The following is a 72,089-nucleotide window of genomic DNA, read 5'->3' on the forward strand; positions in this document are numbered from 1 at the left end:
AACTGGACGGGGACCTGGACCCTTACATACGTTATTCCTAAGCTTCCCCTTATAAATGACCGTATCCCGCCTCCCTTAAACTCTCAATCACATAAACGGAAGCGGGCAGCCCTCACTGTAATGTCAATCCTAGGCATGTCATTGGGATGGGAACAGGCTCAACAGGACTCCTAACTCTATTTTCACTGCCCGACAGCTCTCTCTCAAACTCATTCAACAGATTACTAACCTAGCAGCTCACATTAACAGGCTACAAGGATGAATAAATTCTCTAGCAGGAGTGGTTTTGCAGAATAGGAGAGCTTTAGACTTACTAACAGGCTAGCAAGGTGGGACCTGTGCTAGGTTTACGGAGAAATGCTGTTTTGTCTTTTTTTTTTTGTCAATCATTTGGGCAAAATTCAAGCTAACTTTTGGGATATTATTGAAAGAGCTACCGGGCTTTATACCAAAGGAGCCTCTGGGGGATTCGACTGGTGGGATTGCAAGATTAATATCTGGTCATGCCTCGGCCCTTTTCTAGGTCATACTTCCACTGATCTTCGGGCCATGTATTTTTAACCTCTTTGTGAAGTTTGACTCTTCTAGGATATAACAAATAAACCTCTAAGTGCTAATGCGATGAGAATATCGGCTGGACAACACGTGAAGAAGCTGACATCACGTTCCACGGAGCCCCCACCGCTCCCTAGGCATACCCTACAGGGAGCAGGTAACCAGACCCAGGGCCCTGGCACACCCCGGTCCAGCAGGAGGCAGCCAGAGACATCATCACCCCTTTCCCTTACAAACAGGGTTCCCCAACACCTGAGAGGGAGCTAGGCAGATAGACAGACATGAGCAGGGTATCCAACGGGGACAAAGAATTGGCCCTCTAAATAAAAAGAGGGGAAATGTGCTGTGCTCCAAGGACAAAGAACAAGATAGACTCAAAGGGCCAATCTTGCCGGACCAGAGAGTCACACTGTTATCACTCTGTACAAGGCAGCCATTGCAAGGTCCCAGAGCCCTCCCGAGCAGCATGCCCTGTCCCTTGCCCATCCCATAGAAGGAGAGATATTTGCCCCATTGTTCTCCCACTCAGCACCCTAAGAGTACACATACTCTACCCAGGGCAGCAGATAACCACAGGTTCCCTGGCTGTAAACACAGGCAAGCAACCCATGCTCATTGTTGACTTTCCCTGCAGACCAAGAAGGCAGCCCGCTCTTCTTGCTGTGACCCTTCTCTCTAATATATTCTGTCTTTCATGTATTCTGCCTTGTGTCTAGAAATTCTTTTCCCACCCGTGCTCGGACCTACTGTGATGAGAGAACAGAAGACATTTGACCCCCACATGCTGAGGAACTCTCAGGCAGGACGTGACATCTTGTAGCTTGGGGCCCTTTGGACCAGATGGCAAGAACGGAGTTGCTGACACCGGCAGCCTCAGATCTTTATGAAATCTTGGGGAGACGCCAGTACCCACCTACCCAGAGGGCACACCTTCAGTCAGGAGAGAGCAGCACAGTGTTGCTTTTCCCCAGGGGGAGGATTTGAAAGACCACAAGGCCAAAGGTTCATTAGGCAGATGAAAACATCTCTTAAAATTCTCTGGGATTAGAATTCCAGTACAAAATTGCCAATTAAAAGGCTCATTGATATGGACTTCCCTAGTGGCACAGTGGAGAAGACTCTGTGCTTCTAATGCAGGGGGCCTGTGTTTGATTCTTGGTCAGGGAAATACATCCCACATGTCTGCCTCAACTAAGAGTTCACATGCCACATATAAGGAGACTGACTGTCACAACTAACACCCAGTGCAACCACAAAACAATAAATATTTTTTTAAAAAAGGCTAATTGATAATATGTTTAGACCATGTTCAGCTATACAGAGGAAATGTAAATGTAGTATTGGAAATTTTACACAAAGAGTGGGTAGAGTTTTCATATTTTGAAGCACTAGACAAAAGAAGAAAGAATCTGCCAATGAGTTACGTCTTTAGCTTCTCTCCATCTGAAGACTGCTGGTGAGTTTGACATAGCAAAAAGTCCTAACATTAAAGGGACCTGGATTCTCATACAGGCTGAACCAGGAGTTACCTGTGTGCTCACTGCTTCCAGTTCTGTGCCCCATGATGTCTGGACTGATGTTCTGCAGAACATAATATCCAGCCATGTATTTGTGGTCCTCATGCAGTGGCCAAGAGGATCACTTCACATAGGAAGGTGACAGATTACCTATGAGCTTTCGTACCTTAACAACGGGAGAACTTCAATCCCGGCCTGGAGACCCCTCAGCCTGCCACCATCCCCATGACATGAAAGCCCCAGATGACCGAGCTCAGAGCCCACCTGGTACAGCGTGTGATGCACACACACACCCACATCTTTCACGATCGTGCTTGTAGTCACTGTGAATAATAATATCCACCAGTGGGAGCTTTTCCAACATACACATTTTATTGAAAGACACAAGTATTTTACAGATTCCTTTGCCAACTGGGATTGTTCCTCCAAGACTCTCAGGAAAGGGAAGACATGAGAGTACAGTACATCTCCACTTGCCAAGACTTTAGCAAATGAAACCATATGTACACAAGGCCTGAGGTTGCATTGCTTACTCCAATTGACCATAGAGAATTTGCCATAAGGGCACAGGTATTGGTAAAAGCATATGGAAGATGAAGGGTGAACAACGACCCCTACTTATTCCTTTTTCTTGAGGTACCATTGGCACAAGTTCCACTTAAGGAAGTTCCCTGCACAGGCCTGCCTTTGGCCAGGACTCAAGAACCACCATTTGTGGGGGGGGACACCTGGGGGGACCTGGTATCTCATGGTAGCATTTGGAGGACAAATACAAAGTACGGCAACTCAGAAACAAAGATTTGGGACTTCCCTGGCGATCCAGGGGTTAAGACGTTGTCTTCCAATGAAGGGGGTGCGTGTCCCATCCCTGGTCAGGGAGCTAAGATGCCACATGCCTCCTGGCCAAAGAAAACAAAATTTAAAACAGAAGCAATACTGTAACAAATTCAATAAGGACTTTAAAAATGCTCCCCATAAAAAGAATCTTAGAGAAAGGAAAGAAACAATGCTTTAATTGTCGCTGTTCAAAACAGACAGCAGGCTTCCATTCCACCCTTTTCTTAGAGGATTTACTCTGGAAAACGTGTCAGGCCTTTCTCTGCCTCTTTGCAATGTATGCAAATCTTTTTTAAAAGCTCAGTAAGCCTCTTGTCAATGTGAAAACCCAGGAATGTTCCTTCAAGGACTTGGTAGCAATCATCCTTGTCATGGGTGAGAACTAGCTAAAGAGGGAACAACTTAGGCAGCTGAGACCAGAAACTCAGCTAGACCCTCCTGAAGAACATGAAATGAACACCATAAGCAGTGCCCAAGAGCCCATAAAGCTACAGGAAAGAGGAACATCTTTATTAGAAACTAAGAAAGCTTCTTGCCAATGTGAAAACCCAGGAATGTTCCCTCAAGGACCTGGCAGCAAATATCCTTCCAATGGGTAAGAACTAGATAAAGAGGGAAGAACTAAGGCAGCTGAGACCAGAAATTCAGCTAAACTCTGCTAGATCATGAAATGAACCCCATAAGAAGTGCCCAAGAGCCCACAACGCTACAGGAAAGAGGAAGACAACTTGGGGAAAAAAAGATCAACAAAAGCACCTGCAGTGCACAGGAATCGGCAGAGACACCAATACTTCCTCCGGGCAGAGAGGCCCACAGTGCACTGGAAAATGAAACCTGAGGACCTGCTCCCAATATTAAGGTCGCAGCTTCACACGCTGAGACATTTCTCACTTCACACCGTCCTGTGCTTTGCTATCTCCTATGACACAGCCATGGCCACCCTAAGGTAGTGTGAGGGAATGGGGCAAGGGGACGGGAGCCATCCCCTGAACCCACCATGTCCACCACAATTCTCACACCAAAGCCCCTGGTCCTCCCCACTCAATGTTTCCTTATACTCTCAGAGCCTCCTCGTATGCCCTCTGGGAAGAGACTTCGCTACTGAAGAGAAAGCAAAAGCCTGAGGTGGGGAAACCACAGCACCCCCCTTCTCCCAAACTCAACACCCCTATCCTCTCCCCCTCCAGTAGGCCAGCACCACGCACGATGCATAATCCCCCCTACGCACTGCCGTGTGGAAAACACCCTCTTCCTTGAGAGGGCTCGTAGACAAGGTGCCCTTGAGACAATGTCACCACCCCCCCACAAAGAGGAAGACAAACATGGTGAGAGGCCAGACCCCCAAGCAGCAATGCTTTCCCGCAGATTCACAGGGGAAGGGACAGCTACCGCCTGGGGCTGTAGGCCCTCTTCACCAAGGGGAAGAGGAGGGCTTCATCCTCCAGCCTGGACACCTCACCCGGCAGGTTCCTGGACACGCAGGCTCATCTGCACCTGCCCTGGAGGATCCGAACGGCCCCGGCTTCATATAGGGATCATTGACAAGACCCACGTGACCTCTTTCTTCCAACCAACGTGCAGAGTGTGCTCAGCAGAAGCCTGCTGGAAGTCAATGTGGACAGGCTGGCATAAAACCCCAACCACGTTCCCTCACAGAGAGTCAGGATTCGCCAGGGTTCCCAACACGCCCTTGCTCTGCAGAGGGGCACAGAAACCTGACAACAGGCCACGGCCAACATTCACCCAGGACCCAACATTTCCCATGCCCCGGATGCCGCCATTGCCAGTACACACTTTCTTTAGGAGTTGGCGAGGCATCTGAGCCGGGGGAGTGTGGAAGGAAGAAGAGTCTGGCTGGGACATCAGAAACACCAACCAGCAACAGAAGCTCACGTTCACTAGCCTCTCTGTGGAACACAGCTCACTCTCAGCAGGAAAAGCAGAGTGGCAAACTCAAGTAGTGCGATTATTCACCAGAAGTATTCAACATCAGCAGGTTTCTCCCGGGAGACTCCCTCAGATTACTGTTCTGGCCACAGCAGAGGAGGGGGAAAGGGCACCTTTCCAGAGCCACTTTTCACAGGCTAAGGCAGCTCACAGAATGAAGCAGGAATACAAGCACTTCCCTAAAGTGAAGTGGAACATTCTCATGAATGCTGGAAACTAGGGAACAACCCCATCAAAAAAGCCTCATCTGGGCCAAAAGACAATTCATTCTTGCGTCACACACAACGAGGTTTACTATCTTCGGTGCCCATGCTAGGCAGAGCCCAAGCAGCACCAGGAATGCAGAAGGGAAGGAAACACTTCCTTGAAAACGCGACGCTTCTCATACCGTTCACACTGCAGTCCCTTGTCCTCCATCTCTATGAGCCGCTACATCCTGTGCTGCTCTTCCCTGTCCTCTCCCTACCTGCAGACGGCAGGCCTCTGAAGGAGGGACCATATCCTATATGCCATTCCATCTTTCCTGATCAGAAGAGCTCCTCCCCTCACCTGACCCTGTAACCTCTGCAAGTCTCTCTCCAAAAGAACAGACGATCAAACTGGCTGGCCAGTCAGCCAGGAAATCCATTGCATTCAATATGTGTTCTCCCACATTGGGAGACCATTTTCATTACCACTTATTTCTACTAATGCAAAGGCACACTGTGCGGCCTCTGGGTAACCATATGGACTAGAAATGCAACGGAGATGGAGGGGTGGAAAACCACTGATTTCTCAAGCAAGAAAATGTTACTTAAGAATGCTTCTTGCAGCTTACTGATGAACATCACAAGATATGGGGCCAGCTAAGCCAGCTCTAATGCCCCGTATACAGTTTAACTCGCCTCTGTTACCACAGCAAGGTAATGAGCCATTCTGTACATCATGAAGGTCCTCTGCCAAATAGAGAGTTATCTATTTAGATTATATGTTGTGCTCAAATCACAGGGTTAGAGACCATGTGGTAATACACCAGTGAAAAGAACAGAGGACAGTTCTTGGTTCCATTCAGTTTTGGATCCGTGGTAGCTGTGGCTATTTTCCTCTTAGCATCACCACTACCTCAACCACCACTATGGCCCCCACCACCATCATTTCCAGGAGGCTAACATGCCTCTCAAATGACTGCTGCTGCCCCGTGAGACTACCGCCTGCATATTATAGGGAACCAGGATAAAAAGGAAGACACTCTGTTTCAAAGGCCTTGCCCTAGAGTGCTCAATATGATCCATTCTCTTCCTGTCACCCACGTACACAAGGGGCAAACACGAGGTCGATACGGAAAACGTCATACCAAGAACTTACAGCACATTACCATTCCCACCAGAGAGAACACATGCATCAGATACATGCCTCAGGAGGCTAAGTGACAAGGCAGGCCTAGGAATGAACACCTGGGGAAGCACAGAGAGCCAGGTCCCATCCGACATACTGAGCAGTGTCCCCTGCTCTCTGTTCAAGATTCAAATTCTTGAGATGGCCACCAATCACCAAAAACCTCCTTTTGGAATGCTCTGCCTAGGGACTGCTTCCTAAAATGCCAATACTCGGCAGAATTACCCACTGAACACATGACTGAGGCCTTCCCCACAGCCCCCTCCAATGAAGAGACTCAGGATGACTGAGATGCACAGTCAGCACCCGTGTGTGTGGAAAGGGGAGGAGGCGCCACAGTGATCGGTAAGTTTCACAATTGTTTGGACAAGTAAATGAGCCAGGCTCGCTCACCATCATGTCTCTTGGTGAAGGAACATAGGTTAGGAGAAAGCTTTTCCTAAATGTCATAGGTTTCACTTTTTCATGCAAGGAGAAATGTACAATGATGCCCATCTTCCAAGGATTTAAAGTAATTTTACCCTTTATAGGGATAAACCAAAAAAGTATGAATCTCAATATGCTGGGAAAAAGCTAGACACTCAAGTTTCTAATCAAAGAAGAAACATGGAATTCAAACTTGGGTGGGTGCACTTCAGGTTCTGTGATGCCAGCTTCTGACTGAAACTTGTACCACTAAAAAAGTGGAGGAACCAGAGTGATATACTGAGACTAAATGTTAGAGGTTTCCTTGAGAACACTCTACAAGAGTGCACACTTCTGGGGAACACTTGTCTCCTCCCCTTTCAAATTAGCAAATGTCTTCACCTGAATGTTGATAAATGAATCACCACACAGAAAAAAGTGATTTATACAGAAAAGGAAAGAGTAGAGACCTTCCTGGCACTGCCAGGGAACAGGCACCCTCTGGCTTGCAAAGGTTCACACCCTACAAAGTCCTCACAATTGCGCCTGCGGAGCCACGTCAGCCTCCACGGAAGGGGTCCAAGTTGACCAGCGCAGAACGTCGCTCAGAGCAAGGAGAAGCCTGGGGTCCTGGGCTGTCTTTAGTCCTGTGGTTTCCGGAGAGATGCTGGAGTAACTCCGGAGGTAATGCGCTGGCCCTGAGAAAGGAAACAACCATTTAAATGAAATGATGCCAAAGTCCAAAGAGCTTGGACAGGAGAAGGAAGCAGTGGTAAGAAGACGCATTAAACCAAATACCAGAATGTTCTGCTCCCATAGGTGGACTCAGGAAATGGGGTACTAATTCCTTGAGCACCACCTGTGCCCTTCACACAGGTTATCACACTGGATTCTCACAGCATCCATGACAGCATGATATGAATCCCATTCTGCCAAAGTGGAGAGACTGAAGCTCAAAGATGACAGTGAGAAAGAGCCATGAGACTTTGAGACTCACACACTGGAAGCTGTTTGTGGACGAAACCCGATGTGTGCTTCCAGCAATATCTGCAAACAATGACATGGCCAACAATGCATGCAAGGGGGAAGATTTGAAGGGCTATTGACCTATGCTGTACTTCTACTGTGTCCTAGGTTTCCAGGAACCCTATCACAGAAATGCCCACCATAGAGCTGCGGGCGTGCTCTCTCCCACGTGGTCCACGGGTCCCGTCTTTACCCTTTTTCAGAGATAGAAATGCTTTAAGTTACCTTCACATCCATTGGGTCACAACAGGAAAACAGGCCCCCGAGCAGGACCACCTCTGCCTTCGCGACGTTCACGTTCAACAAGACAATCCAGCCCATCTTGCTGCTGTCTGCTACTCTGAGAGGTTCCAACCAGAATAAAAAGGCAGATCAACACTTTGATGGTACATGCTCAAGATCAGGTTATTTGAAATCTGACATTCTAAGAAGTCAAAAGGTCTGTAACAGCAGCACCCACAATGAGCAGAAGGACACGAGTAAGGACTGGAAAAAGATGTCACTGCCTTGTGAAAGAAATCAATTGCAGAAACAGGGTTTCCATCACAGAGTTAGTAAGCAGCATCCAGGGAGTGACCCTGACGGTGTTCTCCTAGAGCCCCAGGAAAGGCACTTCACCACCATCTTACATCATGTGACAGCTGACAGGGGACGAGTGCCACCCTCTGCCCAGCATCTGTGGCCCCACACAACAGAAGGCTGCCCTTACTTGTCTAGGTGCTCAGGACAGTTGGTTCCAGGTCCACTCTCTTCTCTTCACAGGCCCAGAGGCTGACCAGTACTGGACTTTTCCACCACAGGTCCTGCAGGACATGGTGAGTGTGCAAATCTGTACGAAGACGTGCCTGTGGGCAGACAGACTAGCACAACACGGAACCACGACAAAACATTAAGAGCACTAATGGGGGGTCCGAGACCCACATTTAAACAAGGCAAATGTGCTGGCAGTGTCATCCTGTTGTTACATAAAACACAGCACCGCACCCGGACGCGCCTCAGAGACCCCCTCGGCCATCCCTCCAGAAACCCGTGGGACACGTCTGTCCACATATATTAGGACACACCACCTCCCCCATTCTCCAAGTCACACTACCGACAGCCAAATACGAAGGAAACAAATGAAACTTACACTTTTGACATCTCCGGACGGGGGGGCGCCATGTTCTCTCGTCACTGAGGGCAACAGTCCACGGAAGCCGCGCTGTACCATCCAGATGGGCACTGGCTTGCTCATGCCCGAGGGCTACTTCGCCATCCTTTCTATGGTCCCGCCTCCACACATCGTCATTGGTGGGGCTGCAGTGATTGACGGGGAGATTGTCCATTGCTTTCAGGTCTGCTAGAGGACGCTGTCCATTGCCCAAGGCCCAGCTGAATTCCTGAAACCTCTTCTCATATTCTTATCTCTTTCTGTATCTATTTCCATCCCTCAGTGCCTAGCTCTACTTCTCAGGCACAAATCTTTTCCTCTGTTTCGTGTCATCTCACACTTTTGAAATCTTGTTCCTCCAGTTTCCCCTGGCTTATATCAATTACATCCCCCTCCAGAAAGACTTCCAAGCTTTACTCCTCCCAGGCAAAATGTGAGTTCTTTACTAGTAGATATGGACATGAAGACACATCAGACCAGGGATGCATGCGAATTGTTTTTGAGCTCTGGGACCTGGACTGGGCAATGTAGGAAGGAACCCAGGTTTGCAGCTGTAATTGTGGGAAGTCAGTTCAGGTTGCAGACATTTGGGGAAGGCCAGGGAAAACTGACAATAAGCTAACTCATAGCAGCCTCCCAGGATTGGTACCACCCTTTTCAGGATTTTCATATCCTTTCCTACTTTTCTATCTGTGAAAATCTTGCTCTCCTTTCAAGGCCCAGGCATAAGTCAGTTCTCTAACGCTGACCCTGAATTCATGTTCCCACCCCAACCACAAGAAGACTTATTTCTTCTCTTGATATAGTGGGAAAGATTTGGGGACTTCATACCTCTGTTGCAAAGGTCACTAGGCTTCATGATTATTCACATTGAGACTGGAAGCCCACTTCTTCCAGGAGACCATCTGCTGAGAGACTTCCACAGCTGCTCTCTATTTGTGAGTTGTAAACACAGGAAGGTGCAGCTCCCCTAGGTCTGACTACCTTGTGTGTTTAACTTATCTGTACTCTACCATGGTGCATGGACCACTGGGTCATGTGAGCTGGAATGCACAGTCACAGTGCACAGAGCTCCTAGGAAGGACAATCTAATGCTGTCACTCTCTTGCCTGCCCACAGGAATAGTCGTGTGGGGGAGAGGGTTATGAGGCTTCATGGTGTGCACAGTGTTATGCAATAGTCCATGATGTTGCCCCACCCACTGAGATGGTTAAGTTTATGTGCCAGCTTGACTGGTCATGGGATACCCAAATGAAACATTATTTCTGGTTGTATCTGTGAGGGTGTTTCTGGATGAGATTAGCATTTCAATTGGTGACTCCATACAATAGAGGGCCTTACCCAATGTGGGTGGGCATCGTCCAATCCATTTTTTAAAAATATGTAATGTTTTTATTTTTATTCATTTTTTAAAAATACATCTTTATTGGAGTATAATTGCTGTACATTGTTGTGTTCGTTTCTGATGTACAACAAAGTGAATCAGCTATATGTACACATATGTCCGCACATCCCCTCCCTCTTGAGCCTCCCTCCCACCTTCCCTATCCCATTCCTTTATGTTGTCACAAAGTACAGAGCTGATCTCCCTGTGCTATGCAGCAGCTTCCCACTAGCTATCTCCTTTACATTTGGGAGTATATATACGTCAATGCTACTCTCTCACTACATCCCACCTCCCCTTTCTCCCCTGTGTCCCCGTCTGTTCCCTACATCTGCAGCTTTATTCCTCCTCTGCCACTTGGTTCATTGTACCATTTTTCTAGATTCCATATATATGCTTTAGAATACAGTTTTTGTTTTTCTCTTTCTGACTTACTTCACTCTATGTGACAGATTCTAGGTCCATCCACCTCACTACAAATAAGTCACTTTCGTTCCATTTTATGGCTGAGTAATATTCCATTGAATATAAGGGCCACATCTTCTGTAGCCATTCATCTGTTGATGGACATTTAGGTTGCTTCCATGTCTTGGCTATTGTAAATAGTGCTGCAATGAACATTGTGGTACATGTATCTTTTTGGATTATGGTTTTCTCAGGGTATACCCAATACTGGGATTGCTGGGTCATATGGTAGTTCTATTTTTAGTTTTTAAGGAATCTCCATACTGTTCTCCATAGTGGCTGTATCAAGTTACATTGCCACCAACAGTGCAGGAGGGTTCCCTTTTCTCCACAGGCTCTCCAGGAGTTATTGTTCCTAGATTGTTTGATGGTGGCCATTCTGACCCCAGCATTCCTTCTTGTCTCATTCATACTTCATTCCACATTCATGGTCTGTCTACAGACAATAATCACTTACCTCTCACATACCGTTTCCTCTGGACCTGGGCTTGAGGTATCCTGTTTGGATTCATAACACAATGATTCCTCCTATCAACTGAATATCCTTCATTGTTTTTTGTGTCTCAGTTTCCTAATTGGTAGAGTGAGGATACTAATCAGAACCATGTCATCAGACTGCCGTGGCACTTAGTGAGTTAAAGGAAGGCATTGAGACCAGTGCCCAACACACACTAAGCTCTCATGTAAAGTTAACCATGACTGTTATCTTATCACCATGCACGTGTCTGGTCAAATATCACCTCCTTTCTGGAGGCTTTCCCATGCTATCCCTGCCAACACTAATCTACTTTTTCTCATTCCTTTTTACTTACCATTCATTGGACGTCCCTGGTGGTCCAGTGGTTACCCATTTATATAAGATAATCCACATCTTACAACACGTTGGCCAGTTTTCCAATTGTTTGTTCCACAATTTGTTACTTTCATCTATGCTAATGTCTCTGTTTATTGATGTATTAAGTCTTGTACATGTCTTCATGTATATGTCAATTTCCCAAATTTTACAACCCGTTTCCAATGCGTCAGCTTAGTATCTTATGTTTTGCTGATATAATATAGCTCAATATACAGCACAATACATATGAAGATTCAATAGTACATAAGGAGATTCTGAAGTGGTACCTTTTATTAGGAGATGGCCAGGCATATTTCCCCTTGAGAATTTCATCAACTCCCTTCTCCGCGCATTTCTTTCGCCGGAATGCACAATGTGGGTGATGCTCTGATAGAGGAATTGGCAAAGAATGTCCTGAAGATGTGGCTGACTACCTCAGGTCCGTTTCTCAGGTAAGGATGCACCAGGCTGAAATGTGTGTTGCACGAGACTTGATGTGGCACATGGGAGAGAGAGGAGGCAGTTTAAAAGATTAAGGAGAAGGAGTGTGAAAGAACATGGCCTTCTAGGGTAGAACGCATATTCTGGCCAGACTGGAGAAGAGAGTTAATGATATAAGTACCAAAAGATAAGGGGTGAAAAGATAAGTGGCCCATAATAAGGAACCATGGGTTGGATGTTCTAAACTCCATTGAGATCCAGTTTGCATTTCAAATCTGTCTTTTGGGTGCCAGTGTGCAGAACTGATCAAAAAACAGAGGGTCGCCAGGTAAAGGGAGGCCATTTAGCTCCAAGAAGGTTGTTAGAGTCCAGGCGGGTGGTAATGAATGCTGGAGCTGCAAAGATTCAGTGAAAACATGAGTGAACATGATATGGAGCGTATGTGCAGTGGCCACTATGTGAAGAAAAGGAGCTCAAAGAGTCAGGGGCTACTGCCAGTTTGATGGTGCCATTGCCTGGATGCATGGTGGTCCCACCAAGGGAAAAGAGACACAAGGGCAGACCAGTTTGGTGGAGAAAGGAAGGAAAGCCGAAGATTTCATGTTGCCAGAAGTTTGAGGTGTCGATGAGATTTGAAATAAAGAGGAATAGTAGTTGAGTGGGAATACTGTCTAGAGTTGAGGGAAGAAGAAAGATCTAGAGTGGGGAGTTCTTGCAGGAGGTTTGATGTGGGAGTTGTGCTGCAGAGGAGATCTCCTGAGGACAGAGAGTGGGTGGAGAAGAGGGCCAGCAGGACTGCAAGGAAGGTTTGATTTTGAGGGAGTGCTCACCACTTGATGGCGAGAAGAGAGACATAAGGATGGAGTCAGGAGTGCAGAAGCTGAGATGCAGCAGGTCTTGCCTTGATTCTCTGTGTCTCTGCAATGCCAGGAGTATTACAGCATCCTGGTGCTGGTGCTCTCATCACCTGCCCCTCCTACACCTAAAGGTATCCCTGTGGCTCATTTACCTGTTTGCTCAGAGATGCACGTCCTGCCATGCTGGTCAGAAGAAAAAAAAATTGTCAATGTGTCCACAGTCAAAAGAGCTGAGTAGACAATTCACCAATGGCTGTAGACTCTGGACCCAGTAACAGACCCCTGGCTCCTTCCCCTCCTCCATGTATTCCTGGTCTCCTTAGCCCCTTCACACCCCCAACTCTTAGCTGGTGAGCTATACATTGCCACCCCACTTAGACTCAAGTCTGAAATCCTCGCCTCCCAGAGTCCCTCAGAACCCATTCTTTCAGTTTAAGAACTTTTATTGGGATGCAATTTACATACAATCAACAGCATATATTTAAAGTGTACAATTTGATTTTATTTCTTATTAGTAATGTATATATGGCAATCCCAGTCTCCCAATTCAGAACCCACTCTTGCTCCCTCTCCTCCTGCACCCTTCTAGAGCATTATGCCAGCTGCTTTGGGTGCTGGGGCCCATGCAAAGACTGGCGACTTGCAGGGGCACAGACCCATTGCTGTACATCCTTCCCCGTTAATTGTGCTCCTGGGGTGGTCAGAATATTGGGCCATGTTTTCCATCTACAGTACAAACTTCTGGAGTTGGATCTTCTGGGGAAATAAATGCGTTAGACATTTATAGGGTTTTGACCTGCATAATCACAATGTCCTACAGAAAATTGAGTTTGAAATACTGTTTCAAAATCTGAGAGAATGTTCATTTCCGGGTGACCTTGTCCAAAGGTTTTAAATGCTTTCTTTAAATTGTAAAAGCTACCAGAGGAAACATAGTACGTCATGAATGTTGCAGTGGTTACTTTTTTTGTAACTTGCCTAAGCCACAGGGTGCTCATACATTTGGTCAAACATCATTCTGGGTGTGTCCCTGAGGATATTTCTGGCTGAGATGGACACATGAACTGATAGATGGAGTAAAGCAGGTTGCCCTCCCTAATGTGGATGAGCCCCACCCAAGTAGTTGAAGGCCTGAAAAGGCTGACATTCTCTTGAGTAGTAGGGTAGTAGGGAAGCCTCCTGCTTGCCTGCCTGTTGCTGGGACAGGTTTTTTTTTTTTCCCTGCCTTTGGATTTGAACCAAAACATGGGCTTTCCTCAGTCTCCACCTTGCAAACTGCACATCTTGGGATTTGCCAGTCCTGGTAATCATGTGTGAATTCCTTATAATCAATTAATAATCTCTCTCGCTCTCTCTTTCTCAACACGCGCGCACACACGCACACACACGTGCACGCACACACACACATACAGTACATCCTATCGGTTCTGTTTCTCTGGAGGACCCTGACTAATACAAATGTTGTGTTTCATATTTCTTTTAAAATAGACAAGTGCCTTTTATTTTGGTCCTAAATCTTTAGCTGAATATCGTGTGCGTATATAATTATTTAATTAAAGTTCATTCTTAGTCTTCATTTATAAGATTTGTACAAATCTTTCCTCAAGATATTTTTATCATTCCTCATCCCCTCAAGAATGGTGTGCAACACCAATCAGAATGGCCATCATCACAAAGTCTGGAAACAACAAATGTTGGAGAGGGTGTGGAGAAAAGGGAACTCTCCTGCACTGTTGGTGGGACTGTAAGTTGGTACAGCCACTATGGAAAACAATTTGGAGGTTCCTTAAAAAACTACAAATAGAACTACCATATGATCCAGTAATCCCACTCCTGGGCATATACCCAAAGAAAACCATAATCCCAAAAGAAACTTGTACCATCATGTTTATTGCAGCACTCTTTACAATAGCCAGGACATGGAAGCAACCTAAATGCCCAGCAACAAATGAATGGATACAGAAGATGTGGCATATATATACAATGGAATATTACTCAGCTATAAAAAGGGATGAGATGGAGCTATATGTAATGAGGTGGATAGAACTACAATCTGTCATACAGAGTGAAGTAAGTCAGAAAGAGAAAGACAAATATTGTATGCTAACTCACATATACGGAATCTAAAAATGGTACTGATGAACTCAGTGACAAGAACAGGGAAGCAGATACAGAGAATGGACTGGAGAACTCGAGGTATGGGAGGGGGCGGGGGGTGAAGGGGAAACTGAGAAGAAGCGAGAGAGTAGCACAGACATATATATACTACCAACTGTAAAATAGTCAGTGGGAAGTTGTTGTATAACAAAGGGAGTCCAACTCGAGGATGGAAGATGCCTTAGAGGACTGGGGCAGGGAGGGTGGGGGGGAATCGAGGGGGGGGAGTCAAGGAAGGGAGGGAATATGGGGATATGTGTATAAAAACAGTTGATTGAACCTGGTGTACCCCCAAAAAAATTAAAAAAAAAAAAAGAATGGTGTGCAAGTGACTGTTTTTCTGCATTCTGAGTATGAGTTTTCAACCTTCAATCAGAAATCTTATCAGGAAAAATAGTGTTTTATTTTGTCAGCGTGTGGTTGAATAAAATTTGGATGAATATTTTATTGAATGTTAACTGGTAATTTGTAATTTTTTTTATGGATTGCCTGATCGGGTCCTTTTTTCATTTGTCTATTGAGGAGTCTGCCTCCAGTGAACGGGCAGCACTTGACAATCTGGATCTCAGGCTTAAAAGAAAACTGAGTGGTACAAAAAATGTGGATGGAACTCAGAAATTTTTAGTATCATCTCTGCTTGCATCATCAATTTTTAGTATCATCTCAGAATCATTTTAATTCTGAAACTTACAAGCAGATGTTCCAAAATCAAAAAAAGAAAAAAAACATTAAAACCATTTTTATCCTCATGTGAATTTATTAACGAATGTAATACAGCTTACTTTTATAAAAAATAGGGTAGAACAAATAAGATTCTCATGTTGCACAATCTTAAAAATGTGTTCTGGATGAGTGGGAAAGTTATAGGATTAAAAATTTAAAGAGGGGGGCGGGGGCTGAAGGGGAAGCTGAGACGAAGCGAGAGAGTAGCACAGACATATATATATAGTACCAACTGTTAAATAGATAGCCAGTGGGAAGTTGTTGTATAACAAAGGGAGTCCAACTCGAGGATGGAAGATGCCTTAGAGGACTGGGATGGGGAGGGTGGGGGGGGGGGAGTTGAGGGAGGGAGGGAATATGGGGATATGTGTATAAAAACAGATGATTGAACTTGGTGTACCCCCCCAAAAAAATTTAAAGAAAATCTATAAGAGAAGATTATGATGCTTCCTTTGTCTTTGCCCAGGGTAGAATCAAGTACAATAACCACAGAAATCCATTTGATTAAAATGTCAACATTTATCCAAAAATGATAATTCAAGGCAATGAGAAAATATGTTTTATATTTATTACAAATGCATAATATGAGCACTAATACTTTATACAAATAGATAAGCAAAACAGACCTCGAAAAAATGTGCTGTCATATAAACAGACTCATCTGAGAAGATAAAAGTCAATCGAAATATAAAGATACAAAAATATTTCCACTTTAGTGGTAATGAAATATTGCAAATTAATGCATTTATAGACCCACTTTCTGATCCATTGTGTTCAATTGCTATTAAAAGAAAGTCACTGCTGGTGGAGTTGGTGAGTGATGGGCAGAACACACACTGCTTAAAAGAACTTGGAATCTGCACAGTCCCTCTGGAAAGGAATTTGGCTAAACTTCAAAAAAGGGATTTCTTTATCCAGATCTTCCCTATACTCTGATACTCTTGGTTCTCTTGGTGTTGGCAAAACCTTCCCCCAACCAGCCTAAATCCTCTTCATACTTACCCTCTTTCTCAACCCCCAGAAACCCTGAACAAACCCCCTCAACCTCAACTGCCACAAGGGCCCTTGGCTTTTTTATTTTCCAGCCTGAGAAAAGAATGTGTCTGAGTAAATGAGCTTATTGTGTTTAAGGAACGGGAGGGCGGAATGGCTGAAGCAGTGAGGAGAGTGGTTGGAATTTGGGAGGAGGTGAGTTGGGAGGATGAGGCTGGATAAGGTTCCCATAGGACCTTGTTACATCTGGCACAGTTGGGACTTTCCTCGAACAGTGATGCTGTAGTTCCATGAAAAAAGTCCCATTCTCAGGACTGTTTATTTCACCTGACTGGGAGCTAGCTGTGGGAAAACCCTATATCCAGGACCCTCACTGAAATAAAATCAGAGGGAATTGTTTAACATCATGGCTACCTGAAGTTGCCAGCATCTTGTATTTTTGTCAGGGGAAAAAGACAATAAAAATATACCAACAAGTAATAATATATATTTGTAATTATCTGTTGACGCAAGTCATCCCTCATTACCCTTATGTTTCAAAAATTTCCATACTATTTTCATTGTTTATTCTTCCAAATGAATCTTAAAAGCAGCTTCTCTAATCAAAACACAATCTTCTTGGTTTTTTGGTAGGATTATGTTGGAGGGGAAAATAGTGCATATAATTTGATTAAACACAATATTGCCTCATGACAAGATCGCATCACTGGTCATGTGTTGGAAGTATGATTTAACTTAGGGATATTTAACCACTTTATGATATTGAGTCAACCTATTCCAGATCTGGGGATATCATTCTATTTGTTTGAGTATTCTTTTGTATCCCTATTTAGCATTTACAACATTTGTTCATGTGGTTTTTACAATTTAAAAAATACATTTCTAAGCACTATTTCCTTTGAATTGTTTTTCTGAATGGGGTCTTCTTACCATTATCACAAAATGGAATTCAGATATAACAGATAATGGCTAATTTCCTCTCCTCCTTTCCAATGTGATAAAACACTTAGGGCTTCCTAGGTGGCACAGTGGTTAAGAATCCACCTGCCAATGCAGGGGACATGGGTTCGATCCCTGTTCCAGGAAGACCCCATATGCCGTGGAGCAACTAAGCCCATGTGCCAAGAAAACGAAAAAAACAAAAGACACTTAGTTATTCCTTTCCTTTATTCTTACACTGAACATGTATGAAATCGCTTTTGTAAAGCATCCATCCACCCTCACCCTTGCCTTTCAGTTTCTCTATTGATCATTCTCTTTTGGTCTTTTAATATAGCAAATTAAGAGATTTCTTAACATTAAAATTTCCTTATATTCCCTGGTCATGGTACATCATTCTTTGAATATGCTGCTCTAAATTATGTTAGCTAATGTTTGGGACTTTTGCATTAATGTAGCAGGGAACCACATCTGAATCGTGGGTGCCAATAATCTCTGGCTGAGAGATGCATGAGTAAGCAGTAAAATGTGTTGACAACAGAACCTTACACAAGGGGCGTCCAGAGGCCGAGGGTCCTACAAGGAACTCGGAAGGCCGAGTGGCCCACAGGGAGGCTGTGCACCAGGCCTACTTCTCTACTGCGGAGCACTTACACCCCCCTCCCCCCCTTCCGCCCCCGGTGCAGCGGGCTCGGTCCTCACCACTTATCAGCACCTGTTTTCAGCTCCTCCCTTGGCCCCAGCCCCTCGCTCGCAGACTCCTTTAGGAAATCTCTGACCCGCCCCTCGGATTCTGACCCCGCCTCTTTCCCCTACTCCCGCCCCGCCCAACTGGCCGCAACGTCAGACCTGCGCAATAGCGACCGCCAGGCTATGTGGGCGGAGCCTCTCTGTGCCAGGTACCGCCCGTGTCCCCGCCCACCCATGGCTCGGGCCCGCCTCCGCACGCACGCACTTCCCGCCACGCCTCCTCGCCGACCTCTGCAGAGCCCAGTGGAGCCCAGCGAAGCCAGCAAGGCGCGATGGACGGCCGGGTGCAGCTGATCAAGGCCCTCCTGGCCCTGCCCATTCGGCCCCAGACGCGTCGGTGGAGAAACCCGATCCCCTTCCCCGAGACGTTTGACGGCGACACCGACCGGCTCCCGGAGTTCATCGTGCAGACGGGCGCCTACATGCTCGTGGACGAGACCCTGTTCACCAACGATGCCCTGAAGGTGACGTTCCTCATCACCCGCATGACCGGGCCGGCCCTGCAGTGGGTGATCCCCTACATCAGGAAGCAGAGCCCCCTCCTCAACGACTACCGGGGCTTCCTGGCCGAGATGAAGCGGGTCTTTGGATGGGTGGAGGACGAGGACTTCTAGGCCGGGAGCCCCTCGGGCCTGGGGGCGGGTGCTCGGGGGAGGGTCCGCCGCGCCAGTCGCCGCCGCCGCCGCCGCCCAGCTCGCCACAGGCGGCGTCCTCCCGCCGCGCCTGCCCCGTCCCTCACCTTCGGGTCGCCGCGATCTCCCCCGCGCTCGTGTCCCCTCCCGCGTAGTGCTTGCCTTTGTTCCAGGAATAGCGCTCCAGGTTCCCGCCGCCGCCGCCGGGCCTGGCTCTGGAGCGGCCGCCGCCCTCTCGGGCCAGCCCGGCCCCTCCCCTGCACACTTGGACTCGGTTGTGCGCTCCAGCTGCAAGCCGGGCTCCTGTTACACACTGGACAGACCACTCACAGCCCGGCCGCTGCCAACCGCCCGCCCCCTGCCAGACCCCCAGGCCCGCATCCAGGTGCCCAGAGGCCTGCCCCGCCGCCGCCGCCGCCGCCACCATCCGCCGCATCCCGCCGACAGCCTGCAGCCTTTGGCGACCCGGACTCACCCGGGAGGTGTCTGAGCTGGCCACAGCCTCTGGACAATGATTCCAACAGCTCGCCACCGCCCTGGAGGGGCCGGCCAGCCTTGCACCTTCGGTGGGACCCAGTCACTCCCTCCTCCCAGAGACATCTTCTGCTCCTGCCAGGTGGCCGCCAGGTCCCAGGGGTGCCTGGAAGCCAAATCCAGTCACCCATTGTCTCCTGTGGACCTGTTAGTTTTGCCCAGAATCCAGTTCTCTTCTGAATGTGCAGCTGTCTCTCTGATGTGTGCCTTTTGTTCAACACAGTAACCCCTGCACTCTGCCCAGCTCTTCTACACTACCTGGACACACGTCTTTTCCTTATTTTCAATAAATGTCAGACGCTGTTCAAAAAGAAATTGAGTCTCAGTGAATAAGGCAGGTCTCCCTCCCTGGTCCAGTAAGTGGGGTCCATGACTTGCTCAGGAGGTACGTCGCCTGTCATTCTGTGGCTGATGTGGAGTCTTGCATTATCCGACGGAAAATATAGCCCTGTGGGGGTCCTGGTGATGGAGACCCCACTGGTGATCATTCAGTCCCCGATGCTGACTCTTCCAAACCCCTCAGTTCCGTGCCCCTTGGGAAATGGATCTTGATGTGGTTTTGGCCAAGGCGATGTAAGGGGAAATCAGCTAGGAGGCTTTGGGAAAAGAGTTGCTCGTTTCCAAAAAGCTGCTTGCAAGCACAATACCTAATTTTTACAAACCATGAATCCCGCACACTTGTTGGTGAACACCTGTCAAAGTTTTAGTTAATCCATTATTCGGAGAACCAGCAGAATGACAGGTGGTTCAGAAAAAGCATTTACATTTATAGCGCCTTGATTGTTAAGTGGAGGAGAAGGGAGTGCAGAACCGCCCTCTTAATCTGGGTAGAAACCAGGCTGAGAGCCTGCAGGAGAATGAAATCATAACTTTCTCCACTGGGCAGAAAAGCAAAAAATGTGACTCCTTACCGTTTCTCTTCATGCTACCCCATTAAATCACCAGTGCTGGTACTTTGTCTATGTCTGGGAGAAGTTAAATTTCCCAGTAGAGTCAGATAAAAAGATGGACTTATAGGACGACACTCAGTTGACTCTGCCTCATTTCTAATTTGGGTGATTTTCTTCAGAACAGGGCAGAGAAGAATCAATCACTACAGTGCTTTTTCATTTTATTGACTCTTCATTTGAGCAGGTAAACTTGTGCACTGATTCCTAGCGCTGTATGTGGAACTGAAAGTTCATTATCCTCATTTTGTATCAGAATGTTTTTTATCACCAGAAATAGTGGAAACATCATTATCTTGCATTTGGCATGTAGTAGGTCAAAGTCTTAAAGTGAGAGGCAAAATTTGAATCGCTTAACAAGATGGAGTTTTATGAGTCACAGGTTCTTAAAATAATTGAAAGCATCTAATTATGAGGTTCCAACTCAAGGTCCTGGCAGTCAGCCTTGTTGGATAGGTATTAAAGACAACTGGTTGGGCCATTTGGCAGTCAGGCACTTATCACTTATTTTTTTGTCAGGTACTTCCTGTGTCCTAGGCACAGTATTATGAACTATGAATACATTATTGCAAAATTATGGTCCAGGTTTTCAAGGAATTTAGAGTCCATATGTCTGTAGTGGGAAAACAGCATGTATATGAAATCTCAGATTTGTATTGAATGAAGAAGTTCTTGAATCCGTGCTTGGTCAAACCAGCTGTATGACATTATGCAAATTTCTTAACTTTCCTAAGCCATTATTTCCTCATATGTAAAGTGGGTAAAATAATACATATCTATTGGGTTCCTTGTGAGAATTCAATTACATAACAAATAGAAAATCTGAGCACTCAATAAATTGGGCTTGCTATAACTATAAAAATAACAATAATTTAAATTATTTTTTAGGGCATGATGATAATTTGGGGCTTGTATATAACTCAGTGGGAGCATAAGAAAAGAACATTTAAATCTGCCCTTGGGAAGTCTCTGGTGGCCCAGTGGTTAGGACTCTGTGCTTTCACTGTCGAAGGCCCTGGGTTCAGTCCCTGGTCAGGGAACTAAGATCTCAAAAGCCCCGCAGCATAGCCAAAAAAAAAAAACAAAAATCTGTCCTAGATGAAGCATGGACCATCTCAATAGAGGACGTAGTAAATGAGTTGAGACTTGATTTCAATCAAAGAGGGCCACCTCTATCTGAAGTTCAAAGGAATGTGAGAATGTGGTTAGTATATAAAAGACAGGAAGAGGACCTGATAGGAGTTGAGATAGCAAAGGTAGAAAGCTACATCATGAAAAATCTCATGTCATGCTAAGGCATATATCAGTTATTCTGTATTCACTGGGGAACAATGCAAAGATATTGAATGGGGGACTGATGTGATTAGATTTGTGTTTTAATGTTCACTCTGGGGCCGATGTTGAAGGTAGGTTGTGGGAAGATGGAATGTGGGTCGTGTCCAGTAACGAGTATTTTGCAGGTGATAGTAATCCAGGGCTTAAAGACAAAGAGGATGGGCAGATAAAAGTGACATTCGGATTCATTAGAACTTGGTGATTAGTTGGAACATGGAGGTTGGGAAGAGGTAGGGATTTGGGATCGGACCAAGTTTCTGGCTTAGGAACTGGACCATTCTTGACTCTGACGTGGGCCAGTCTCTCTTTAGCTTTTCGATTCTTTTGCCTGGAATATTTTGTATTTCCTCTTTGCTTTCTCATAACTTTCACTAGACCAATTCCTACTCACTGGATCTGTTGACTTCATTCTGAAGTTCTTCCTGAGCCACCAAATCTATTTTAGTAGTTCCTCTAATGGGCATCTCATAGGTCCTCAAACTTTTGTATAGCACCATATTGAAATAGGATGACTCTCATTAAATTGTGGGTATTCAACTCATTTTTTTACAGATTTAAAAATCAACTGTATATTGAGTTACAATTTACATGCAATAAAAGCACCCATTTTACATATACATTCAGTGCATTTTGAAATAATACATACATATATACAGGATTCCCCCCTTATACTCCATTTCTCTTTCTGTGGTTTCAGTTACCCACAGTCAATCATGGTTTGAATGTATTAAATGGAAAATCCCCCAAATATACAATTCAGTAATTTTAAATTGTGTGCCATTCTGAGGAGAGTGATGAAATCTATCACCATCACGCCCTGCCCCACTCCACCCTGATCACTTGGAATCCCCAACCATGACATCATCTGCCCCTGACATCCAACCCTCCACATCATCATGGCTTGATGATCCAGGATCACCTGAAGCAGATGATCCTCCTGACAGCATCAGAAGGTCAATGGTAGCCTAACACTGTGTCATTCACCTCATTTCATCTCATCTGTAAGCATTTTATCATCTCACATCATCACAAAAAGGATGAGTAAGTACACCCTTACTTTGAAAGGAGATATTTTAAGAGAGAGAGGGAAATGACATTTACATAACTTTTATTTCTATATATTGTTATAATTGTTCTGTTTTAGTTATTGTTAATCTCTTACCATGCCTAATTTATAAATTAAACTTTATCATAGGCATGTGTGTATAGGATAAAACATGGTATATAGGGTTTGTTACTATCTGTGGCTTCAGGCATCCACTGGGGGTCTTGGAACATATCCCCCATGGATACGTGTATATGTGTGTGAGTGTACGAGTGTGTTTTAGTTGCCTCTTATGCACCCCGATGGTGAGTGAGGTATTCCCACCCTAGGGTTATGGGGATGGTTGAATACATGACACCTGACAGTGGGCAGACAGGATCAGTAACAGTTTATTGGTCACGAATACTCACATCTCAGAGGAAGAGGACACTGCACGCCACTTTGGGGGTTGCACTTGGGAACTAAGTGAGCAAGCAGGGACTATGGGAGGCAGACTTTGTAGTCTCAAGAGGCTGCGGTGCCCCTGTTTCCCCAGGGAGGATGTGATTAGCTTGCTTGAATAATTCCTCCGGCTGGTGGGAAACTGAAACCCTCTACTCAGGGATAAGCAAGAACTGCGCCTGGTCTCTGTGATCAGAGGAGTTGTTCATCTGGGGGACCCCCTCCGTGGAAGCAGAGAAGGGAGGGGAAATTGTGTTTAGGGCATTTGAGGTCCTCCTGGTTTCCCCAGATGTCAGGGGAGCACACGATATTAGGCCTTACACCACAGTATGTAAATATGTATGTACATATGTATATGTGTGTGAACACCACCGTAATGCAGATATAGAACGTTTTTGTCACCTCAAAATGTTTGCTTGTGCTACTTTGCAACCAGTCACCCCCTAGTCCAAGCAATCAAGCACTATAGATTAGTTTTTCCTGTTCCAGGACTCCACATAAATGGAATGATACAGTATGTACCATTTTATGTCTGGCTTCCTTCACCTCAGCATAATGCTTTAATATTCATCCATGTTAGAGTATGTACCAGTAGTTCATTCCTTATTATTGCTACATAGTAGTCCAATGTATGAATATACCATATTTGTTTTATTTATCTGTTTGATGAAAATGTGGGTAGTTTCTACTTTTAGGCTATTGTGAATAAAGCGTTTATGAAAATAATTGTGCAAGTCTTTATTTGGGCATTTGTTCTTATTTCTAGGGCAAATACCCACGAGTGGAATTTCTAAGATACATGGTTGGTGTGTATTTAACTTTATAAGAAACTGCCAAACTGTTTTCCAAAATGGTTTTTCCACACTCCCACCAGCAATGTATGAAAGTTCCAGTTCCTCCACATCTTCACCAGCACTTGATATTGACATTATATTAATGTATTTTAATTTATTATTTTTATCAATAACTTTAGATATTCTAGTGTATGTGAGTCTTATCTCATTGTATTTTTTATTTTCATTTCCCTGATGAATAGTAATATTAAGCATATTACTCATGGGCTCCATTGCCCATTTATGTATCTTCTTTTATGAAGGGTCTGTTCACATCCCTGGGCCATTTTTTTATTGTAATTTTTCTTCTTATTACTGAGTTATAATGGCTCTTTACATATTCTAGATAACAGTCCTTTGTCAGATATATGTATACCCAATTTTTTTTCCAGGTGTGTACCTTGCTTTTCAATCTTCTGAAAGTTGTCTTTTGAAGTATGATGTTTTACATAGTTTATATAAAGTCCAATTTATAATTTTTGCCTTTTGTGATTTGAAGTCCTCTGAAAAGCAGATGCTGAGATAGAATTAGATATTCAAGTAGTTTATTGGGGGAAGGGACAGGTGGGAAGAGGCTTCAGTCCATGATGCCAGGCTGACACCTGTACAAGAAGAGAAGAAAGAGCCCTAGTCTGAAAAAAGTCTCATTCGGGCAAATGGGGAACTCAGAGCAAAGACTGTCTGTTATTGGAGTCCTGTGTAAGACAGGAATAGCCCAGCTCTAGTACCCCTGCTCTCCTCAGTCATTGGCTGGTAGCAGCCTAAAGAGAGCGTGACTTCAGCGTGAAGGCTACATTGGTCTAAAAGTGCTACATCTGGAAGGTGGCTGCTCACTCATGTCATAGAAGGTTGTCTTGAAATATCTGAGTGGTACCCTTCCATGGGTACCTCGGTGCGCCCCTTGTGTAACACGAATCTACTTCTCCGTGCAGGTTAGGGAAGCATCTCCTTCATGGTTCCCATGGCCTCTCTTCCCAAAAAGGAACTTAGAAGCTATAGGTTAGCGTAATGCAGCCCCTGTTGCTGTAATTGGTCCCCAGGCCACAACTGTGACACACCCTCTTCCTCCTCCACTATCCAGCCTAAAATGCCATCATTTGCAGATTTCATCTTGCAGGTCTTCGTGGCTTACCTGGCCATAAGGGCTTGAGTCCTCGGCAACCATATCCTTACAGGCTGGGGTTGCTGCAAATGTGCAGCAGTTCGCAGTTAAAATTGAGCAAGGGAGTACCAGGAAGTGCCAAGTGAATTACTTTTCAAGCTACTTGAGTTTGTTTCCTTTTTTTTCAAGGCTGAAGAATATTCCATTGTATGTATATACTACATTTTCTTTATCCATTCACTTATTGATGGACGTTTAGGTTGTTTCCATACCTTGGCTATTGTGAATAATACCGCAGTGAACATGGGGGTGCAGGACTCTCTTTGAGATCTTGATTTCAATTCCTTTGGATAAATACCCAGAAGTGGAATTGCTGAATCATATGTAGTTCTGTTTTTAATTTTGGGGGGTACCTCCATACTATTTTTCATACTGGCTGCCCCATGTTACTTTCCCACCAATAGCATACCAGGGGTCTCTTTTCTCTACATCCTCGCCGACACTTTTATTTGTTGTCTTTTTGATAATAACCATCCTAACAGGTGTGAGGTGACATTTCATTGTGTTTTTTTTTGCATTTCCCTGATGGTGGTTAGTGACGTTGAGCACTCTGCATAACTCTGTAAATAAACTAAAAGCCGTTGACTTGTACCCTTTAAATGGGTGAATTTTATGGTATGACAAATATATCTCAATAAAGTTGTTAAAAATAAAAATGGTCCCAGGACAGACAGCATATCAGTTAAGAGTGCAAGGCTTCTAGTATCTTGGATATAAGTCCCAGTTCTGCCACTTTTTAGCTGTAAGACCTTGGGCAAATTAGATGGCCTTTGCTAAGCCTCAGTTTCCTCAACTATAAGTGGTGCTTACTTCACAAGAGTGTTGAAGATCAAACAAGAACATCTATGTAAGGTTCTGGGACATAGAGAGTGCTGAAAAATCTCCAGCCATTTTATTATGATATAAGCCTTCATCTCTAATTCAAAGACATTCTTTAAATGAAATAAAGTGAGCCTTATAAAAATTGTAAAAAAAGTTGATGTAGATTCAAGGAATTAGTTTGTAGAAATATAGTAAGAAGTGATATTTTTCTGGATGTCGACCAGGTTTGTACATAAATTAACAAGCTTATCACTGCATTCTTTTCTCCACGATCTGTAAATAATTTTTTGAACTAGCTCTGTCATTCTTCTGGTTTCCTGAATAATGCATTACATAAAATTTTGACAGGGGTTTATCAACAAGCCATGTAAGAATTATGGTTGTAACAATCTGAGAGCTGTACTTGCAAACCACTTATTACACGAGTTCTCTCTACCAGGGTTGCTCGAGAATCTAAGATCTCAGGACACTAAATCACTCAAAGGCCACGTTGTCCTCTCTGTGTCTATATTAACTAAATGAAATTTTTTGTACATGTGTGTCACAAAATTTGTGTAATATTATCTTAACTTTTAGAGTTCAATATTGGCCCTAACCACCCCCCCATAAAAAAATTAATTGCATTTTGTCTTTCATTCCTCTTATATTTATATTCCTCTTCTTTTTATCAGTCTTTATGTTTCTCCCTCCTTTGATATTCACTTCTGAGGTGGGGCTTAATGGTGGGGACAGAATAAATTGCTGAGAAGGAAGTTAGGGAAACAAACCATGAATGATAACTGTAATGGGTGAGATGGCAAAGTAATTGCTATGAACCGAATATTTGTGTTCCTCCTTCCAAATCCATATGCTGAAGCTCTAATCCCCAATGTGACAGTGTTTGAAAGAGGGCATTTAGGGAGGTTATTAGGCTTAGATGAGCTCATCAGGTTGGAGTGCCCAAATGGAATTAGTGTCCTTATAAGAACAGGAAGAGATAAGATCTCTCTCCCTCTCCCTCCCTTTCTCTTTCCTTCTCTTTCTCTTTCTCTCTCTGCACCATGTAAGGATACAGCAAAAATGCAGCTGTTTGCAAACCAGGAAATGAGCCCTCACAAGACATCTGATGTACCTGCACCTTGAGTTTGGACTTCCCAGCCTCTAGAACTGTGAGAAATGAATGTTTCATTGTTTAAGCCACTAAGTCTATGCTATTTTATTACAGCAGCCTGAACTGAGATGCTAATGAAAAATAACCTCCCTTCTCTACTTACAAATGCCATTTCTTCTTCTCTCCCTTTATGGAATCTTTCAAAAATGTTCATGATTAATTCTTGCAAACCTTTTAACCCTCTCCTAGACATCTGTATCACAAAAAAGGACTTGGGATAATACGACTGGTGTAGACAAAGGTACAATCCCTCACAGAGCCATCCTGGCAGGAGGAATAAAACTGCAGGGGCATTTTTGTTGAGAGAGGTAGGGGGTTACAATACTGTTCAAAGGATACCCAGTTGTCCAGCCCATTCTACCTACCTTGAGAGCCAGGTGGACACAGACTGTAGGGAATATACTGGATCTACTTCATAAAGTAAACTGCTTCCAAGCATTTTTCAAACCACTTCAGCAGAATCTATGTTTAAAACCAAACAGTGAATATGCTTAACACAGTCATCTTTCATACCCATCCAGGAAGGCTGGCTGCCAGAAGCTTGCATTGGAACCTCATAATTAGCCTGCTTTCAATTATTTTAAGAACCTGTGACTCATAAAACTCCATTTCATTAAGCAACTCAAATTTTTCCTCTGACTTTAAGACTTTGACCTAATACATGGCAAATTGCAAGTTAATGGTGGGTTCCGTTTTTGGAGGAACAAAAACATAATCAAGAACACATAACACAAGTAATGTATGTCCATGTCAATGTAGACTTGTGAACTACAATACATGAATAGCAAAAGCTTACCTGTTCAAATGAAGAAAGAGATGGATAGAGGAAAAAAGTGAAGAAACACTGGTGTGATTTATTCCTCTATCCTGTCTTCTGAAAAATCACCAAAATTTAGAAATGAGACAATACGTTAGATTGTACAACCTTTGAACATCACATCAGAGAATTGTCTATTAGCCCACCTGCGGATCGTCTGACGCAGGATAGTTAACTTTGTTAACCAAAAATTGGTAAGGGAGCACAGGCTTTTAAAAACACTATAAATATAAGAGGTTAAACTGAAGATAGGAAAGGAGGGATGACTTTTTTCTGCTCATTAGATAAGTTTATACTTTTATTGTCCTACGGTCATCAAGCAGGTTTGTGTGTCAACAATATCATTTCTGCATGCCTTTCCTCACCTTCACGATCTACATAATGAAGGTTCTATGTTTTTAAAAAGCACCTGTATCATTCTGCTGGCTCGCTGAATAATGGGATATGTAAAACTGTGACATTGTTCTCCATCTGTGTGGGATTAACAGTGTGTGACAATTTGGGTGCTTTCAAATGGCTTTTTAGAAATGAGGAAAACTTTTCAGAGAAGCCTCCTGGATGACGTCTCACATCACGTTAGCCAAAGTAAAGATCCATTTCTTGAGAAGCTTGGAACAATCCTAACCGGTTGAGAGGATTCATCATCTGGGATTGAACAGTCACCAGTGGGAATTCCTCAGGGACACCTGAGGATTCGGACTTTGATATTTTATATGCAAGACATATAAGAGCAGAGAGGAGAGTGTCTCTAACATCACCCATGGAAGAACAGGGATATATCTTCTGGACCACTTTTACATGAATAGGGAAGGAGAAGCGCCATATTCATTGAGACTCAATTTCTTTTTAAATAGTGTAGGACATTTATTGAAAATAAGAAAAGACTTTAGTCCAAGAAGTGTTGAGTTGGGTAGATATGAGTCACATTGTTCACCAACAAACACATAATTAAGAAAATACTGCACATTCAGAAGAGAACTGGATTCTGGGCAAAACTAACAGGTCCACAGGAGACAATGGGTGACTGGATTTGGCTTCCAGGCACCCCTGGGACCTGGCGGCCACCTGGCAGGAGCAGAAGATGTCTCTGGGAGGAGGGAGTGACTGGGTCCCACCGAAGGTGCAAGGCTGGCCGGCCCCTCCAGGGCGGTGGCGAGCTGTTGGAATCATTGTCCAGAGGCTGTGGCCAGCTCAGACATCTCCCGGGTGAGTCCGGGTCGCCAAAGGCTGCAGGCTGTCGGCGGGATGCGGCGGATGGTGGCGGCGGCGGCGGCGGCGGGGCAGGCCTCTGGGCACCTGGATGCGGGCCTGGGGGTCTGGCAGGGGGCGGGCGGTTGGCAGCGGCCGGGCTGTGAGTGGTCTGTCCAGTGTGTAACAGGAGCCCGGCTTGCAGCTGGAGCGCACGACCGAGTCCAAGTGTGCAGGGGAGGGGCCGGGCTGGCCCGAGAGGGCGGCGGCCGCTCCAGAGCCAGGCCCGGCGGCGGCGGCGGGAACCTGGAGCGCTATTCCTGGAACAAAGGCAAGCACTACGCGGGAGGGGACACGAGCGCGGGGGAGATCGCGGCGACCCGAAGGTGAGGGACGGGGCAGGCGCGGCGGGAGGACGCCGCCTGTGGCGAGCTGGGCGGCGGCGGCGGCGACTGGCGCGGCGGACCCTCCCCCGAGCACCCGCCCCCAGGCCCGAGGGGCTCCCGGCCTAGAAGTCCTCGTCCTCCACCCATCCAAAGACCCGCTTCATCTCGGCCAGGAAGCCCCGGTAGTCGTTGAGGAGGGGGCTCTGCTTCCTGATGTAGGGGATCACCCACTGCAGGGCCGGCCCGGTCATGCGGGTGATGAGGAACGTCACCTTCAGGGCATCGTTGGTGAACAGGGTCTCGTCCACGAGCATGTAGGCGCCCGTCTGCACGATGAACTCCGGGAGCCGGTCGGTGTCGCCGTCAAACGTCTCGGGGAAGGGGATCGGGTTTCTCCACCGACGCGTCTGGGGCCGAATGGGCAGGGCCAGGAGGGCCTTGATCAGCTGCACCCGGCCGTCCATCGCGCCTTGCTGGCTTCGCTGGGCTCCACTGGGCTCTGCAGAGGTCGGCGAGGAGGCGTGGCGGGAAGTGCGTGCGTGCGGAGGCGGGCCCGAGCCATGGGTGGGCGGGGACACGGGCGGTACCTGGCACAGAGAGGCTCCGCCCACATAGCCTGGCGGTCGCTATTGCGCAGGTCTGTCGTTGCGGCCAGTTGGGCGGGGCGGGAGTAGGGGAAAGAGGCGGGGTCAGAATCCGAGGGGCGGGTCAGAGATTTCCTAAAGGAGTCTGCGAGCGAGGGGCTGGGGCCAAGGGAGGAGCTGAAAACAGGTACTGATAAGTGGTGAGGACCGAGCCCGCTGCACCGGGGGCGGAAGGGGGGGAGGGGGGTGTAAGTGCTCCGCAGTAGAGAAGTAGGCCTGGTGCACAGCCTCCCTGTGGGCCACTCGGCCTTCCGAGTTCCTTGTAGGACCCTCGGCCTCTGGACGCCCCTTGTGTAAGGTTCTGTTGTCAACACATTTTACTGCTTACTCATGCATCTCTCAGCCAGAGATTATTGGCACCCACGATTCAGATGTGGTTCCCTGCTACATTAATGCAAAAGTCCCAAACATTAGCTAACATAATTTAGAGCAGCATATTCAAAGAATGATGTACCATGACCAGGGAATATAAGGAAATTTTAATGGCCTGGGGGTCTCTAGTGCGCATGCGCAACAACGGAGCACAGCGTGTGACAGTGAGTGGGGCAAAGGTTCTGTGCAGGAGGAGGGGCCGGAGCTAACGGCCTCTCGAGGAGGTGGGGGGTTAAGGGATCTCTGGGTGGAGCTTGAGGATTGGCAGGGGCCAGGGGCAGAGCCCAAGACAGTGAATATTTTTTCCTGAAAAATATCAAATTATTTTTATTATCATATTTTATTTTGTCATCGATGTATAGTGTTATATATGTTACAGGTGTATAATATAGTGATTCACAATTTTCAATGGTTGTACTCCATTTTTTGTTGTTTTAAAATATTGGCCATATTCCCTGTGTTGTATGTTATATTCTTTTTTTTAATTAATTTTTTATTTTTATTTTTCGCTGCATTTGGTCTCTGTTGTGCACCCGCTTTTCTCTAGTTCTAGCAAGAGGGGGCTACTCTTTGTTGTGGTGCACATGCTTTTCGTTGCAGTGCCTTCTCTTGTTGCGGAACATGGGCTCTAGACTCTAGGGCTTTGGTAATTGTGGCACTCAGGCTCAGTTTTTGTGGCGCTTGGGCCTAGTTGCTCTGAAGCATGTGGGATCTTACCAGACCAGGGATCAAACCTGTGTCCCCTGCATTGGCAGGCAGATTCTTAACCACTCCACCACCAGGGAAGTCCTTGTGTTCTTTTTGATGACAGCCATTCTGATGAGCCTGAGGTGATAGCTCATTGTGGTTTTGATTTGCATTTGCCTGATGATTAGCGACAAAATAGTATATGCTTATATGATTATTTTTTATATCAATGTCAAGAATAGGCTAAACTAGGGACTTCCCTGGTTGCTCAGTGGTTAAGAAGCTGCCTACCAATGCAGGAGACATGGGTTTGAGACCTGGTCCAGGAAGATCCCACATGCCGCAGAGCAACTAAGCCTGTGGTCCACAACTACTGAGCCTGCACTCTAGAGCCCGCAAGCCCAAACTACTGAGTCCCCGTGCTCTACAACAAAAGAAGCCACTGCACTGCGGAGCCCGAGCACCACAATAAAGAGTAGCCCCCACTTGCCGCAACTACAGAAAGCCCATGCACAGTAACAAAGACCCAATGCAGCCAAAAATAAATTAAAATAAATAAAATACAATAAAAGAATAGGCAAAACTAAATGTTTGTAGAATTCAGAATAGTGGTTATCTCAAGAGAGGAGGAATTATATTCTGCAAAGTTGCATGAAGGAACCTAATGAGATACCAAAAATGTTGGCTCCAAAGTGGCTCTACTATTCTGTATTCCCATCAGCAATAGATGAGTAATTAATTTGTTCTTCAAACTCAATGACACTTAGTATTGTCAGGTTTTGTTTTGTTTTGGTTTCGGTTGTGGTCTGTTTTTATCGTAGCCCTTCTAGTAGATGTGAAATGGTAACTCGTGGTTTTAGTTTGCAATTCCTAATTATTGATGATGTTGAACATCTTTTTTGTGTGCTTACTTGCCATTTATATATATGGCAAGTAATATATATATATATCTTTTGTGACGTGTCTGTTCAAATATTTTGTTCCTTTTTTGTTGGATTGTTTACTTTTTTATTGTTGAGTTGTATTCAAGTCTTATAAAGATATGCGATTTACACATATTCCCCCCCCCACCCCAGCCTGTGCCTTCTCTTAACAGTGTTGTTTGAAGAACACAAACTTTAATCTGGAGTCCTGTTTACCTAATTTTCCTTTTCTGGATGACCTTTCTCATGTCATAGGTAAGAAATCTTTGCCTAATCTAAGATTGTGCATGTTTTTTCCTGTGTTCTACAGGAGTTTTATAATTTTAGGTTTGACCACTATATCTATGAAACATTTTGAGTTAATTTTTGTGTATGGTATAAAGTATTGATAGAAATTTATTTTTTTGTAGATGGATGTCTAATTGTTCCTGTATCATTGTTGAAAGGACTATCCTTTCTCCACTGATTTGCATTACACCTCCATGTATGTGTGGGTCTATTTCTGGAGTCTATATTCTGTTCCATTAACATATTTGTCTATCTTGATGACAATATTACACTGTCTTAATTTCTGTAGCTTTATCATAAATCTTGAAATTAAATAGTATTAGTCGTCCAAGTTAGTTCTATTTCAAACTAGTTTTAGTCATTGTGTGTCCTTTGTGTTTCCATATGAGTTTTAGAATCACTTTTTTTTTGTTTGTTTTTTAATTTTTTTTATTTTTTGGGGGGTACACCAAGTTCAATCATCTGTTTTTATACACATATCCCCGTATTCCCTCCCTTCCTTGACTCCCCCCCCCTCGAGTCCCCCCCACCCTCCCCACCCCAGTCCTCTAAGGCATCTTCCATCCTTGAGTTGGACTCCCTTTGTTATACATCAACTTCCCACTGGCTATCTATTTTACAGTTGGTAGTATATATATGTCTATGCTACTCTCTCGCTTCGTCTCAGCTTCCCCTTCACCCCCCAGCCCCTCCCAAACCTCGAGTTCTCCAGTCCATTCTCTGTATCTGCGTCCTTGTTCTTGTCACTGAGTTCATCAGTACCATTTTTAGATTCCATATATGTGAGTTAGCATACAATATTTGTCTTTCTCTTTCTGACTTACTTCACTCTGTATGACAGACTGTAGGTCTATCCACCTCGTTACATATAGCTCCATCTCATCCCTTTTTATAGCTGAGTAATATTCCATTGTATATATATGCCACATCTTCTGTATCCATTCATTTGTTGATGGGCATTCAGGTTGCTTCCATGTCCTGGCTATTGTAAATAGTGCTGCAATAAACATTATGGTACAAGTTTCTTTTGGGATTATGGTTTTCTTTGGGTATATGCCCAGGAGTGGGATTACTGGATCATATGGTAGTTCTATTTGTAGTTTTTTAAGGAACCTCCAAATTGTTTTCCATAGTGGCTGTACCAACTTACATTCCCACCAACAGTGCAGGAGAGTTCCCTTTTCTCCACACCCTCTCCAACATGTGTTGTTTCCAGATTTTGTGATGATGGCCATTCTGATTGGTGTGAGGTGATACCTCATTGTGGCTTTGACTTACATTTCTCTGATGATGAGTGATGTTGAGCATCTTTTCATGTGTTTGTTGGCCATCTGTATGTCTTCTTTGGAGAAATGTCTATTTAGGTCTTCCGCCCATTTGTGGATTGGGTTACTTGCTTTTTTGGTATTAAGCTGCATGAGCTGCTTGTATATTTTGGAGGTTAATCCTTTGTCCGTTGTTTCATAGGCAATTATTTTTTCCCATTCTGAGGGTTGCCTTTTAGTCTTGTTTATGGTTTCTTTTGCTGCGCAAAAGCTTTGAAGTTTCATTAGGTCCTATTTGTTTATTCTTGATTTTATTTCCATGAAGAATCAGTTACTTTTTACATATTAAAAATTGTCCTGAGACTTTGAATCTATAGATTAATTTAGGGAGAATTGATACCTTAAAAATATTGTTTTCCAACCCATAAACATATATCTCTCCATTACTGAGATCTTCTGTCATTTATCTCAGGAATGTTCTGTACTTTTCAGTGTACAAGTTCTGTATTTTTACATTTTTTATCAAACAACTCTAAAATTTTCACATTTTTATGGTGTTTAAAATCTTTCTTAGTTTCTGGGACTTCCCTGGTGGTCCAGTGGTTAAGACTCCCTGCTCCCGCTGCAGGGGACACGGGTTCGATCCCTGGTCAGGGAACTAAAATCACACTCTTTAAGCCTAGTCGCCAAAAAACCAACAACAACAAAATACTTTTTTAAAGTTCTCTTCTTTGTTACTAGAAACAATTGATTTCTGTATATTCACCTTGTGTTCTGCAAACATGCTAAATTCACTTGTTAGTTCTACTTTGTAGTTTTTGATGATCCTAGATCCTAGAGAATCCATTTTCTATATACACGATCAAGTGGTCTTTGAATAACGAGTTTGCCTTCTCTTTTCCTGCCAATCTAGACGCCTTCTGAGGCTTTGTCTTCTTTCATTCTTTTCTTTCTTTCCTTCCTTCCTTCCCTCCCTCCCTCCCTCCCTCCCTCCCTCCCTCCCTCCTTCCTTCCTTCCTTCCTTCCTTTCCTTCTGTTATTGCACTGGTTGGAACCTCCAGTACAATATTGAATTGAAGTGGTGAGAGTAGGCAGCTTCTCTTCTTGATCTAAGGGTGAAAAGCATTCAGGCTTTCACATTTAAGTGTGTTAGCTGTAGGTTTTATGAGATAGAGGATTTTTCTTCTATTCCTAGTTTGATGAGTTTTTTTTAAATCATATGACATAGAAATCTTCCTTCTAGACATTTTCCTTAGAGATATGAATATATATGCTCACATAAAAATCTGACTGTTTATAGCTGATTTATTTTTGATTGCTAAAAACTCTGAACATGCCAAATGCCCTTCAACTGATTAATGAATCACCGAACTGTGGAACATACATCCATACTGGCGCAGAGAGACTTTAGACTCGCCCTCAAGATCCCAACCTCCTGATGATGCCTTTGAGTATGGGTGCGGACTGTATCTTACTTCTAAACCATAGAATATGGCAAAGACGATGAAATGTCACCCCTATGATTATGTTACATTATACACAACTCCATCTTGCAAGCTGAGTCACTTTCCATCTTCTGCTGACCATAAAAGCAAGCTGCAGTGTTGTGAAATGCCTATAGAGTGGGCAACTGGCAGATAATTTCCAGCGAGCATTGTAACATATTAAAATTTAAGTCTCTTTTACATTCCCTGGTCATGGTGCACTATTCTTTGAATATACTGCTCTGGATTATGTTGGCTAATATTTGGGGATTCCATTATGCTGCAAGGCAACGAAATCTACAGTCAGCGGCGCGACACTTCTCTGATTGAGAGATCCATGAATAAACAGGAAAATGTGTTCACAGAACCGCATTCAAGAGGCTGACGATACGCTAGGGCTGAGACAGAGGGGTAGAAGGGAGGAAGTGGGAGGACAACTCAACTCCCTGTGCAGGGACCCTCTCCTCTCCTCGCTCACTGTACAGAGCCATGTTCCAGGCTCCTCCGCTGATCCCGGACCATGCCCACCGCCCGCCTAAAGAACCCTTGGCCCGGCTTCTTTGGTACCACTCTCTCTCCTCGAGAGGGCGTTAAGTTCCGCCGCTCCTCCAACACGGCGCACCTTCCCCCTCCTTTCTGGCCCTAGGATGGCCCCATGGTCATGCGTGGGCATTAGATACCGCCAAGTTATCTGGGCGGAGCTTTAGGGCCCCGCCCACCCATGGCTCGGGCCCGCCTCCGCACGCACGCACTTCCCGCCACGCCTCCTCGCCGACCTCTACGCAGCCTTGCTGAATCCAGCAAAGCGAGCAAAGCACGATGGACGGCCGGGTGCAGCTGATCAAGGCCCTCCTGGCCCTGCCCATTCGGCCCCAGACGCGTCGGTGGAGAAACCCGATCCCCTTCCCCGAGACGTTTGACGGCGACACCGACCGGCTCCCGGAGTTCATCGTGCAGACGGGCGCCTACATGCTCGTGGACGAGACCCTGTTCACCAACGATGCCCTGAAGGTGACGTTCCTCATCACCCGTATGACCGGGCCGGCCCTGCAGTGGGTGATCCCCTACATCAGGAAGCAGAGCCCCCTCCTCAACGACTACCGGGGCTTCCTGGCCGAGATGAAGCGGGTCTTTGGATGGGTGGAGGACGAGGACTTCTAGGCCGGGAGCCCCTCGGGCCTGGGGGCGGGTGCTCGGGGGAGGGTCCGCCGCGCCAGTCGCCGCCGCCGCCACCGCCCAGCTCGCCACAGGCGGCGTCCTCCCGCCGCGCCTGCCCCGTCCCTCACCTTCGGGTCGCCGCGATCTCCCCCGCGCTCGTGTCCCCTCCCGCGTAGTGCTTGCCTTTGTTCCAGGAATAGCGCTCCAGGTTCCCGCCGCCGCCGCCGGGCCTGGCTCTGGAGCGGCCGCCGCCCTCTCGGGCCAACCCGGCCCCTCCCCTGCACACTTGGACTCGGTCGTGCGCTCCAGCTGCAAGCCGGGCTCCTGTTACACACTGGACAGACCACTCACAGCCCGGCCGCTGCCAACCGCCCGCCCCCTGCCAGACCCCCAGGCCCGCATCCAGGTGCCCAGAGGCCTGCCCCGCCGCCGCCACCATCCACCGCATCCCGCCGACAGCCTGCAGCCTTTGGCGACCCGGACTCACCCGGGAGGTGTCTGAGCTGGCCACAGCCTCTGGACAATGATTCCAACAGCTCGCCACCGCCCTGGAGGGGCCGGCCAGCCTTGCACCTTCGGTGGGACCCAGTCACTCCCTCCTCCCAGAGACATCTTCTGCTCCTGCCAGGTGGCCGCCAGGTCCCAGGGGTGCCTGGAAGCCAAATCCAGTCACCCATTGTCTCCTGTGGACCTGTTAGTTTTGCCCAGAATCCAGTTCTCTTCTGAATGTGCAGCTGTCTCTCTGATGTGTGCCTTTTGTTCAACACAGTAACCCCTGCACTCTGCCCAGCTCTTCTACACTACCTGGACACACGTCTTTTCCTTATTTTCAATAAATGTCAGACGCTGTTCAAAAAGAAATTGAGTCTCAGTGAATAAGGCACGTCTCCCTCCCTGGTCCAGTAAGTGGGGTCCATGACTTGCTCAGGAGGTACGTCGCCTGTCATTCTGTGGCTGATGTGGAGTCTTGCATTATCCGACGGAAAATATAGCCCTGTGGGGGTCCTGGTGATGGAGACCCCACTGGTGATCATTCAGTCCCCGATGCTGACTCTTCCAAACCCCTCAGTTCCGTGCCCCTTGGGAAATGGATCTTGATGTGGTTTTGGCCAAGGCGATGTAAGGGGAAATCAGCTAGGAGGCTTTGGGAAAAGAGTTGCTCGTTTCCAAAAAGCTGCTTGCAAGCACAATACCTAATTTTTACAAACCATGAATCCCGCACACTTGTTGGTGAACACCTGTCAAAGTTTTAGTTAATCCATTATTCGGAGAACCAGCAGAATGACAGGTGGTTCAGAAAAAGTATTTACATTTATAGCGCCTTGATTGTTAAGTGGAGGAGAAGGGAGTGCAGAACCGCCCTCTTAATCTGGGTAGAAACCAGGCTGAGAGCCTGCAGGAGAATGAAATCATAACTTTCTCCACTGGGCAGAAAAGCAAAAAATGTGACTCCTTACCGTTTCTCTTCATGCTACCCCATTAAATCACCAGTGCTGGTACTTTGTCTATGTCTGGGAGAAGTTAAATTTCCCAGTAGAGTCAGATAAAAAGATGGACTTATAGGACGACACTCAGTTGACTCTGCCTCATTTCTAATTTGGGTGATTTTCTTCAGAACAGGGCAGAGAAGAATCAATCACTACAGTGCTTTTTCATTTTATTGACTCTTCATTTGAGCAGGTAAACTTGTGCACTGATTCCTAGCGCTGTATGTGGAACTGAAAGTTCATTATCCTCATTTTGTATCAGAATGTTTTTTATCACCAGAAATAGTGGAAACATCATTATCTTGCATTTGGCATGTAGTAGGTTAAAGTCTTAAAGTGAGAGGCAAAATTTGAATCGCTTAACAAGATGGAGTTTTATGAGTCACAGGTTCTTAAAATAATTGAAAGCATCTAATTATGAGGTTCCAACTCAAGGTCCTGGCAGTCAACCTTGCTGGATAGGTATGAAAGACTATTGTGTTAAGCACATTCATTGTTTGGTTCTAAACATAGATTCTGCTGAAGTTGTTTGAAAAGTGCTTGGAAGCAGTTTACTTTATGGAGTAGATTCCAGTATATTCCTTACAGTCTGTGTCCACCTGGCTCTTGAGGTAGGCAGAATGGGCTGGGATGACTGGTTATCCTTTGAATAGTGTTGGCAACCCCCTACCTCTCTCGACAAAAATGCCCCTGCAGTTTTCTTCCTCCTATTAGAATGGCTCTGTGAGGGATTGTTCCTCGGTCTACACTAGTTGTATCATCCCAATTCCTTTCTCATGATACAAATGTCTTAGGGAGAGGCAATATTTTGCAAGAATTAATCATGCCATATATACATTAATATGTATAAAATAGCCTACCAATAAAAAATATCAAGTTGTACACTTTAAATATATGCAGTTTATTGTATGTTAATTATATCTGAATAAAGTTCTTTTTAAAAGGAAAAAAAGTCATGAACATCTTAGCAAGTTTCCATACTGATCCAAGGGAATGGCATTTTTAAGGCAGAAGGGAGGGTTTTTCTCATAACTTTACAGTCTCCCCCTTTGCAGTTGTCATTCTCAGTTTGTTTCCCTCATCTCGTTCTAGCAATTGCCTCAATACCTAACCAAGAAGCCTTACCTCAGAAGGAGAGAGAAATATGAAGGCTGACATAAGGGAAGATGACTGTGAGGGACAAGAGAAAAATGAAATTAACCTTTTTTGTTTGTGCTTGGGGCCAATAATGACTTGAAACATAATTAAGATAAATTTTGTAACACTGAAATCCACAGAAATTTAACATGGGAAAAAGTGGCCTTTGGGTGGTTCAGTGTCCCAGGGGATGCTCAGGTTTCAGGGAAATCCTTGTGGAATATACTGATAAAATACCTCATTCTTCCCTTAATCCCAGTGGCCTAGGTGTACCCCTATACACAAAGCAGCCTTAGGGTGGAGATGGAGTAAGGAAGGGGATTCCAAACGTACCTTTTGTGAGTGTCCGTGATCTGTCTACCAGAAACTTGGAGGGAGTCAAAGGAGCAGGGTGAGAGAGTGAGTACCAGGAATCCTGGGTGCACCCAAACTTCCTCCAGTAGCCTTTGCAGGGATCTGATGCCCTGCTTGCATCTACAGGGTTGACATACCACTTTGGCTTCCATCATGGGAGTACTGTGACTACTTCAGTTTATATCAAGCAGTTCTGAGCAGTAAGGAGTCTACAATGAGACATAGCACATCTAATGAGACTGGGTATGGAAAGGACAAAGATCAGTCAAAGCACATACTCAGTGAAATAAAATAAAATGAAAATAAAGTAAAATGAAAGCCCATCATGATGTTAGACTATTTAGTGGCATGGGGAAATGGCATTCCTGAACAGGAAGGAAGAAAAGAAGCCTATCAGTTAACACACAGTGAGGGCAATCAAGACCCCCCTCTACCTTCCCAGCACAGCAGCTAGTCACAGATCCCGGACTGAAAGTACCTGCACTTTGTGTTTATGTTTGTGTGTGGAGGAAATCCCTGACATCATGATAAGGGAGGTCGTGGCCCAGAGAAGGCTGCCTGGCTGGACTCAGCAGCCGCTGGCCTGGACTAGAGCTCCTAACCTTCCCAGTACTCTGCTCCTTTTGGTCTCCTTGTGCGATTCACTGCTGTCCCCCAACTCATCCCAGGTGCTCTTCATGCCCACCCTCTTATTGATCCCCTGCAGACAGTCAGCACATCCATTCTGCCCTGGACTCCCACTTCAGTGGGGCCCCTCTCCTCCAACCCAGAGGCCACTGCCCTAACTCCAATCACCTGCCCTCTTTAGCCCTCTGGTGGCAGAGGCCCTGCCTCAAGTGCCCCGCTGATCCCAGAACCTATTTTCCTCTCCCTGCTGTTTCTGTTTCTTCATGTCTTATGGCAGCTAAGAGCATATTGTCACATGATCAGAGGGGAAACATTTAGAATTTTAGAGCCTTGTTGGACCTACGGATAGTAAGCCTGAATTTAGGTCTTGAGCTAAAGACTGCAGCCATACCTGTTGTGCACTGTGTGGTGGGCTGCATATTTGCACTCACTAGAAGCAAACACATTCTTTGTAAGGTCACTAGGCTTGAATCCTAAAATGAATGTATAGATCAAAGTCTATATAACTCTATTTTGACCCATCAAAATCTCACCCCAGAAAGATTTTCAAGTTGCATTCTCACTAGTAGTGTGAGGGAATGTCTCTTTGCCCCTGTCATTATGAAATTTAAGATTTTCAAACAAGATACAGTATTCCAATGATACTCTTTCCCACAATAAAATGTGCTCTTTTGTCCTGCTTCACCTCTGTCACCAAAAAGATGACGCTTTTGGAATATGTATACTTTCTGCCTCTCTGCTCTTCTACCCTACCATAATCAAGACATTTGGAATCCTTCTACTTCGACTTTCACACCCCACTCTCATCCTGAAGCAATGAGGTTGGCATAGATAGTTGACATCTGAAAGTATGAAAATAATACAGCTAGAATTTTTGTCATTAAGTCTCTATAAGGAGCAGTATTTAACTTGTAATATGAAAGCCTATCAATTAGCTTTCAGATATTGGATGCCAAATGATATTCTATGGATGAAGACAATGGTGAAGTTGAATTGAGAACTTTTCAAAATCCAGGGACGTCTATAGCAATGAGGGGTTCCCACCTTCCCAAAAGAAGAAATACAAGTATGTTCAAGTAATGAGTTAGCAAAGTTGCCAAGTAGCATATTGAATAAAAAAGAAAGAATACCTGCCATGAGATGTTGAGAGAGAATAAAAGGATCGAACATCAAACAAAACTTCAGATGTAACTACCCACAAATTTGGAACCCACGGTCACATCCACCAAAAGATCTTAAGCAGAGGATTTAGTCTAAAGTGGTTCTGGACTGGTTGTTTAGAGAATATAGGGTTAAAGGATATGAACATTCAAACTGACTTTCAACTTGGAAGATTCTTTAATCTTCCCCATGGCTCCACTACTCCAGTTTGTTCTACCTTCATGGACTCACGCAGAGACAGCCTATCTTGGAAGCCAAAGTTGGATAACACCTTGACTATAACCACCATTCTCAGCTCTTTTGTGTACTATCATTACTTGAATGGAACTATCACCTTGGCTGCATCCAGAGTCCTTCTCTCTTCAACCAGCCAGTTATCTCCTAAATGAGTTAAATGGATATTCTGCCTGAATGTCCGGTTTTAACAGGTCACTAGATAGCTGAGTGCATTGAGTAGGGCACTCCTGGGAAATCCTGGAACCTCAGACCACCAGGGGTCATTTGAGCCCATTATTTGATGAATCGATATCCACACAATTTATGTAATCAAGGCCATAAAGATGAGGAGGAAAGAACTTGCTGTGTAAGGCAGCCGGGCCAGCCCTGTCCACTCTGCCTAAAATAAAACATGTTAATATTTAGTACTAAAAGTGATGAAGACTTATGTGTATTGATTTCCTTATATGTACCAAGAAATGTCAGATGCGCCTCACTCACATGAGCTTATTTCATCATCGTCTTAGATGAGGTCCATATTTCCGACTACTCCTTCATAATGGCACAGATAGAGAAACAGATATCTACAAACAAAAGAATATACTCCAGGTATTTTAAGCAGGTGTATTTAAACACAGTTCAAATAACTGTAAGAAGGGCCAGAGGGGCAGGCATATTATTTTTCATGGTATTGAGTATTAAAACTAATGCCCATTGAAGCAGATGCTGTTAATGCTCTGTTTTTACCCTTTTGGAACATTCGACCATTTTCATGCACCTCAGCTCCCCTGTGCTTTTGTCCCCAATAGCCAGAATTTGTGGCTCTTTCTCACGGGACTGCCCACAGGAGACCAGAATCCCCTTTGTAAGCATGAAGAGCCAGTATCTTGTAATTTAAGCCATAGCTAATGATTGATGGTTATGTAGGTATAAATACCTCAGTTCTCTTGCTCCTGATTAAGACAACTCTTGAGGTGTGACCTACATTGCCTACACAGCTCCCCTGTTGGATTGTGCCAAAGTGATCCTCTATGAGACTTTGGTTGATAACAAAATATTGCTTGACTCTCTTCCCTTCCCCCCAGTCCACTTCCCCACTTTCCTGTCTGTGTATTTTTTTGGACTACTTCTTGATATGTATTACTTTTTTTTTTTTTTTTGGGGGGGGTACACCAGGTTCAATCAACTGTTTTTATACACATATCCCCATATTCCCTCCCTTCCTTGACGCCCCCCCCTCGAGTCCCCCCCACCCTCCCTGCCCCAGTCCTCTAAGGCATCTTCCATCCTCGAGTTGGACTCCCTTTGTTATACAACAACTTCCCACTGACTATTTTACAGTTGGTAGTATATATATGTCTGTGCTACTCTCTCGCTTCTTCTCAGTTTCCCCTTCACCCCCCGCCCCCTCCCGATATGTATTACTTTTATATGAGTCCTTGGTCAAAGTCAGCTTATAGGGAACCTAATCTAAAGGCACTGCCAAGTTGTTTTCCAAAATATTTCTTAATTTACGCTCTTACCTTCAATATATGTGTTCCCATTTTCTCACTAGTACTTGGTATAGTCAGAGTCTAAGAGTCTGTTATATTGTTCTAATTTTCTTGTATTGGTTAACTTTCTATATGGTTAAATATGAATGTTCACATTTCAGAGGAACCACTAAAAGAATAGAAATAGAGAATATAACTTCTTAACTAGGAGAAGAAAGTAATGAAAGAATGCAAGGAGCTTAGAACCTTTTAGTTACAAATAATCACCTCCAGGGTAATTACTCTTCTTGTCATTACTTTAGCTTCATTCTTTTTTTTAAACCTTAAAATTAAATATTTGTACTATTGTTTGTTTAGATTTTTGCCTATCATCCCTTCTTTCATCCCAGACATTTTTACTGGTATCATTTTTCTTCTTCTAAAGTATATCATTTAGATGTACTCTTTTAATAATGATATATTGGGGAAAATTCTGTCTTTCATTTTCTGAAAAGATATTTTATCCTCATTCTTTTATTTATTTATTTTTTTAATTTTATTTATTTATTTATTTATTATTTTTTGGGGGTACACCAAGTTCAAGCATCTGTTTTTATACACATCTCCCCAATATAGGAGCACCTCAATACATAAGGCAAATGCTAACAACTATGAAAGAGGAAATGCAAGGCAGAAATAGAGACACAGGTGTAGAGAACAAACACATGGACACCAAGTGGGGAAAGTGGGGAGGGTTGGGGGGGAATGAATTGGGAGATTGGGACACCAAATTGTACACTCTAAATATATGCTGTTTATTGTCTGTTAACTGTATCTCAATAAAAGTTCTTAAAAAAAAAAAAGACTATCACTCACAAATTTCTGCAGATTTTCCAGTTTTCAAGGACACAGTTTAACCCCCTCCCATTTTAGTGCAACTTTTTTTCTTTCCTTTTTTGTGGGGGTCCCCACAGAAGTCCCTACTCCATCTCTGGGATCAACCCTTTCCCACCTCTTGTGACCCATACTAACAACCTAGTTTGTATATTTCTATATTTTTCTTCATACATAGCTAATAATGTGTGTGTGTGGGGGGTGTGTTTATTGATGTGTAAGCCTTTGGGGGTTAATGTCTATTTAACAAAAAAGGTGGCACATTATGCAATTTTCTGCATATTGTATTTCAAAACCTTGCAAAAATCTCTCCAAATCGGCTGGCATAAATTTATCTTATTCCTTTTAAATGCTGAATTATGTTCCATCGTGTTAATTCTATTCCCCTCTTGATCAGTGAAGTGGATGATGTAATGCACTGCCCAGATCCCACCTCTATGATTGAGGCACTCATTCCCCCAGCCTTTAGGAGTATAGGCTGCTGAGAGTCACAGCTGAATCACTCCCTAGGAATTATAATGGGTTGGAGGGAGCCGCCCTGCCCATGGGTATACTACTTCCTCCAGGTAAGACCATATCCAATGACTAGTCAATATGGAGGTACAAAGGCCCGGTCTCCTTTCCTCCATTCATAATTTTTCTGAATGGCCATCCTAGCTTTAGATATTCCTGTAGGATCAGCTAAGGCCTCTTTTGCAGCTGCATAGCTCTTCAACTTCTCCCTTTACTCAAACCTGCTTCCCTCACTTTCCTACAAGAGTTTATGAGATCTGTTTCTGGGGCAACTTACAAGTGTAATATTTGGTTCTAGAAGTGGTCCTAAGAAGCAGATTATGAAATAGGACTTTGGAGCACAATTGCCAGCCAGCTGGCTAGAAATGGGATGAGCAATGTACTGATAACCCCTGTGATGTGGTCATAGTGCAATTGTCAAAACTTTTGCTAGTGGTAAACTGAGATTGGACACCAATGGAAGGAAATTTCCTGGAAGGTGCAATATCTCCGGAGTTTGAGTGGTCCAGAGTAAGTAGTAATTATAAAGACTGTGAAAATAGATGATTGTCACACAAGGCTATTGATGAACTGCAGAAAGACAATGAAAGGCTAAGGGTGATTAAACACCAATTTAACGTAAGGTCAAAAGCCAAAGGATCTAGAAGCAGGAGGCAGAGAAGTCGAAGGACTGGCCTGTGAGCTTCAGTCCTCTTTGTCCTGCAGTCATGGTCCATTTTTGCTTTCTACCACATATTAAGCCAACCCATGCATGAACTAAGCTCAGCCTTTTCCCAACTCCTTCATGTATTCTGGAAAAATAACCCAAATTAAAAGTCAGGCAGAGTTGATTAAACGGCCTTTTAACATCACACCAGGGAGCTGCCCTATAAACCCATCTGAGGATCATCTATCATCTGTCCCAGCCATAGATGAAGTAGCAGAGGCTTTTTTTCTGCGCTCAAGATTTAATAGAGTAGCATGAAGAGAAACGGTAAGGAGTCACATTTTTTGCTTTTCTGCCCAGTGGAGAAAGTTATGATTTCATTCTCCTGCAGGCTCTCAGCCTGGTTTCTACCCAGATTAAGAGGGCGGTTCTGCACTCCCTTCTCCTCCACTTAACAATCAAGGCGCTATAAATGTAAATGCTTTTTCTGAACCACCTGTCATTCTGCTGGTTCTCCGAATAATGGATTAACTAAAACTTTGACAGGTGTTCACCAACAAGTGTGCGGGATTCATGGTTTGTAAAAATTAGGTATTGTGCTTGCAAGCAGCTTTTTGGAAACGAGCAACTCTTTTCCCAAAGCCTCCTAGCTGATTTCCCCTTACATCGCCTTGGCCAAAACCACATCAAGATCCATTTCCCAAGGGGCACGGAACTGAGGGGTTTGGAAGAGTCAGCATCGGGGACTGAATGATCACCAGTGGGGTCTCCATCACCAGGACCCCCACAGGGCTATATTTTCCGTCGGATAATGCAAGACTCCACATCAGCCACAGAATGACAGGCGACGTACCTCCTGAGCAAGTCATGGACCCCACTTACTGGACCAGGGAGGGAGACCTGCCTTATTCACTGAGACTCAATTTCTTTTTGAACAGCGTCTGACATTTATTGAAAATAAGGAAAAGACGTGTGTCCAGGTAGTGTAGAAGAGCTGGGCAGAGTGCAGGGGTTACTGTATTGAACAAAAGGCACACATCAGAGAGACAGCTGCACATTCAGAAGAGAACTGGATTCTGGGCGAAACTAACAGGTCCACAGGAGACAATGGGTGACTGGATTTGGCTTCCAGGCACCCCTGGGACCTGGCGGCCACCTGGCAGGAGCAGAAGATGTCTCTGGGAGGAGGGAGTGACTGGGTCCCACCGAAGGTGCAAGGCTGGCCGGCCCCTCCAGGGCGGTGGCGAGCTGTTGGAATCATTGTCCAGAGGCTGTGGCCAGCTCAGACACCTCCCGGGTGAGTCCGGGTCGCCAAAGGCTGCAGGCTGTCGGCGGGATGCGGCGGATGGTGGTGGCGGCGGCGGCGGCAGGGCAGGCCTCTGGGCACCTGGATGCGGGCCTGGGGGTCTGGCAGGGGGCGGGCGGTTGGCAGCGGCCGGGCTGTGAGTGGTCTGTCCAGTGTGTAACAGGAGCCCGGCTTGCAGCTGGAGCGCACGACCGAGTCCAAGTGTGCAGGGGAGGGGCCGGGCTGGCCCGAGAGGGCGGCGGCCGCTCCAGAGCCAGGCCCGGCGGCGGCGGCGGGAACCTGGAGCGCTATTCCTGGAACAAAGGCAAGCACTACGCGGGAGGGGACACGAGCGCGGGGGAGATCGCGGCGACCCGAAGGTGAGGGACGGGGCAGGCGCGGCGGGAGGACGCCGCCTGTGGCGAGCTGGGCGGCGGCGGCGGCGACTGGCGCGGCGGACCCTCCCCCGAGCACCCGCCCCCAGGCCCGAGGGGCTCCCGGCCTAGAAGTCCTCGTCCTCCACCCATCCAAAGACCCGCTTCATCTCGGCCAGGAAGCCCCGGTAGTCGTTGAGGAGGGGGCTCTGCTTCCTGATGTAGGGGATCACCCACTGCAGGGCCGGCCCGGTCATGCGGGTGATGAGGAACGTCACCTTCAGGGCATCGTTGGTGAACAGGGTCTCGTCCACGAGCATGTAGGCGCCCGTCTGCACGATGAACTCCGGGAGCCGGTCGGTGTCGCCGTCAAACGTCTCGGGGAAGGGGATCGGGTTTCTCCACCGACGCGTCTGGGGCCGAATGGGCAGGGCCAGGAGGGCCTTGATCAGCTGCACCCGGCCGTCCATCGTGCTTTGCTCGCTTTGCGGGATTCAGCAAGGCTGCGTAGAGGTCGGCGAGGAGGCGTGGCGGGAAGTGCGTGCGTGCGGAGGCGGGCCCGAGCCATGGGTGGGCGGGGACACGGGCGGTACCTGGCACAGAGAGGCTCCGCCCACATAGCCTGGCGGTCGCTATTGCGCAGGTCTGACGTTGCGGCCAGTTGGGCGGGGCGGGAGTAGGGGAAAGAGGCGGGGCTAACTCCCCCTCGAGGCGGCTGGGTCAGAATCTGAAGGATGGAGCGGAGGTTTCAGGTAGCGGGAGGCTGGAGTGGTACGGGCTCCGCCCACGAGGCTGTGGTCTGCAGTGCACAGGAGCTAGTTTGGGAAAGAACCAGGACCCTGCCCTACGAAGGGGAAAGAGGCGTGGCTAATGGGCTCTTGAGGGGCGGCCTGTAGTCGAGGGGGCGGGGCCGAATTTTCCCAAGGCGTGCCGTCGGGCAGGGGCGGGGCCCAGGGGAGGGGCCCAGTACTTTGTGCTTTAAAGGGTTAGGGCTGAGCCTGCAGCACGTGAAGAAGAGAGTTCCTCTTCTTGAAATTGAGGAAACCTCCCTTTTCACCCCTTCCATTCCTCAGCCCTAATGTACCCTTTGCCGACCCTCGGACCTGGACACAACTTGGGTGCAGTTCTGTGAAAACATTTTCTTACTTATCTATGCATCTCTCAGCTGGAGAAGTATCTCATGCTGGTAGTAGGTGCAGTTGCCTTGCATCATAATAAGAAAGGCCCAAATATTAGTCACTATAATTCACAGCAGAATATTTAAAGAATATTGCACCATGACCACTTAATGTAAAGAGGGTTAAATGATAAGAAATCTCTTAATTTGTTATTTTAAGAGACCAAGAGAAGATTATCAGTATAGAAAACGAAAGACAAAAGAGGTGTTGGATGCTTTCCAAATATGACAAACATTTCCATACATGAGAATAAGGGAAAGAAATAATTAAGACATTAACCAATTGAAGGAGGGAAAACTAACCATTACAGGTTATATCTGAATTCATTTGTGTGGCTGAGTACAAATTAATATATATTCTTTAGTCTTTCACATAATTTGGAAAATAATCAGTTAAAATAGATGGTACTGTTAATGACTCAATTCGGAAAAGCAATTAAAAGGAAATAGTGTTAGGAATATACTTGAAAAATGGTAAAAGTCACTGCAATAACATTTTGAAATGCTAAAGAGGGGATCTAAAAGAATACTTAACCAAACACAAATGCATACCCAGGTCTGAAATAGGATGGCCCAACATCTTAAAGATGTTCATTTTCCCTGTGTAAGGAGATAGAGGAGGTGTGGACTTAGGTGCTGCCCCATGCCAACAAGGTGACAACAAATTTGTCTCCACCTACTTGAGGTGCAACAGTGCTTGGTGATCCTGTGAACTTCAAGTGTAAAAAGTCTCTTGTGGACCGCTAATCCAGAATTATTCACAAGTAAAAAAATTCAAAGTATATGAGACACTAGTTTTGTGACATAGCACATCAAGCAACAGGGTTAATATTCCTTAAGAGTGAAGAAACACTTAAAGTGAACTGTAGTGTTGCCTCAGCTTTCAGTCAGGAGCAAACATCCAACTTGCCTGTTTGTTTATGAGTGTGTATTGGTTTGTTTGTTTACGCTTGCTGATCCCAAATGGAAAGCAGATGTGAAAAGTCCTCCAAGACTCTCAAAGTTTTCTCTTGGTTTTTGCCCTGTAGGTCATACCTTTCTATTGAGGGTGTTTAACACCTCCCTCCCATTATGTCTCTTTCCCCAAACCTAGGCCCCCTCCATCCAGAGAGGGCACCTTGTATTGCCACTGAGTCCCTCTGGGGGTGTTAAGGTGGGAGGTTGAACCATCCCCAAGTTCTCCCTGGTCTGTGGATGGTATTAGCTCAGAGAATCTCCAACAGCTGAGTGAAGACACCGCACACTTGACTGGGCAGCCAGTGGAGCTAGGCATCCAAGCCACATCTGAACTGTGACAGAGATTGATTACTGGATTTGCATCACATGCTTGGGAAGGCCATCTGTTGCCACCTGTGGCTCTGCTAGGCTGAAATGGAGTCTAGTTGGTAATAATACCCCAAATGTCACTGACCTTCTGCTCATGTAACTCCTCAGTCCCTTCCAAGCTGCTCACCACCCAGAACAGCATTTCTGAGATTGTCTGAAGAGAGGAATACACACTGAAACAGAGCAGGATCTTATGGTCCTTCCCTCCCCCTGCTCCCATGTCTTCCACCTGCCTTTTGTCTGTAGAAAAACTTCAGTCAAAGAATACGTTTAATCAGAGAAGTGAGAAAATGTAGAAGCAAAGGGAAATAGTCAAACAGGACAAAATAATAATAATTTAGTCATTAAGCAAGCTCAAGGAGCTTTAGTTCCTCCGCAAGGGTTATAGATAATATTCTGAGCTGTCTTAGAGATCCTGTGAGCTGTCTTAGAGATACTGAAACCCCCACCAAGTGGAAGAAGTTAACTACATGATGACCAAACTGTAGCCATGACATGAGCTGCTCCATCTTGCACAATTCCAAGAAATGGCCTCAAGGAAGTGGGAACAAACTGATCCTGGAACTGAAGGTTAACTGTACCTAAAACAATCAAGATGATGCTGATTAGATCACTATATGAGCAATTTCAAGATGACTGTCAGAGCTGACTGTGCTATTTCTGCATGTAGCCCCCTCCCTCTGCCTATACACTCCTGAAACACTTGCCCACTGATTGTCAGTGGCGTGGAGTCGAGTTGGCCTTTGGACAGGAGTTCTCCCCACCCCCCTGCCCCGGTTGCCAACCTCCAAAGTAAAGCAAACTTTCCTTTCCACCAACCTTGCCTCTTTATTGGCTTCAGTGCAGCGAGCAGCCAGATCCCACTTTTGATAACTACACTATGGAGACAGTATAGTGGTTGGGATGAGGGTGAGCGTGGCTGGGTGGGAGTAGCTCACACCCTAATGGGCGACTCATTCCTTAACACGGAGCTTAATAATAGGGATATAAAAAAGTTCCAGGTGCTGTGGAAGACCAGGGGAGCTTCTTTGACCTCCGCACCCTGAGGAACCCCTCAGGGAGGATGTGACACGTTGCAGCTTGGGGCCCTCTAGACTGGATGCCAAGGACTGAGTTGCTGACTCCTGCAGCCCAAAGTCTTCATAAAATCCCAGGGAGAGACCCATGCCCACCCACCCAGTGAGTGCATCTTCAGTCAGGACAGACCACAGAAGTCTTTCTCTCTTTTTCTCTGAAAGAAGATTTTAAGGTCTACAATGAAACATTCCTCAGGCAGCTGAAAACTCATCTCAAAATTCTCTGGGACTGCGGTTCCTGAAACCAATTTTCAACTAAAATGCTAACTGGTAAGACGTTTAATACATGCTCAGCTTGAGAGAGGAAATGTAATTCCAGTTTACTGAAAATTTCACCCAATCAGTGGGTAGGGTACAGCAGACAATGTCAAAAAGATTCTGACCTTGACTTATGTATTTTGATTCTGGCTCTTCAAAGCCAGGTCTCACCCCTACACCCACTAGGCTGCTTTCTACAATCACCCATGACCCTCCACCTGAGGGTTTTTTCCCCCTCACCCTTGGCGCATGCTGAACATGACCCAAAGTGAGAAATTTATTACCCGGAAGTAGGTTTATTAAATAATGGCCGGGGTTTTGGCAGCTACATACTCCAGCCTCCTTGTTCCATGCTTGAGATGGATCTGAGGTGCATTCTACACAGTCACCATAGTTCCCCACTCCCTGATTAAGCTCCAGTTGCCCACAGTGCCCACCTGCTAGATCATCCCCCTTAATTGGCTGCCTTCCAAGTCTCATTTCCCCACTGCTCCCTGTGGTTCCCTCTCAAGTAAGCTATTTGTAGTCACATGTCTGTCTCAGGGTCTGCTTCCTGGAAATGCATTTACCTCACCCCCGCACTTCAATGTTTGGCTGGAAGTAGAATTCTAGGCTCCAGGTTATTTTCCACCGATATTTGAAAGATATTCCCTATACCATTATTTTTCTATTGGGCATCACTGCTTGCCTCATTATCTCCCTTTTTCTCTATTGATGAAGTATATCAGGAATATGGAAACGTATAGAATGTGTGGGAAACAGTATAAGGAATGTCTGTATATTCACCTCCCAGCTAAGGAAATAAAACTTCAAACACAGTGACTACATTTGTCCCTCATGTAAACACTATCCTGAATTTGGGTTTTTCCATTCTTATGTCTGTGGGACTCTTATGTCGAACAAGCAAAGGTCAAGGCCAATAATTTTCAAGCTTCCAGGTTGGTGAACACATGGAGATGCAGGGGGAGTGGCGTGCCTGGCGAGGGCATGGAAGCTCTATGTCCTTTCCTCAAACCTGGTCCTATGCATCTTTTCTGTCTGGCTGTTCCTGCATTATATCCTTTTATAATAAACCGGTCATCTAGCACTGGAAAACCTCCTATGTTTGGTTGTTATGAAGCAGAGAGACAATGGAAGGAAATTGCTTATAATTTACCAAACAATGGTATTTTAACAGCAGTGATAAAAATGTACAGTTTTGGGGATTTGATTATTCACCTCTTAAAGCTTATTATAGTCTTTTAGATGCATATATGGCAGAGTTTATAAACCCAGACTATATTGCTCTCTGTATATCACGTGAATAGGAGATAAACTCTCCATGCATACAACTGTGTTAATTGCTGATTGGCTGATTTACATACCGGCAGTGGTTTTGCACTGTTGTTTAAAAGAAATTTCAAGTAAGAAAAAGATTGCTAATCTATTATGCATATTGCTGTATCCAGGCCTTATTCTAATCAACTATGGACATTTTCAGTATAATTCTGTGAGCCTTGGCTTTGCTTTGTGGGGTGTTCTTGGAGTATCTCGTGACTGGGATGTGCTAGGGTCACTGGCATTTTGCTTAGCTATAAATTATACACAGATGAAAATTCACAACCCCTTACCTTTTTTTTTTTTTAACTTGGCAAGTGTTTTTTAAAAAGGCCTCAAAGGAAAGGGATTTGGTTTGTTACTTAAGCTAGCTTATACTTTTGTGTCTTCTGTTCTTTTTTTTTTTGTTATGACACGGTTCAAGGTTACCACTGCCATAAGCACTGATTCATGCCATGCTTCATGTTAACTTGGCTCTGTTAATTCTGTATCACTTTAATTAGCTGAAGCCCATCTTTACTATAGTGTCCTATTGGTAAAACAATTTATTATATTCATGTTGTTTGTTCTTATGTAAAAATGTTTCCTTTAGTCTCTGTGATAAAAATAAAACAATCATTTTCCCATAAAAAAAGGAATAATCTTGTTCTCTAACCCCTCCCAATGCCCCAGCCAAGTCCATTCTACAGGGTTCTTCCTTCTCTGCTCCCCATCATCAATCCCAGGGTCAGCCTTATGACTTTTCTGATCACTATCAGGTAATAGAATGTCTTTGGTGACCTTAGTATTCCACATGATCAGCGTTCAATAGTTTGTATGTCCTGTTCAAGGTGATAATCACAACTCTAACCTTCTCTCAGTGTCAAAGCCTCTCCCTTCCCCCAGCTCAGGCTTGACCCTGGCTGCAGCCTGCAGTAGGAAAGGGGAGCAAGGTGTGGCATGATGCTTCCCCTGGGACTCAGCCAGCATCTGCTTCCCTCCCCTTTTGCAACCACTTGTTCCCCAGGGTCTGTTGAACACAGGGAGGAACAAGAGGTCACAACCAGTCTCCCTACCTGGATGGAGTTTAGCAGCTGTTTAAATCTGACCGTTTAAACTTTTTCCCTTGGTGAGGTCTTTCATGCTACTTTGGAGACCACATCTCTGGGCCTTGAGTCCCTGTAGTTCCCCGACAGATAGCCTCCACACAGAGGAGAACTCCCTCTATCCTCCCAGTCACTCCCATTTTAAATTTATTTGTGATTCTGACTTCTCCCCACAGTCTCCCTCAAACCTCAAGGGACACAAATCAAGATCCCCAAGTGGCCTTCTTGAAGCCCTAATCCCCCTAGTAAATTAGGGCATTTTCCACTTGTAAACGCAGCAGCTTTTCAGCTTCTCTCAAGAGGGCCCCTCTTAACTCCAAAATCCCCCAGACTCTATGTAAGTAAACATTCTCCGAAGGTGAGTAGCCAAAATTCACATGTTTGTGGCCTTTCCGTAGCATGGAGAAGGGTCAGAAGTACCGAAGGCACATGAACAAAACACACATCAAACCAAAAAGAAGTGAAAATGTAGCTTGGATTTTAATGGTTCTATCAGGGGAAAGATTTATTGATCCACACCATTTTCTGGCATTTTTCATAATCCTCAAGGACTATAGGTGCGTAAGTCACATGACTTTTAGGTAAAGGCCAGCTCCACCCTGGTGTTTTTTGTGTCAGTGTCCACAGCCACTTCATCAGCGCCTCATCATTTCTGTGCCTCCCCAGTTGCCTACCGAGTAAAAAACCCATTATGTTTTTGGAGGCCAGGGAGGGTTTTAGGTATTCATCTGCCTTCCTTCTGATGATGGGTGTGGGCGTCCTGGGACTGACTTCAGAGGTTCCTTTATCCATGACTGGTTGACGCCACCGATGGCTTCAGGAAGAGAGCACAACTGAGACGGCCTGAAAAAGATGATGGAATCCAGAATTACCTGTAGGAAAAATACCAAGTGGCCCCAGACGCCTCCCTGCATTTCCATTTCCCTAACACACATGGGCCCATGCATACACACACACACATATACACATGCACATATTTTGTCACAAGATACTGCCTTGAGGTAACATCTAATTTGAAAAGCCAGCTTTATCATTTCTTTGATTTCCACATATATATGAAAACATTTTTAGAATCTCTGTTTTGTTCCATAGACATATTTATCAATTCCTGTTTCAATTGCTAATTCTATAGAGTAACTTTTAATATACAGTATGACACCTCCCCCTTCGATTAATCCCTTACATTTCCTCTTCAAGGTAATTTTATAATCTAGTCCTCCAGCTCCACATACGCAATCAAAATCCTGTTGTGATTTATGACTGGGATTCCACTGAAGTCATAGATTAATTTAGAGAAGAATTGATACTATTACAAAAATTAATCTTCCTTTCCAAAAGAAAGTTATTTAAAAATATTATTTTAGTGTCCAAAGAGGAAGCTCATAAAAATTTTCATATATATTTTACCTGTTTTTAAAAAAAGTTAATTATATTTGTAGGTGTTTTATAAAGCAATTTGAATATGACATTTTATTTCTATTATATTTATTTCTATTATATTTCCTAATTATTAGAAGAGTATGCAAAATTTATTTATTTTTTATGTGTTTAACTTATATCAACCAACCTTTCCTGATCTACTTGCCCTGGTTTTTCCAGGAAGGCAATCCCTTAAGAAAAAGACAGTTTTCCCACTTCCCTTTGTTAATAAAATTCTGTACACTAATAACAGTTCTCATCCCTCTCCAATTTCTTTTAGACACTGAACACAGTATCTTAGTATTTTTCCATGGTTCTGTATGGGATGGGAGGAAATCTGGATTACTGAGCCATCTCTGCCACTCAAGGAAGGGAGTGTGTGACCTGAGTCCATCTCATAGACCTCCATGCCTCAGTTTCTTCAGTTGTCATGTGATTGACTACATTAGGGTCACCAGTGTAGGAATATACCAAATTTCATGATAATAGTCATGTTAGACTCAGGACAGCACTAATAAAAGAAAAAAAACACCATCACCACCAACAATAAAGCTCTGTCCTCACCATTACCCCTCTTATAGCCTGTGAGAATCCATGGTTCTACCACTAGACAATACCCACTAGGATCACTCATTTAATGTTAACTATACTGTTCTATGTCAGAGACTTGCAAGGTAATATGGCTTGAGAAGTATGGCTACTCACAGCCAACATTTCTACAATTAAACACCCCACTTCTGATATGAATTGTGCATTATAACAATAATTTCAGAGTTATGGCCAAGGCTGTATCCAGAGGTTGAGAAGGAAGCAAAAAATTCTACCTGGGGCTAAGTTCCTGTTTGGAACTTGAGGCCAAATTGCTAAATATTGCCCAGTGGACCTATTGATGTGCAATGGGTGTTGCCAACTCCTCACACAGGAGACACTTTAATGGAGAGATTTTGAATGAGCTAGGGAAGATCTCTGAAGTCAAGAGAACTGAGTACCCTCTCCAGGGAACATATATGAAGATTGTACCCAAATATGGGTAGTATCTGCTCCTTTTCCAGCACCTCTCAGTCACTCACTGTTTGGCCTTGCACCAGAGATAACCTAGGTGATGGTATCCACGGCATGCGGTCATAGAGTTCTGAGAGTCATTGTGAATCATCATGACTCGTCTTGGGTCTGACTGATCAGGCCCTGGCACTCAGAATAAGACAGGGAGAGATAGAATTCTCCCTTCTTGCTGGCTCTTGAGGACACTTCTTCCAGAGAAACCTGAGATGTCTGGGATGCAAGGTATCTAGACTTACCAGGATAATGTAATATTGTTTTGTACCATCACCATACTAATCCACCTGATGAAACCCAACCCTACTAGAGAAAAGGGGAAAGGTATGGGACTGTCATTTGCTTATAGAGAAGTGATGTGATTGTGTGGCAGGGAGGTTGTGAGGGTAAGAGGCCCCTGGGTCCACTGGATTAAGTGGTTTTCATCATCTTTTTCAGAACATCCTAGTTGTGCCGTCTTCCTGAAGCCACCTGTGTTGTCAACCAGTCATGGATGAAGGAACCTCTGAAGTCAGTCCCAACACGCCTACATTGGCCACCAAGGATGAAAAAGAAAAATGTGTGAAATCCAAGAAACCCCCCAAAAATGTGCTGATCTTTTTAATTAATAGGCAACTGGGGAGACACAGAAGTGATGTGGATTTGTCCAAGTGGCTGTGGATGCTGACATAAGCCACACCAAGGGTGGAGTTGGCTGTTGCCAAAAAGTCATAAAAGCTACCTGCTTATGCCTGTCTGTAATTTTAGAAAAAAATGTAGGATAACAGACTCCTCCCTTGTTTCACCTGTCAAAATAAAAGGTGCCTGTCACTATTTTTAGTTGGATATGTTTTTATGTTGATACAGTTTTCCTGGGTTACCCTGGAGAGGGGATTCTATTCATCCTAACAGTCTATGCAGGGGCTCTCAGACACAGCAGAGATGGGGAGATCACACTTCATGTTAGATTTCTTTCATTTTTAATCCGAAAAAAAGCAAGGGAATAGTTATGTGAGTTCTAGGTTACTGAAGGACCCAAGTCTCCTGTCCCCTAGGCATTTTGGAAAGATATCCACTGTGTTCCCCTCTAAAACCTGGTTGCTTATCCTGGTGAGAAGACATTAAGAACAGGCCATGAGTGGAGGGGGGGGGAAGCATTTAGGATACTCTTTTTTAAATTTTGATGCTCGCGAGAATATCATTTAGATATTCTGCAGCACCAAATAGTCTCTGTTGGTTCTATTTAATATAAAAATATCAGAACACAAGGCATTTAAAAATGGGAACATCATATCTTCAAGACCTTCTAAAGGTACTTGCTCTTGTTATTATCCCCAAAGGAGTGGAATCCCCAGGTCCCTTTATTTGTGCCATGTGAAGCACACCTGTTGAGGCCACAGCTGGGTGAAGAAAATCCACCCGACTGAAGTGAGACCAGCCTGTAGGTCAAAAAGACTGTGTGAGGGCGCCCACCAAGAGAGCTCCCCAAAGGGATGTGCTGGGAAAGTCAGATGCTCACTGGGAGATATTGGAAAAGGGAAGTACGTGGGAAATTGGGCACTCAGAGTGGGAACTAAGCTGAGGGGAGGACAGGGAGAGCTGAGCAGCAGGAGCAGTGGGGGTGCGGGAAAGCCTGCTGACCAGTGAGATTTTCGGCTGGAAGTCTCTCTGGTCTCAGACCTGGCTGACTCCCCAGAGCAATTGGTACCCATACTGCACATATCCCAGGGGCGGCACGGACTGGTGACGGAGGCATCACTCGCACTCGTGTGACCTCTGACCCCTCACCCACGGGGGCGGGGGGGGGGAGGTGGTGAGGGTGTGGACTCACGTGGGAGTCTGGGTGGGTTCAAGCCCAGAGAGGCCCTCCTCACAGAGGTTCAGTGATGTGCTGAGTGTACAGGAGGAAAATATCCCTCACGTACTGGGAGCACGAGGTCTCAAGGTGTCCACTTGGAGGGCTTGATTTGTCTCTCCAGAAGTCAGAATCATAAATAGGAAATTCAAAAGGGGAGTGGCTGGCAGAGGGGGACAGAGAGAGACAGATAGATAGAGAGAGACAGAGAGAGATTTGGCTGGGATCCTCCTAAAGGAATTTTCTCAAGAGACGCTTGCAGAGACTGTATGTAACCTTAACAGAGAATCCGGATGCAGGTGAGGCTCAGGAATCAGAGGCTGATTGGAAAGTGCCTGACACTGTGTCTCAGAAGTACGGACTATACTGTTTCCTTCCGCTCTTTAATTTCTGCCTGCTGCCTCCCATTGACCAAACCTATCTGCTAGCCAGAGAGCAAGAAAACCACAGTAACGCAGTCTATGGCTTTCAGCCTCCTGGGGCGTAGAGCTGTGGAGAGAAGGGAGTAGGATTTATCTGCTTGGACAAACAGACTGATTAAAATAATCCATCACTTTTTCCACAGCCAACAGCCACTGCTGATTTGCTCAGATGAAGAAATGCTTCGCCCAACACAGGGTAACACAGTGCTATCAGCCACCTTATCACTGAAAGGTGAGCTCAGTCTGGCCATAGTCCCCGTCTAGAACCTAAATTATAACCTTAGTGGTCAGCTATCAGTTTTGCTGCCCAAAGGCCTAACAATGGTCGGGAGACAATGATCAATGTCAGTTTCCAATTTAACAGAACTAAGAATATGTTCCATGGGAGAGGCATTCTTGCCTTGAGTACTTTAACCTTCAAACCCTCCAAGCCCAACTTTGAGGGGAAGGACAGGAAAAAAAATCTGTGATTGTCTTTTTAGGTGTAAGAATGGGAGGAGTCACTTTCTACCCTATCCTGGCCTGTGGGAATCTAGGTCGCTTGTGGGTCCAGAGCTTGATCTGCCTCCTCTAGGATGCCCCTCCAACCTTGCAGCCTTCTGTCTCCTATATAGAAGTTTTCAGCACACCATTCCAGCACCGTAAGAGGCCAGATGCTTCTGTGGGATGGCAAGACTGGTGGATTACAAGGGCCTGGGCTCATATACAAATTCAGCTGCTATTAAAAGTGCTACTGGACAAAAGTAATGTGTTGGAAAAGTTGTTCATGAGTCCAAGAATCATGGCTCTCATAGAATAAGATGAGAGGATGAGGAAGGCAAATCTAAATCCTGGGTATATATGTACCTTTTGTGGAAAATTTAAGCAGCTCTCCCTGGTGAATTAATACTAGACACATAATGGGTGTTTGCCAAGAACTTAAGGAGGTACTAAATAGTTCCTCTCATTTTCGGAGAACTTTGGAAGTGCTCTTCTCTAGGGAAATGAGTGGAAGTGAGCCAGTGCCCTCCCTTTGTAGTTTTCTGAACGAGAACTGACTTCTCCTAACCTCTCATGAAGCCAGTGGCTCTCTGGACATTTGAATAATACATTGATCTCAGCACCCTTGCGCAAGGGACAAAGTGATAGTCACAGCATGTTTTGATCACCTCCTATTTACTCACTGGTTAAGGAGGGATTCCCTGGCCTAAATAGTATGAGATACCTGAACACACGATATCCAATTCTGGACAGAAGAGATTGGCAGCAGTTACTAGTCACATATTCTCACAGCCCAGGAAAGGAGGACATGACACATCATGCAGGACCACACAGGGGTTGCACTCAGGAGCTGAGGGAACCAGCAGGAACTGGGGGAGATTGGTTTTGTAGTGACGAGGATGCAGATTAGCCCTGCATTCATATGGCAGGGTGTGATTGGTTTGAATAATTCTGGTTGAGGACCAGGTAGACCACAGCCAGTCCAGCTGATATGGAAACCATTACCTGGGTGTGGAGCCTTTCCCACCGGGGAGGGAGCATGTCTGGCAAGAGCAGGGGGAACGGTGGCTAGGCTTTTGGGACCCTGTGAGGCTTAGAGATGTCAAGGAAGCACACAGAATTTCAGGCCTTGTGGTGCGTAGCAGTGGATGAAACCACGGATGAAAAAACCGAGGAGAGGAGTGAGTCCACAAAGAACTCTGAAGAAGGCTGAGACTTTAAGTGTGCACTCAGCAATTTATTGCTAGCAACTAGGCAGTCAGGAAGAACGAGCACTGGATGTAGAATCTACGATACAGTGGGACATGGACTGATGTTTTGGTGTACCTATAATGCAAGAAATTTTAGGGCATCCTGGTACTGGTTCTATCATCTCTCTAGCTCTCACAACTTCTCCAAAATCTGTAGGCCATTTGCCTTTTTGCTCTCAGGTGGATGCCATACCATATGGATTGAAGATGATGCCTCTGGGATCCCACAGGATGTAGGTATTTCAGAATAGAGTCTTCAGAACTCACCTGGGCACACAAAATCTACCACTCACCGTATTCACCAACTTCCCTCTTCCAGCTCCAGATATGTCTTCCTTTCTTTTACTAAGCCTTTACAACACTGGGTTAAGGAGTGTTTCTATATAGAGTCTAAAGATATTAATTCTGAGAAACAGTAGGACAACTTGTAGTAAAAATAGAATTCTAAGACTGTAGATTTCAGCACTGAGCTTGCAAAATTAGATGACAGAGATCTATGAAAAATTATTGAAACAATTTGCAACTTTGTATCCATATTAATTGCTGTGACAAAGCAAAGAGTTGTTAGGATCCACAGACCAGGGAGTACTTAGGGCTGGTTCACTCTGCTACCCTGACTCCCCCAGGGACACTTTAAATGACAATGAGGAGCTCTCAACCTGGATGGAGAGGGGCAGGACCTGGAGAAAGAGACAGCACTGGGGAACAAGTGGTGTTAAACTCCCTCAATATTATATATTCCCTGTATACACATATTTCCAGATATACTATATTTAAGTTGGCACTTTAATTATTGAAATAATTACTGATAATAACAATAGTTACTCATCAATTCATTCAACAAATATTTATTGACATTTCTGTATGCCTGCCATACAACAGTGATCAAAATATATAAATATTCCCCCCCTCACTGAGCTTATGTTATAATTAAGATTTATTGATCTCTCAGGGCCCGTGCCAAACATTTCATGGTTATTGTATACTCCTTTCAATAATGCTATGGAGTAGGTACTTTTAACATTGTCTTTCAGATAAAGAAGCTATGATTCAAATGACTTCAATAACTTGCCTATGATAAAACACAGTACCTTGTAAAAATGGGTTTCAAATCCAAGTGGAGCTTCATCTAAAATCTGTGCTCTTAAATACTATGCTACTATGTTACCATTTATTTTTAAATTATCTAAAAGTATAACTGAATATATGGTCATAGAATATGCACATGACTACTGAGTATTTAAGTTTTATTTAATAAATGCTAACAAATGCTATTAAGTTTTATTTAATGAATAAAAGTATTTAATTAAATTATTTAATAAATAGCAATTGCTCAGAGTCAGTCATTCACATGAATATTAAATTGTAGAACTCATTTTGCATTGCCTTTGGTAGATTCTTTCTGTAATTTGTGAATTCACAGGTGGCAATGTCTGACAATGTGTGACAACATAGACAATTTTTCAATTAAATTTGGAAGAGGAACAGAGATATTTACTAACGTTTTGGGGAGATAAGAAGAGATTATATCATGTCACACAGTTAAACTTTCTAAACAAATCTCTCTAGTTTCCCAAATTTCACCTAACTACTGTTAGCTTTGTCTCCCTAGCATCAGTGCCTTCTCTCTTATGGATGCCTTCAACCCTCTCCCAAGCCACTCTATGTCCTCGTGATTTCTCCCGGTCCTTTACAGCCTCTCACCAAAATTTGGTTTATCAGCCTACCTAATAGGACTAATGTTAGCAATGAGATTTCAGCAAAGCAGATACGCTCTGCAGCCACTCTCTTTGTGCCTCTGGCTAGTTTCATTTTAACACATTACATTTTACAAATATTTTTACAGTTTGAATTCTATATTTTGTAGTTTTGTAATAGCTTAAAAATCATATCTCATATTTTAAAAATCATTTATTTTAGTGGAAACTTTAAAACAGTGAAAATGTAAAAGAACATACGAATCTTCTGTAATTACATGCTCAAGAATTAACCAGAATTAAAATTCAGAAATATATTGCGACTATGTTTCCACATGATTAAATACTTGTCAGATGACATAGTCTTTTACTGACTGCATCATCATGTATTCATTCATTCATTAAAAAATATTTTTGGACCTGTACTTATATGCTCTAACATGTATGGTGTTTTTGACATATTATATAGAGTAAATAATAATTTTTGAACAGAATTTCAGCCATATACCTTTATAGTTTGTGATGTAATTTAGTATATAAGCTTTAGAGTTTATAGAACTAATCAAATGAAAATGTTAACATAGGGTATGGAAAAAGCAATGAATACATTTTTAAAAACATGGTTACATAATTAGGAACCAAAATATTTATTTTTCTTTATTATATATTTAAATTTTCCTTAAAAACGATACAATTAATCTCTGAAATGTGTACCTTTGAAATGAAAGACAACTTTGAAAAACATTGACATTTTTGTTGAGTACATGTATGCTTGGGGAAAACATAATTGTTTTTTCTTTGTTTGTTTCCAGGCAGCAAATTATGCTTAGAGACTGAAATTGTCTTTGACAATAATTTATTTAACACAGGTTCACTGCGGGAGTTAGAGTAATTTCACATTCCAATAGCAAACAGGATAATGTCCCCTAATAAGCCAATGAAGAAATGACATACTCCAAACCAATACTAGATTAATCACACTATGGTTCCTGGCAAGGGGGAGATGAAAGGAATAAAATCCAAATTTAGGTGAGTCCAAATTTCTACAGTGGGTTTTTTTTTTAAATTTTATTTATTTATTTATTTATTTATTTTTTGGGTGTACACCAAGTTCAATCATCTGTTTTTATACACATATCCCCGTATTCCCTCCCTCCCTCGACTCCCCCCCACCCTCCCCGTCCCAGTCCTCTAAGGCATCATCCATCCTCGAGTTGTACAGTGGGTTTTTGAAAAGTGGGCTTAGTCAACCATGAGCTGAAGTCCAGCTACCAGGGCAAAAAGTTGCTAGGACATGTTGCTAGAGAAGGAAGACGCCATGTTGGCAGCCAAGGCTATCTCCTTAGGCCACTGCAGGGTTTTCACCACTGCAGGCAAAGAGTCGCTTTGTCCAGGCAGGAGCTAATCCCCAGCCCCACCTCCGCAAGGTCTTCAGAGAAGTATTTAGATCAGCAAAGAGTGGCCTTGCCCAGACTGAACAGTCTGGAGATGCTGTTCACACCTCTTGGTATTTAAAGCTTAAAAATGTTCCTCAGCCATAGTCGCTTCTCCTCGGGTTCTTATGGATAAGCCCCCAGCAGTGCCTGTCCATAGTTGAACTAACGTGTGCTTATTGACAACAACAAATGTCAATGATGACATCCTGACACAGCTTCCTCAATGTGAACATCTTCACTTAGAGAAAAACAGCTTCATTCTTAAATCAAAGCAAGTGGATTTGAAATCATATCAAACGAATACACAACAATAATTCTCAAAACTCAGAAAAAATACCACATCTTATGATAAAGTAGCCAAACACAATTTCTTTCTAGATATTTATTCACTTTCTTCTGCTTTTGTCTAATGGAGATTCACTGCCTGATGGATAGAAACATTAAAACAATGCAGCTGGTATAGTGGTCAAAATCATTATTTTTGTTAATAAAAATTTTTAGTTTTTCTTTCTAAATATTTTCATGTCAGAATGATACAATTCTTCTGAATGGAATTACTTATTTAATATTAAACCCATAGTGTATACAGTAATGCTTTATATCATAATTATTAATGATCAAGCTTTTTGTGGTAGAAAAGCTTTTTTTTTTAATGTTTGCTTGGATGAGCAGAAGAGGCTGTGGAGTCACAAGTGCTTCTTTACTGTGTTTCACCTCTCTTGTTACCATAGAAATGAAGTAGCATCAGAGATTCATGCCATTTTCAATAAACATGCTTTCTTATTTGTTTGTAACATTGTTTGACAAATATAGTTTAAATCTACTCTCCAGACTTTTTGGTTTTTCCTCTTAGTTATGCATTTGGGTTGCTGTGTTGCTGCTTAATATTAGTCAACAGTTTCATTATTTTTATTAGTGTGCCAGTGGGCTGATATAATGGACTTCATTCTCTCTCAGCCCATTTCTGACACTGATTTTATCTTCCCAATGAAATGCATCTTAGTCTCTCTGTCTTTGTCTCTGTCACTTTTATCTTTGTTTTTATCACTTTTAGCTTAAGTTGTTCTTCAATTGTGGCAATTTGAAAATTGCCAAATTTAGAATGATGATCCTTTACAATTTATATCCAGGCTATTATTTTAAAAGAACAAGATAGGTTTCTCTTGATATTTGACTAATGCTAAATATTCTTCACGATGTTGTGTAGGAAAGAAGAAGAATGATGATTCAATCATGTGTTCATTTACTGTCCTAGAGTAAAGGCTCCACTGCTGTAGCAAAACAACTCCTATTGCATTAGGTTATACACTATTGAAAACAGAGACAGAATCAGGATCCTTGTATTAAATTGGAGGAAATAAATTTCATTACTTGAACCAAGTGCTGTATGAAAATCTTTACACGAATTACCTCATTTGATCCTTATAGATAAGCTATGAGTTAGATCTAGTTGCCTACTCCATATTACAGCAGAAAAAAGAAACTGTTTAAATGGTATAGTATCTTGCCCCAGGTCACAGCTTGTTAGTAGTAGAAGTTGGTTTTGAATCTTGGTATACTGCTGCTAGAGTCCACATGTTTAAATTAATCATTAGCCTAGAGTCTAGGTAATGGTCCTGTGAAGGACAGTTCACGCAAAGTGATTAAGTTTAAGACAGAATAGAGACCATGAGGTATCTGGGGAACTGGGAATGGCTCAAAATGATGTGTGATGGTTAATGGGCAGGAGGCCAATGATAAAGTTCCTTCGTCTGCTTGGCTATTGTCTTAGTCCATTCAGGCTGCTATAACAAAATATCACACACTGGATAGCTTATAAACAACTGAAATTTATTTCTAACACTTTGAGGCTGAAAGTACAAGATCATGATGCCAGCATGGTCTGGAGAGGCTCTTCTTCCTGGTTTATAGTCAGCACCTTCTCACCATGTCCTCACATGGCGGAAGGGGGGAGGGATCTCAGTGAGAACACTTTTTTAAGAGTAATAATCCCATTCATCAGGGCTCCACCTTCATGACCTAAGCACCTCTCAAGGGCCCCACCTACTAATACCATCACGCTGGCATTAGGATTTCAACATGTGAGTTTGGGGGGGGGGGGACATAAACATTCAGACCATAGCAGTGATGCAGTTTGGTTTTTATATTGAGTATGTGACACTTATTGAAGGATGTTAAGCAAGAGAGCGACATGATCAGATTTGTATTTTAGAATGAATTGGAGAGGATTCAGTGTTGTATTATGAAAATGGGTTTGGAGATTATTGGAGTAGCCCAGGCAAAACATGACAAAGAACTTTACCAAGTGAATGGCAGTGAAAATCAGGAGAAGGGATAGGTTAGGAAGACATTTTGAAGGCAAAATGGACTGAATTGTAGTAAAAGTAGATATGAAGGGCATTTGAGAGGAAGAGTCCAGGACGACAGATTTATGGGAAGGATGGGACATGAAAGTTTCCATTTTCTTACCTTCTTGACTAAGTTTCCTACTTCTCTCTATATTTTAAAAAATATTATTTCCAATAAGCCATGCAGTTAAATGATTTAGTATGCTAACACTTAGGAATGTATTGCATTTCTCCCCATCACATGATTCTTTAGAGAGTCATGCCTTGGGGAGGTGGGTTCTATGTTTGATGTCTACACTCACAGCAGAGATACTGGCTGTGGGGACCTCTATCTGTTGCTCACAAATACTCTGGGAAATCCCTTTGAATATGGCAAAAATGAAATATATATATACTTTTATTAGTAACAGTATTATCATCATTCTCATTATCAGCAACTTACTCCTCTAAAAGATTGCTTTCCAAACCCTACCTGAAAAATAGATTACCAAAAATTAAAGTAGGCTACTGCTGATAACAAGTCATCATTTGTTTTACACAAGTAATGCTTTATGTGAGTTTTTTTAATGATTTGTTTACATAATGGGTTTGCATGTTGAGGTTTGTTGCTGTTTTTTGTTTGTTTGTTTCCTTGCTTTTAGGGAACATGAAGATTTAAGGAGAGCCTCTGATGCTCATTTCCTTGCCTCTAAACTGGGAAAAATATGACATAGGGTCAATGTGTGGAAATTACATAAGATAATATTTGTAGAGGTTTTTGAACAAAGATCAATAATTCTGTAGATGTTAATCAAGTGGCAATTAGAAGTATTATTAGTATAATCATTTGAATGATTATTGCATTATTTATTGATGTTATTTTAATCTAGAAAAACTTTCAGTGTATACTTTGCAAAGCTTGCTGTCTGTAAACTCTCTATATTAATACAAAAATGTTTAAGAACCTAATCTTTATGTTTGGAAAAGTAACCATAGCGAGAAGAAAGAGCTTTATTTAATTTTAAATTCTTGCATCTAAAACCCTAAGTCTTTGTTGAAGCAAGTAGTAGGCCAGTATGATCCTAGTTTACATGCAATCAAATATTGCCTGACATTCAGACAGAAGCCTCAAGTAATTGTGTATTTGTTGTGAGAAAGACATAGCAGGTGAGATTTTTAATTGTCATTATGATGATAGTTCATCATGATGACTGCCCTTTTGATTTAATTTTTTAAAGATTTGAATATATTTTGTATAAACATGGATTCCTTTTTTGTTTTTGGAAAGTGCCAAATCCTAACCACTGGACCACCAGGGAATTCCCTAAACATGGATTCTTCAGTTCACCTTTGTCTCCATGACACCCCTAGTTCTTTCCTTTTTAAAAAAAATAAATTTATTTATTGGCTATATTGGGTCTTCATTGCTGTGTACGGGCTTTCTCTAGTTGCAGACAGTGGAGGCTACTCTTTGTTGAGGTGCATGGGCTTCTCATTGCAGTGGCTTCTCTTGTTGTGGAGCATGGGCTCTAGGTGCACGGGCTTCAGTAGTTGCAGCATGGACTCAATAGTTGTGGCTTGTGGGCTCTAGAGCACAGGCTCAGTAGTTGCATCGCATGGGCTTAATAGCTCCGCAGCATGTGGGATCTTCCCAGACTAGGGATCGAACCTGTGTCCCCTGCATTGGCAGGCAGATTCTTAACCACTACGCCACCAGGGAAGCCCAACATCCTTTGTTCTTATGTCCAGCCATGTCACACATCTACATCATCTGCTGTGTGCATCTAATTTGAATTTGTGACTCTAGGTATAGGTGAATAAAATGCCTTAGGGGTCAACACAATATTGATATTCCTGTGCATTGTCATTTGGTTTTTAAAATAATCTAATTTTTAATATAATGATATACTTACATTGAACCATAAAGAATTGCTGATATTAGACAGTTTTAGAGCTACAAAAATAGCAATTTCTCTAGGTTCTGATAATAATGTGAAGGTAGTATTGACCTAAAACAAAAAGACTGTCACTTATTTCTCCAGCAAAAAAAAAAAAAAAAAGGAGGGGAGAGGGGTTTACTTAGGATCAGCAGAGAATTGCAATTGGGGTCTGAAACCACAGCAAGTCACTTGCAAGTCCTTGGGCGGCAAGGGAAGGAGAATGCTTTTATAGTGGGGAAAGGGAAGTTGGGCGGGTTGTAGTAAACAAAGAGGCCATGGCTTTTCATTGACCGAATCCTTTCCCAGAAAGAAGAGGAGACTTTCTTCTTCCCATTGAGCTCTGCTATTGTTGCAGGGTGTGAGAGCTCCCCACTTTGATCTCCCAACTCTTTGAGGTTTCTGTGTATTAATTTTTTTTATAGTAGTAAGCTGCAAAATACTAGCTTAAAGGTGATTTCATGAAGATGATGAGTAAGTCATCGTAGTAACAGGGAAGATGGGGTGGATTTTTCTCTTCGTTCTTGCTTATTTGATTATAGATAGTGGGAATAATTCTAAGGAAGGAAGTTCAAGGAGTTTCAGAAATGGAGAAAATCTTCCTGTCTGTAAAGCTTTGAAAGAAGTAGACGAATTGCATAAAAACATGGAGCAATGCAGGTGAGACGACTTTCGAAAGAGATTGAGCACAGAGTAATTATAGAAACAAAAGATGGATCACATAGTACAACTAGTTTTTATTGTACTGTACAGCATTCAGCCTTTTAACAGCATTACTTTGATAGTGTTTTAGCCTGATATTTATAAAAAGTCTAAAACATTCTCTTTCTTTCTTTCTTCTTTCTTTCTCTTTCTCTCTTTTTTTTTTTTTTGTCTTTATGCAGTTTGTGTTCTTTACTGGGGTTCTCCTCCATTCTGTATTCTATCTTGTTCAGATGTTCCACTTAGCAAAATCAAAACTGTGAACATACAACAGGTTACTGGTCTCCCATTCTGATTTCCCTGATTAGTCTGGCCAATATGACTTTGGCTTTGAAAGCTGTCTTGACATTTATAATTAGAAGAAAATTTTCTGAAGAAAGCATACTTCTATCTATCCAGGAACTAAAGTTCTACTGGCATTAAGTACAGACTCAAAGACTGCAACTTCACTCTGAAAGCAAATTTTCCATAAAAAGTACTTTGTTCCTATGGACACACACTTCTCTAGTGAGTGGAACACAGGTCAATGTGAGGCAATCACTCAGTAAAACCAACCAACCAACAGTAAGCAGAGGCAATATGCCTTTGCCTGTTCTTTTTCCTACATTATAGCACAGCTACACAAACATTTTAAAAGTTTTTCTCTCTTCCTTGAAATAATTCAATCATGATTCATGAAAGCACAAAATCCCAATTACTGTCATAACATTTTCAAACTGCTGAAAGCTTAGAATGTATTTCCTCCAAACTCTTCATGTTATATGTGAGCATACGGAGACATAGGCAAGACATAGTAAGTTGGAGCTTTACCTGGTCTGTTGCTCAATCTTTGTGACGGAAACAATCATGCTGCCTAGAGCTGTGTACTTTGTTTCTCCATTGGGTTTCCACAGATATTTTTAGCTTAACCAACTTGATTTGAAATGGCTTTTTATAGAATAGAGATTAGAAACTCATTGTTATAACTGTGAACCACAAATAAAAATATTGAGAATAAAATTCCATTTACAAGAACAGTAGGAAGAGAATCAGCCACAACCCACATAGAAAGGAGGAATGCAGCTTTTGCGTCTGCAGCGCTTTAGGGGTGCGGCCCCGTGCTTCATCCGATGCTGTCCCACCCCGGGAACCAGCGCTTACTCCTGTATGTGGTTTGCACCATCAGAGGGTACAGAATGGATCTCGGAGGAGGGGGGTCCCTGCTGGGCCTTGAAGGGAACCACGTGTAGACCTGCACAACGTTCAGTCTCCTGACCTCTGGAGTTCACTGTTGGCAGAAAAGCACACTTTGAATGGGCCATGATGGATCCAGGATTGGGAGAGAATTGCACTGTTTACAATAGCCAGGTCATGGAAGCAACCTAAATGTCCATCAGCAGATGAATGGATAAAGAAGATGTGGTACTTATGTACAATGGAATATTACTCAGCCGTACAAAGGAATGGAATTGGGACATTTGTAGAGACATGGATCGACCTAGAGACTGTCATACAGAGTGAAGAGTTTCTCGGCTGTGGAGTTGGAATGCAAGGTCCCTTGAAAAAGGTGACCCTATTTACTGAGAAAGCATGAAGGTTCTGGTTGAACTAGTCCCACAAGGTTGATATGTAACCTGAGTGTCCAGAGCTGAAAAGCCTGTGGCTGTTATGAAGAGTCAAGTATTATTTTAAACTTTGTAGCCTTTTTATCTGGAGACACAAAATAAATTCTTTAATTCAAAAAAAAAGAAAGGAGGAATGCAGAGGTCAGACTTCTTTTTTCAGATTATACATAATGTACAGATTTCATTAAACAAAAGGGGAAGGAAGGAAGGAAGGGTAGAAGGAAAAGAACGAAGACGTTATGTGACCCAGAGTTCTTGAACACTGAGTTCGAAAGGGATGAGAGGACATGAGAGAACTGGTGAGCCCTATAGATTCTGCTCCAACAAAAGGGAGTAAATTCAGAGGTGAGAATCACACAAGAACTACCTTTTTAACTATCAGTGGCCTTCCCGTTGTTTGGACTCCACAGGCTGAGATAAGGTTGCTGTAATTCAAGTCAAGTAGTAAGCAGAAAAGTTTAAATATGAGATGATGGGTTGACACTATTGAAAAGAAAGTAAGAAACAAAGAAATTAGAAAGAGAACAAAGTAACACAACAATAATACACAAAAGGTGGGAAAAGTATAATTCTATAAAAAAATAATTACTCCCAGGTAGTATAAGAGGAATTTAGTCATATTCTTGTTTAATACTATTAAGAAATTTCAAATAATGGAAAAAGAAATTAAAGAAGGGAAGAAATAGATAACAATGAGCTCACAAAATTCTTGTAAAAATAGGGCAAAAATAAAGCTATTGCTGAAATGAAACCATACTAGAGGCATCAGGAATCAGAATGGATAGTGCAGGGGGAAAAAGGACTGATACCAGGAAATAGAATAGAAAACAAAAAACACAAAGAAACAAATCCACTAAAAGAAGGAAATAGATGTGGAAGGAAGAGAACAAAGCTCTAACCTATGGGTTCCTGTTATTCCTACCACAACTCTCAAACTGGAAATGTCATTTTTTACAAGAGGGAACTCTCAGGCTGGTTTTAAAATTCTCTTCTGTAATTTTTAGTGTCAAAATATATACTAATTTACTGCAAACTTAGTGGCTTAAACAACAGAAATGTATTGTCTCACAGTCTGGAGACTTGAAGTCTGAGATAAAGGGGTTGGCAAGGTTGGTTCCTTCTGAGGGCTGTGAGGGAGAATCTATTCCAGGCCTTTCTTCTAGCTTCTGTTGGTTTGCTGGCAATCTTTGGTGTTCCTTAGTGTATTAGTCAGGGTTCTCCAGAGAAATGGAACCAATAGGATGGATGGATGGATAGAAGATAGATAGATTATAGATAGATAGGCATATTTATTATAAAGAATTAGTTCATGAGATTATGGAGACTGAACAGTCCCAAGACCTGCAGTCAGCAGGCTGGAGATCCTGAGTCCAAAGGCCTAAGAAAGCAGGAGAGCTGATGGTCTAAGTTCCAGGCTGAAAGTCAGTAGGCTCAAACTGGAGATCCAAGAATTGATGGTTCAGTCCAAGTCTGAAGGTCAGAAAAGATCAATGTCTCAGTTCAAACAGTCAGGCAGGAAGAGTTCCCTCTTATTCATAGGAGGGTCAGCCACTTTGGTCTATTCAGGCCTTCAACTGATTAGATTATGATCACCCACATTAGGGAGGGCAGCTTGCTTTACTCACTCCACTAATTCAAATGTTAATATCATCCAAAAACACCCTCACAGACACACCCAGATTAACCTTTGACCAAATATCTGGATACCCTGTAGTCCAGTCAAGTTGACACATAAAATTAACCATCACACTCAGCCTCTGTTGCATCACTCTGATCTCTGCCTTCATCTTCACATGCTGTTCTCCATGTGTACATATCTGTATCCAAATTTCCCTCTTTTACAAGGACACCAAGTCATATCAAATTAGGGGTCCACCTAGGTCCAGAATGACCTCATCTTAACTAATTACACTTGAAACAAACCCATTTCCAAATAAGGTCATACTCTGGGGTACGGAAGATTTGGATTTCAATATAATATCAATGATTTTTTCAGAATAAGGAGGGAGGAAATATGTGGCACAGAAATTGTAAAACTTTCTAAGCAGGGTCTTGAGTTGCACAGCTCCAGAGGGCACAGCCTCAGAGACTGCAAGGTGAGTTGTGCTTCTGGAGGCACCATGCACACCCCATTCTAGGCTAAGAATGCCCCTGAGGTCCCCCACAAGGGGCATTCGCCTATTCTGCAGGCATCAGGAAACCCCAAATATGCAGTGACACAGGAAACACAGGCACCCGTGGACCTATCCTGCAAAATTGCCTAGAAGACAAAACAGAATTAACTATGACCTAAAGGAAAACGGTTTAGGACTGGATGAACAATTACATTGAAAGGATAGTGGAATGGGGACTTTCCTGGTGGCGCAGTGCTAAAGAATCTGCCTGCCAGTGCAGGAGACACGGGTCCAATCCCTGGTCCCAGAAGATCCCACGTGCTGCGGAGCAACTAAGCCCAAGCACCACAACTACTGAGTTGGTGCTCTAGAGCACCACAACTATTGAGCCTGTGCTCTAGACCCGAGAGCCACAATTACGAAGCGGGCGTGCCTAGAGCCCATGCTCCGCAACAAGAGAAGCCACGGCACTGAGAAGCCTGTGCACCTCAACAAAGAGTAGCCTCCACTCTCCGCAACTAGAGAAAGGCTGAGCAGCAACAAAGACCCAACGCAGCCAAATAAATAAAATAAATAAATGAATAAAATTTTAAAAAAAGGACAGTGGGATGGTGGTTGGAAGTGTGTGGAATAAGAACTACCCTTTATTTTATAAAAGTATGAGGATGAGTCAAAAATTATGCGCATATATAGAATTTATAGAAGTTTTAATATGACTGGAATGCAGACAATTTTGGCTTGCGCTCGTATATACTATTCAAATATTTTTATACTAAGCTTTGATATTTTATAATCAAAACCTAATTTTTAAGTCACTGTTTAGTTTTTATTTGAGCTAATAACACTAAATACAAGTCTTTATAAATGAGCAGTATTACTGTTTCCTCTGAATGACATCAAATATCACCCTAACAATTTATATTTGTATATTGCTGTAG

General features: G+C 43.8%; 2 protein-coding genes and 1 pseudogene across 3 annotated transcripts; 2 read left to right on the forward strand and 1 right to left on the reverse strand.

Annotated features, from left to right (window-relative positions):
- Positions 1-28,912: 28,912 nt before the first annotated feature.
- Positions 28,913-30,163, reverse strand: RTL8C (retrotransposon Gag like 8C). Its single transcript, XM_057718471.1, has one exon. It carries the CDS (start codon positions 30,109-30,111, stop codon positions 29,770-29,772), a length of 342 nt encoding a protein of 113 aa, XP_057574454.1. The 5' UTR covers positions 30,112-30,163; the 3' UTR covers positions 28,913-29,769.
- A 193-nt stretch (positions 30,164-30,356) lies between these two features.
- Positions 30,357-56,130, forward strand: LOC130842522 (embryonic testis differentiation protein homolog B-like). Of its 2 annotated transcripts, none has more exons than XM_057719181.1 (3): positions 30,357-30,418; positions 32,447-32,528; positions 55,787-56,130. In XM_057719181.1, the coding sequence occupies exon 3, from the start codon at positions 55,838-55,840 to the stop codon at positions 56,018-56,020; it is 183 nt and encodes a 60-aa protein (XP_057575164.1). In that variant the 5' UTR covers positions 30,357-30,418; positions 32,447-32,528; positions 55,787-55,837; the 3' UTR covers positions 56,021-56,130. The 2 variants fall into 2 exon arrangements, with proteins under 2 accessions (XP_057575164.1, XP_057575163.1); XM_057719180.1 differs by having other exon boundaries at positions 30,361-30,418; positions 32,427-32,528.
- LOC130841380 (dolichyl pyrophosphate Man9GlcNAc2 alpha-1,3-glucosyltransferase-like) lies at positions 51,459-52,706 on the forward strand (annotated as a pseudogene).
- Positions 56,131-72,089: the final 15,959 nt, after the last annotated feature.

This window comes from Hippopotamus amphibius, chromosome X (genome assembly GCF_030028045.1).
Source record: "Hippopotamus amphibius kiboko isolate mHipAmp2 chromosome X, mHipAmp2.hap2, whole genome shotgun sequence".
NCBI lineage: Eukaryota > Metazoa > Chordata > Mammalia > Artiodactyla > Hippopotamidae > Hippopotamus > Hippopotamus amphibius.

What these genes read in the sequence shown, in the direction of transcription:
- LOC130842522 (XM_057719181.1), top strand. Translation starts at nt 55,838, where the DNA reads ATGGATGAAGGAACCTCTGAAGTCAGTCCCAACACGCCTACATTGGCC.
- RTL8C (XM_057718471.1), bottom strand. Translation starts at nt 30,111, where the DNA reads ATGGACGGCCGGGTGCAGCTGATCAAGGCCCTCCTGGCCCTGCCCATT.